The sequence below is a fragment of the Quercus robur genome, chromosome 3 (genome assembly GCF_932294415.1).
Source record: "Quercus robur chromosome 3, dhQueRobu3.1, whole genome shotgun sequence".
Lineage (NCBI taxonomy): Eukaryota > Viridiplantae > Streptophyta > Magnoliopsida > Fagales > Fagaceae > Quercus > Quercus robur.
Window position 1 is genome coordinate 25213714 of NC_065536.1, and position 72089 is coordinate 25285802.

Here is a 72089-nt window from a genome sequence, read left to right on the forward strand (position 1 = left end):
ATATTATTACAAAATTACAACATAGACAAGTCATTTTATCCATGTTGCTCGTGTTTTCAAAAGGTGTTCAACCTACGCATATTATATTCAAATGGATTATAAGTAGTGATGATGGCTGGGTGAGAAATATAAAATAATGAAGGGTGGAGTGTACTTCTAAGTGGTTGGTCAATCTGAAACTTTAATGAACTTCCAGAAGAGTTTGAACATCTTCTGAAGTTCCAAGTTTTCACAATATTTTGTGGTCAAAAGTTCATAGTTTGGGTGATCTGAATGCAACATTCATTGCTTTCACATTGGTCAGTGAATATATAGGTGTTATATATATTATTTAGCATTGAGTGGTGTTTTATTTTGAGTTCTCAACGGCAAGGAAATGAAGCTCATCATTTGTCCATCAAAAGAGTTAAAAGAGTTTTATTATTTATCTCTAGTTTATATTGGGAAAAGACAAGTCTTTTGTGGATGATATCATAAGCAATGCTAGTTTATAAGCCAGTATGATTTTTCATTTGAAAATTTAGGAAATATGACTACAAAGAAGAAGGAATATGAGAAAGATATGTACTCTTGAGAAGCTTGTGGTTTTGATTGCAATTATATGTATCAAGAATATATATTCACCGAAATTCTTAATTGAAAAGTGCAACTCAATATAAATTTAATAGATTTTCCTATATCAATTTTAGATGGGAAACATTCTCTCAAAAACATGTTTAAAGCTTTTGGAATATGAGGAATGTATCCAAATTGAGAAACAGAATTTGGGGTCATATTAACTATGAACAAAAATAGTTTGATCATTTCATGAAAATATAAATAAATAAATAAATAAATAAATATATATATATATATATATATGTATATATATTAGAATTTAGTATTAAGAAAAATAGTATCTCTTTATAATTAAAATTTTTTCAAATAAAATAAAAAATAAAAATAATTTTGGCTCAAATTCTAAAATCACATATAATATATATACTATTTTTTTTTTTTTTAAATTACAAGGGCCACACCAGGCCACAACCCCATTTGGTCGAAGATTGACTTCGTCCATGTCTTACTACATTTCAAATCAATCATTTATGTTAAATATTATTAAAATGGAATTCCATGTTCTCCTAAATCCCAAAACTCAACTATGATTGATTTTATACTAAACTCCACAACAATTTCCTTTTTAATATACAATTAAAGAATTTGTTAAAATACCAAATTGCATTTTGTCGTAAAACTTTGTTTTTTAAAATAGTATATTCTACAACCACCCTATAATCAAATTTGTAGGATATTGATTTTCTAATTCTTACTCATTAGCACATCAATAATATTTAACAACTTTTTGAAGTCCATATGTCAAATTACATTATGCTTATAATTAAAAAGTTTCATTTTTAAATAGTAGTTTTTCATGATTTATGTTTTTTTGCAAATAAAACATACCTACCAACAACAACAAAAATAATCAATTCCAAAATGATTTATGTACATTTTGAGGTTTATGTGCATTTTGAAGAAATAAAGTTGAATTAAGAATAAGAAAATCTACTATGTTCACTAAGTCGATAATTTATTTTTCGTAACTGAGAATTTATTACAATATAATAAATATCTAATTAATCATATTGTTTTATTGTAAAATCATCTTATAGTAGCACCCAAATCTTGAAGCCTCAGAGTTTTTAATTTTGGGTCTCAAATAAGCAAACAACTAAAGTGTTATGCCTACATAAAAAAATTTAAAAAAAAAAAAAAAAAACAATAGTGTTATAATAGTCAAGAGTCTTGTAACTTAATTAACACCTGCTTATGTACAAAGTGTTTGAAGAGTCTAGTAAAAAAATGGTTTAAGTTGCGGGTTAGTCACATATTATAACTATCTTAAAAAAGAAAAAGAAGAATATATATATATATATATATATATAGAGAGAGAGAGAGAGAGAGAGAGAGAGAGAGAGTATCTCTCTCTGTACAACATTTTTTATAATCAATTTTATTGTTATTAAAAGGATTTTTTTTTTTTTTTTTTTTTTTTCGTATGGAGACCACGGATTATGGATATGAGTTAGGTGATTACTTTAACTTTTGGGTTTTTAGGGGCCAAATTTCAATATTGGGGGTTGACTTTTAATTTTGGGGAGGCCAAATATGAAATGTTTAGACCAAAACATTCAAATATTAAGCTATTAACTATTAATATATTTGCTTGTGATTGTCATATAAAAAAAAAAAACTATTAATATATTATTAAAAAAAATTAAAATTCCAAGGGCGACCATGGCCCTTCTTGGTCTTTTCCTGGTTCCAAGTCCACCTGTCCACAATGGAGAAGGAAGGCAGGCTATGGCCTATGGGGGACCTGGGTCTTAAAAAATCCCCTTATCCCTCTTGTAATTTTAATAAAAAAATAATAAATAGAAATAAAATTTTACTTAACCCCCACCCCTCCTAAAATAAAAATTCTCTCTCTGCTACTGTTTGTTTAAATCCTTATGATTTCAAAGATCCAAGAAATTTCAAATTTCTGCTCGAAGAAAACTTTGCAGTTGAGAATCTCAGCTTAAATAACTTGACATTACATACGATGAATATCCTAAAAAGATTTTTTTTTTTTTTGAGGAAAAGGTAAAAGAAACTTTATTGCTGGAAAAACAAACTAAACAATATTCTCCAAGTCCCGTGGAAGTTCTTCTATCCACACATCGATATCAGCAGATAAAACTGCTCGTCTAGCAAGTGCATGAGCTAACTTATTGCTCCTCCGATTAACATGCATAAAATTACACATAAAAGAAGAAGATAACAGTCTTATCTCATCAATAATATGCCCATACAAAGTTTGCACTGGTCTAGTATCGTTAATGGCTTCAATAACTTTCAGAGAATCACCTTCAATCACCACATTGTGAAGACTGAGTTCCTGAGCAAAGCAGATGGCTCTTCGAGCTGCCAAAGCCTCCACCACATCGGCCGAACCTGGGAGCCGCACTCTCTGACTTAACGCAGCCATAACAAGCCCAGCCGAGTCCCTCACAACCACCCCTAAGCCAGCGCACCTCTGTTCCAGGAATAAAGCCCCATCAAAATTTAATTTGTACACACCTGAATCAGGGGGCTTCCAACGCAGATCCATACTTCGGGTAGCCATCCGTGGATTCACCGGTTGAACATCCCGATACTCCTGCAAAAGCTCTGAAGCTCGGTGCATCACCAAATTTGGACCCCAAGTTCTCTGCCCCTCCCTCACTCTGTTTCGCCTCTCCCAGATACCCCAAGCAGCCATAGTGAACATAGCAACCAGATTAGAGGAACCTTGCTTACATAAAAATTGAAACAGATCACCGAAGTTAGAAAAATGATAAGCACGAAGAAAAGAGAACCGAGCATCTGACATCCAGATTGGTTTCACCGCATCACAGAGCCACAAAGCATGAATCACGTCTTCACCATAGTCGCCACAAGCATCACAAATACCAGACCTTAAAACCTGACGCCTTTGCAGATTGCATTTCGTTGGTAATGCCTCACGAACCGCGCGCCACAGAAGATGTTTCACTTTGTTAGGGACCTTCAACTTCCAAATTCCATTCCATAACCCCTTTCCGGACTCCACATCCGACGAGCTGGGTTGATTCTGATGCTGAAATGCTACCAATAAGCGATACGCGCTCCGAACAGAGTACACACCATCATCTGTGTGAGGCCATATCAGAGCATCAGCTGCCTCATGGTTGCTAACGTGGATGTTTTTGATGGCTTCAGCTTCCCACGGATAGAAATTCAAATCAAGAAGCTCCTCATTCCAGAGATGTGAACCAGGCAGCAGCAAATCCTTGACCATATTCAGAGAAAGGTCCCTTTGTGGAGATAAAATCCTTCCCCCACCATCAAAAGGCAGCCAACGATCACTCCAGATTTTAATATCTCGCCCATCCCCCACCCTCCATCGAGCTCCCCTCAAAACACCTTCCCTAGCTTGTATAATACTTGGGCAAGCAAAGGAGCCAACCGGAGAGGCTACCGCATCAAAAATGTTACCGAAAGGAAAGTACTTTGCTCGAAACACCTTATAAACCAACGAGGTCCTATCATGAAATAAGCGCCAAACTTGCTTCCCCAACATGGCATCATTAAACATACGTAAGTCGCGAAAGCCCATGCCTCCAATTGACTTTGAAGAACAAAGAGTCTCTCATTTAACCCAGTGGATCTTTCTAGAATTCTCAGAACACCCCCACCAAAACTTACGAATCATAGCTTCTATATCTTTAAGGAGACCAATAGGAAGCCGAAAGACATTCATAGAGTACGTTGGGATTGATTGGACCACCGCTTTGATCATTATTTCCTTACCGGCCTGAGACAACAATTTCTCCTTCCACCCTTGCATTTTAGCCCAGATCCGTTCCTTGATGTGATTGAAACACGCTTTCTTCTCACGACCCACAAAAGAGGGAAGCCCCAAATACTTCTCATAGTTTTGAATAACCGGCACCCCTAGCAAAACTTTTAATTCTTCTTGAACCTCCGCGGAAGTGTTTCGACTAAAGAAAGCTGTAGTCTTATCTGAATTCACCTGCTAACCCGAAGCAGCCCCATACCATGCAAGAATAGACTGGATTTTAGCACATTCTTCAGGAGTAGCTCTACAGAATAACAAGCAACCATCGGCAAAAAACAAATGAGTAATTTTTGGACCCGCTCTACAAATAGAGTAACCTCTTATCTCCCCAGAATTTGCAGCTTGACTAAGAAGGGCATTCAAGCCTTCTGCACAAAATAGAAATAGGAATGGTGACAAAGGATCACCCTGTCTCAACCCTCGCGAAGGATAAATATGACCTGTAGGTACGCCATTCACCAGAATCGAGTAAGATACCGTTGTGATACATTGCATGATCATGGCCACCCAACTATCCTGAAAACCCATCTTCAATAAAATTTTCTCCAAAAAGACCCACTCCACTCTATCATAAGCTTTGTTCATATCAAGCTTTAACGCCATAAAACCTGTCCTCCCAGAACACTGAGTTTTCATATGATGTAAAGACTCAAAAGCAATAAGAATGTTATCTGTAATAAGCCTATCCGCAACAAAGGCACTCTGAGTCTCAGAAATAATGGACTTAAGAATAGGTTTTAGCCTATTAACAATGACTTTACTCAAAAATTTATAGATAACATTACAGAGACTGATGGGCCTAAATTGAGCTACAGTTTCAGGATTGTTTACCTTTGGAATCAAAGTAATAAAAGTGTGGTTTATAGACTTCAAAAGATTACCTGAATTGAGGCAATAGAGGACAGCATCTGCGACTTCCATACCAATGTCAGGCCAAAAGGATTGATAAAATAGAGGGGGCATCCCATCAGGACCCGGGGCTTTTAAAGGAGCCATATGTTTTATAGTCATCTCCACCTCCTCTCTACTATAAGGACAAGTCAAAGCTTCATTCATAGAGGTACTAACCATGGGCTGCACACCAGCCAATACACGCTCCAAATCTGTAGGATTTGAGGATGTAAACAATCTAGTATAAAAATCAACAAAAACCGCCCCTACTTCCCTTTCATCCGAAACCCAAGCACCATGAGGGTCCCTAATACCTTTAATAAAATTCCTCCTTTTTCTTTGAGTGGCTACCCCATGAAAGAATTTTGTGTTCCGGTCTCCACAAGCCAACCATTGAGCTCTAGATCGCTGAGCCCACATACGATTCTCCTTATCTAATAAAACATTCAGCTCTCGTCGCAATTGTACCACCACCTCATAGTTGCCTCCCTTGGCCAAAACCTCCTCAGCTTTCCATAGCAACTCTTTTTTCAATCTAAGCTGATTTTTAATGCTACCAAAATGATCCTTGCTCCACGATTTCAGCAATTTTTTACACTTCTTAATCTTAGTCACTACTCGATACATCTGATTCCCATTCGGCTGAATCTCCCAAGCCCTCTTAACAGTTGCACCACATTCTTTATCAGCCAACCACATCTCTTCAAAACGGAATGGTTTGCGCTTCCACCTAGTTGCTTCCCCATTTGGGTCAAACACCAACAGGATCGGTCTATGGTCTGAAGCTACACAGTGAAGATGTCTAATGGTAGCCGCTGGGAATCTAGACATCCAATCATAGTTAGCAACCCCTCTGTCCAGCCTCTCCCATATAATTTGCCCATGTCTATTGCCCTGCCAAGTAAACTCCGGACCCGTAAAGCCTAAGTCCACAAAACCACAAGTGTCCAAAACATCCCTGAAAGCTTGCATCTGCCCATGTGGCCGAATCCTACCACCACGTTTTTCATCAGAGAGTAGAATTTCATTAAAATCTCCCATACACACCCAAGGTAGATGAGGCTTTGAATTTAACATGCGCAACATATTCCAAGCCTTTTCCCTATCATTAGTATCCGGTTCTCCATAAAATCCCGTAAATCTCCAAGCCTCACACGAACCACCTTGAATTATAGCATCAATATGAAATCTGGAAAAACTATCAACCCAAACCTGAATTCCATGTTGCCAAAGGAGTGCCAGGCCACCCCCTCTATCTTGGCTATGAACTACAAATAAACCAGCAAACTTCACCTTATACTTGAACCTTTCTAATTGCTCTTTATCAGCCCATGTTTCTGACAAAAAAACAATTAGGGGAGCTTGTGCCTGAATCAACTCTTCAAGCTCTGACTTTGCACGTGGGTTCCCAAGCCCACGGCAATTCCAAGCTAAGCAACTCATTGGGCTCGGCGGGGCTGACCATCAGCCTCCACCGCTTCTTTGCTTTTAACGCTAGCACATCGTCTCTTAGTAAGCACCAAATCAACCTCCCCCTCCAAGCACTCTAAGCTTCTTTTCCCGCCACTTATACTCCCAAGCTGCATCACCACATCTCTCTCTCTAGCTAATCTTTTCCACCTTCTAAGTGACCCACCCAATGGGTTAAAATTCTCCAAATCAACAAAGGCCCTATGATCAACCTGCTCCTTTTCAGCACTACCCTCTAACTCAGTCCCTGAACTCATGATTGACTCGCCTAACGGAGTGGCAACTTGATCTATAGCATTACCATCAAAAGCCGCCAAATCAGAATCAATCTCCCTAAGTTTATCATCAAATCTCTCTTGGCTGCTTCTATCCATCCCCACACATGTCCCCATCAAACCAACTCCCTCAACAACACCATTCTCCTCTACGGTCTCACTAGGTTGAAGAGCTTCAGTCCGTTCCTTACCACCAACAATATTCTCCCTGACTTCCATCTCATCATTATCATCAAGCTTAGAAGGAGACTGCTGCCTTTCCTCTTCTACGTGCTCCTCACACCCTTCTACCTTAACCACAGAACATTTTTTTGGAGCGATCGCTGGAGCTCTCATCCATCCTCCAAATTGTTGATCCTTCTCAGTAAGGCTGCCCTGACTTCGCACCCATAGATCACAGTCTTTGTCACAATGCATCAACAGCCCACACCAATAGCAAAGGTTAGGCAAACATTCATAATGGAATCGAACCCAGCCAACCTTACCATCCTCCATGCAAAGTTTACGCCCCCTGCATAACGGTTTTGAGGTATCAACCCGCACCCTAATCCTCATAAAACTACTTCCATCATGAGTGCCCCACTCCTTCATACCGGACTGAACTTCTCCTATAACCTTTCCAATTTCGCATGCCGACTTCGAATTCATATCACCGATAGGAAGGTCATGGAGTTGGACCCAAAACCTTGTCATATTAAATCTCAACTCCTTAACCGGAACACTCTTGTCCAGTCGCCGGAGCGAGACTAGGAACTTATCATAACTCCACGGCTCACCCATGATAATCCGCTCAGCATCCACACTGTCCTCAAAGACGAAAAACACCACATGATTTCCCACGTCCTTCACCTTGAAACCCTTCTTTGTACGCCACACAGATTTAAAAGTCCGCGCAATCGCCTCCATATTCAAGACTCGTCGAGTGTAAAACTTCGCTGCAACCACATGACCGCTCCCCTGTTCAAAAGTTTCAGACTTATACGTGCTTTCTTCTCCCTCCGTCAAAGACAAACGTTCCCACTGAACCGATAAATTCTCCATGCTAAACTTGCGACCTCTTACTCTCTGTTAAGAACAGCGACGAGAACTCTAAAACCTGCACCAAGGTAGAACAACGTTCTACTACACTGGCTAGGGTTTGACAGCCGCCCCCTAGGTCAGAGAGAGAAACTATAATTGATCCCTAAAAAGATATATATATATATATATATATTAATAATTAAGTTCATGATAAAACTTATTCACGAATCATGCCTATTCACACCCCTTCCAGAAAAGTCATTATATGTAAGAGAAAGAATTGTAGAGCAGAACAACAATAATTGTTTTTTTTAATTATTTGCTTTTTTGGTTTAATGTTATAATATTTAAAAATGATATACAAATAACTATGTGTATTTTGTTTTTTAAAGAAAGAGATAAGATAACATAGAATAATATTTTAAAATGAAATAAAGATAATATCCTAAGTTTTAGGCTAAATAGAGAAGATAAAAGAAAAAGTTTAAAACTTAGGAACAGTAAATTACTCTTTTAACTAGTTTGTGTTTTTTAATTTGAAATTATTTAACTAAAAAAAATGGTATTTTAGAGAGTTTAAGAATTTATATTAAGGTATTTTAGTACGCAAAAAGTTAAAACTCAAATAAGAAATCTTCTTATTAATAGTATATAGATAGATACCATTAAACTTCAACTAAAATCTTCTTAATTAGCTTTTGTAAGTTGTGGGGGCCAGTTAATCAATAATTATTAAAACCATGTTAACTGGGCTTGTGGCCCCATCTGAGGACGTTAAACCATCCGAGGAGGCCCACATAAGGTTATAAGGAGAACCAAATGAAAAGAGGAGTAGATATCACATGAGATGGGTCTAGTATTCGTCTGAGGACAAAATCCTTCTCGGCAATATGTGTCCGAGGACGACTTGAACGCCGTATCGTCACAAACACATTTCGAAACTACATTACCACTAAAGGTGGGACATTGGGCCAAGGGTAAGAAAGGAAAGATAAACAAATATCTTTAACAACTGCTGCCTCTTTATTAATTGTCTCTCAACCAACACTCTGGCCACATTAATGTGAAGGTGATGCCTAAACAGTGATGAAGCAGCCTTACATCTACTGGTTGAAGGTTCCAGGAAGTGTTTGATGGGACAGGAAGGGATCCCCTGAATCCAACCTACACATGTGTGGTGAAAATGACACCAAGAGGGCAGTATATAACATGAAAGAATGCATTGAGAAAAAGGATCGGAACTCTGATATAATAGACTTCTGGAAGAAAATTATATGAAACGAAATAACATGCTTGGTCCTGAGGAGAAATTCGATAATCTTGTCTGTGTCATATCATCTTGAATCGTTAAGTTTAATCGTTTTTCTACCGGGATAAATCTAGTTCTTCTACCCACGCTCTACAAATTTATTGTTTGGGCCGTTAACGTTTGAGCCCAATCCGGTTTTGGGATCAATACAATTTCAGTCCCTACAATTGGTGCCATCTGTGGGGAGAGTTTGATCTAGGCCAAAGGAAATTCGGTTACAACGTTCATGATAGAAGAAATAGGTCCACACCAAACAACAACAGGACCACACCAGATAGATACTGGCCCACGCCAAGCGGAGTCAAGGGGCTCCCAGCATGGCAATCCACACCAGGGTCTCAAACGAAGAGAGGGCCGTGGGGGGAGTGTGCGCACAACTCATACCAGCAAAAGTCACTCTTGCGGGAAGAGTCACGTCTCCCATGCAAAGAATGACAGAGACATGCAATGTGAGATCGACGAATTGAAAAGGGAGTTACGTCACTCACGACAAAGACGTCCCCCATCCAGCTCCGAGCCTTCCTCCGAAGAGACAGAGGGTGCTAGTTATAGACGAAGATCCAGAACTCTGCCCAGTGAGACTTTTTCCTATGAAGAGGAGTATCACCCTTAACGTAGGTACAGAAGTCCACCTCGCCGAGGCTCGGGGAATAACGCTATGCACAAAGCGTTGAACCAAGTTTCCAAATCACCCTTCACGAGGAATATAGAGGATGCGAACCTTCCTCGTCGATTTCATCAGCCCACATTCACCTTATACAATGATCGGACAGATCCGGTAGAGCACGTTAGCCATTTTAGCCAAAAGATGGCTATCTACTCTAGAGATGAAGCGTTGATGTGTAAGGTTTTTCCATCAAGTTTGTGCCCAGTGGCGATGAGATGGTTCAATGGCTTAAGGACTAATTCTATTGATTCTTTCAAGAAACTTACCCGAGCTTTTGGCACTCGCTTTATTACTTGTAGCAGGGTTCCTCGGCCTTTGGGGTCCTTGTTGTCTATGTCCATGCGAGAGGGTGAGACTCTTAAGACATATTCGGACAGATATTGGGAAATGTTTAATGAGATAGAGGGAGAGCATGATGACGTGGCTATAAGTACGTTCAAGGCCGGCCTTCCAGCCGAGCATGATTTGAAGAAATCTTTAACTGGTAAACCAGTTACTAACGTACAGCAATTAATGGATCGGATTGATAAGTATAGAAGAGTAGAAGAAGACCAATTGCAGGGAAAAGGAAAGGCTAAGGTAATCCCTCAGGAGAGAAGGGATTTCAGGTCGGACCGGTACAACAATAACCGACCTCGGAAAGACTATATGGGGCAGTTAGGCTCTGCCAACGCCCAGGCGGTTAATGCCGTGTTCCGGGAACTGGTACAACAGGTGCTGGAGAATATCAAGAATGAACCATTTTTTAAATGGCCTAATAAGATGGCAGGAGAGCATGCTAGATGCAACCAGAATCTTTACTGCCACTATCATCAAGATCATGGGCATACGACTGATGATTGCAGGAATTTATGGAACCATTTGGAGCAACTAGTCCAAGAGGGAAAGTTGAAAAAACTCTTGCACCACTCTGCTTGCTCACTCCCAAGTGCAGGAGATCGTAGCAATATAATTCTCGGAGTACCGAGGTCGAACCACAAGGAGTAGGGTAAATTCAAATACACTATAATTAAATAACAATTTGGGTGAAGAAGAAAAATACTTTTGCTTGGTAATTGTTAACAAGAATAATAATGATAACTTATTTAAATCAATAATGTAAATATTAGGGCATCGGGGTGTTTCCCTATATCAATATAAAATTCTTTGTGATCTAAGAAAATATCTATTTTATAACTGATTGTTCTTATACAATTAAAAACTTATGATTCGATTGAACTAAGAAAATTCAAGAACGCATGATAACCTCGATTAATAATGCGGTTAGAAAAGTTTTCAGAAAAACTCATTCACTTTAAAACCTGATTTCTATTTGAAACTATTAGAAATTCCTCTAAACAATAAGAAAAACATGATTGAACTTATTGAAAGCATGGAAGAACTAATACATCAAAAGAAATCTAATTGAACAATCAAATATGTTGTTGATAAAATCCTAGAAAGAATCACATTGAATATTCATACCGTATAGAAGAAACATAACCCCTAGCCCTAGCAAAGAGTTTAGGTTGCCATTAGAGAAAGGAAAATACAAGTTTTTCTCTCCAAAATTCGTTCTACACAGCCTCCCTCGAAACCCTAATGTCTAAGTGTCCAAAGAAAATAAAACATTTACTATTTTAATTTCCGTCCAGGTTTACAACGGTAACTTGTGAGTTAATTTCTGCCTTCAAAAATTGAGAATTTCAAAAACCTCAAAACTGAAAAGTTGTAGATATTTAAGTCACGGTTCCAACCCATCTAGCCTTGTGTCAATTGGATTTTTGAGGAGAGAGATACGCCCAAAATACTGATCAGTGCTCAAATCAGATTATTCCTTTTCAGATTCTGCTTCTTTGATTTCTTTCCTTATTTGAAGCTTCCAATCATGGTAGACTATCCAAGCACTCCAGCTGCACCTCCTTAGACATTTAAGCATGGTCCTTTAGCTCCACTTTAATTCTTGTTTGGCCTCCATTCTTTCACAAATTTCTGTAAACTTATCTTTCTCATATAATTTCCTGAAAGTAGAAAATTACACACAATGAATAACATTTTATTCAAGAAATTATGTAAAGATAAATAATAGGAACTAATGCAAATCATGGCTTAATTAGGCAAATTAAGCATAATAATAAGGAGATAACGCCCATATAAATATATAACAAGTATACATTTTAAGGCATTATCACACTCTAGCGGTCGAATAAGCCAAGCAGACTCGGAGAGGCAGGGAGATGCTTCTTTAAGACTCCCCCTTGGCACAATAAACGTTATTTTTGCTGCCTTGGGGAAAACTGGCTCTTGTCCTTCCAGGGTACTGTCTGTATCCCGATCTCCAACCGAAGAGTGTAGCTCGGCGTCTAAAAGAGCCAGGATGGACATCCCGTTGGTTTTAGGCTTTTCAGATGCAGATAAAGTAGGAACCATATAGCCACATGATGATGCTCTGGTGGTCATGCTGAGAATCGGCGGGTACGATGTGAGAAGGGTAATGGTTGACTAGGGTGGTGCTACGAATATAATGTACCTTAACTTATACAAGGGGCTAGGTTTGAGGCCTGAGCATCTGACAACTTACAGTTCACCCCTGGTAAGTTTTGAGGGAAGAATGGTCGTCCTAAAAGGTCAAATAAGGCTACCTGTGTAGGCCGGTACAGACGTGGTGGAGGTGGACTTCATCATTGTGGATGTTTTCTCTTCATACACGGCTATTATGGGCTAACCCTAGCCCCATACCCTAGGGGTGGTCTCCTCCACCCTACACCAGAAGGTAAAGTACCCATTCGGAGGCCAAGTTTTGGAGAAAGTAGGAAGCCAGGCTGTAGCTCGGCAATACCAGGTGGCGGCTGTTCAACACCGGCCAGAAGCGGAGACCTCGGCAACAGCCAATAATGGTTTATAGCAATTAACAGCCCCAGCATTGCCCTTAAACGCACTGGTCAATGAGGCAAAATGTGAAGATCTGGAAAGGGTAATTGTTGCTGATGATCCTGAAAGATTCTTCCGAGTTGGGGTCAAACTACCTTCACGAGAGAAGGAGCAACTAGTGAAATTCCCCAGAGAGAATATCGACGTGTTCGCCTGGAGTCCATATGATGCCCCGGGTATAGATCCGAACTTTATTTGTCATCATCTCAATGTGAATCCTTCCATTGTTCCGAAGAGACCGCCACCTTGGCGACCATCAAAGGAGCACGCCGAAACTGTTAGAAGTAAAGTGGCCAAGTTCAAGCAGGCCAGGGCTATCAAAGAAGTGTTTTACCCTTAATGGCTAGCTAATACAATGGTGGTGAAAAAGAAGACTGGGAAATGGCGAGTGTGCGTGGACTTCACGGACCTTAATAAGGCTTGTCTTAAGGATCCTTTTCCTATGCCGAAGATAGATTAGTTGGTAGATGAAACAGTTGGTCATCCTCGGATGAGTTTTTTGGATGCATTCCAAGGATATCATCAGATACCGTTAGCATTGGACGATCAAGAAAAGACAGCTTTTGTCACCCTCATTGGAAACTATCATTATAAAGTAATGCCCTTTGAATTGAAAAATGTGGGGTCTACTTACCAACGGATGATGACTAAAATGTTTGAACCGTAGCTGGGCAGGAACATTGAAGTCTATATCGATGATATGGTGGTGAAGAGTAAGGTAGTGTCCGAGCATGTGGAAGATCTTGCGAGTATTTTTGGAATCTTGAGAGAGCATAAGCTACGTCTGAATGCCTCAAAGTGTTCCTTTAGTGTGAGTTTTAGAAAGTTCTTGGGGTACATGGTAGCTCATAGAGGAATTGAGGTGAACCCAGACCAAATTAAGGCCATTAACGATTTACAAGCACCTCGGAACCCGAAAGAGGTGCAGAAATTGATAAGAATGACTGTTACTTTGAACCGATTTATCTCCCGGTCAGTTGATGGATGTAGACCTTTCTTCCGTTTACTGCATAAATGGAAGGGATTTTAGTGGACAAGGAATGCGTCGTAGCATTTCAACAGTTGAAAGAGTATCTGTCTCGATCGCTTATCATGTCCAGCCCTGAGGTGGACGAGGTCTTGTTTGCCTACCTAGCAGTTACATTTCATGCAATTAGTTTCGTTTTAATACGAGAGGACAGTGGTGTTCAAAGGCTAGTTTATTACATAAGTAAGTCGCTTCATGAAGCCGAGGTGTGATACTTGTCCCTAGAAAAAGGCCATCTAGGCAATAGTCCATGCGACTCGCAAACTCCCACATTACTTTCAGGCGCATACCGTAGTAGTCCTAACTTAGCTACCACTCAAGTCTATACTTTGAAGCGCAGATTATACGGGAAGGATTGCTAAATGGGGGACGGTCCAAGGAGCTTTTGACATCAAATACAAGCCACGCACCTCGATAAAAGGCCAGGTCCTCGCCGATTTGGTAGCCGAGTTCGCCAAGCTCCCAGAAGAAGCTGAGATGAAGCAACATGACATGGATGAAAAATCGGTTGGCCTGATTTCCACACAGGATGTCTCATCCTGGAAAGTGTATGTGGATGGTGCAGCGAATCAACGGGGCAGCGGGAGTGGGGCTAGTGCTAGTATCCCCCGAAAAGATCATCATTGAAAAGTCTTTGAGGCTGGGATTTTCTGCTACTAACAACGAAGCAGAGTATGAAACTTTGTTGATGGGAATGAGAATGATCCAAAAAATGGGTGGAAAAGTAGTGGAAGTATTCTCGGATTCAAGATTGATAGTCGGCCAAGTGAAAGGGGATCTCAAAGCCCGAGATGCCAGAATGCAGGAATATTTGGGTCAAGTTAGGCATGTGCAAACGGGATTTGAGTCTTTTGACTTATCACATATACCCGAGGTGAAAATACCCACGCCGATTCCCTGGCAACCCTTGCCACCTCTTCAGCATGGAATTTGCCCCGGGTCATAATCATTGAGGATTTGTGCACCCTCACCCCGGTAGGGAAGGATGCGCTTCAGGTTCATCAGGTCAACCTAGCGCCGAGATGGATGGATCTTATACTGAAATTCCTTGAAAGTGACACCTTGCCTGAAGAGAAGGTAGAAGCCAAGAAAATACGGAGGAAAGCTCCTCGGTTTTGGTTATCCGAGGACAAAAAGTTATACAAACGTTCTTTTTCTGGGTCGTATATGCTTTGTATACATCCCGAGATGTCAGAGTCACTCCTAGAGGAGTTGCATGAAGGAATTTGTGGAAGTCATATGGGGGGAAGGTCCCTATCACACAAGGTCATTATCCAAGGATATTGGTGGCCAAATATGCAAAAGGAAGCGCAGGAGTATGTTAGAAAATGTGACCAGTGTCAGAGGTTCGCACCAAACATCCACCAGCTTGGAGGAATTCTTAACCCTCTGTCCAGCCCTTGGCCTTTTACTCAATGGGGGTTAGATATTGTCAGCCCTTTTCCTAAAGCATTAGGAAACAAAAAGTATCTGCTGGTCGGCATGGATTATTTTACTAAATGGGTCGAAGCTGAACCTTTGGCTAACATCAGAGACGTAGATGTTAAGAGGTTTATCTGGAAGAATATTGTTACATGATTTGGAACTCCGCGCACTCTTGTCTCGGATAACGGCCTTCAATTTGATAGTAAGGCCTTCAGGCAATACTGTTTAGACTTAGGTATAAAGAATAGATATTCCACTCTGGCCTATCCTCAAGGGAATGGGCAAGCTGAAGCTGTTAACAAAGTAATAGTCAATGGATTTAAGAAGAGACTGGATGATGCAAAAGGAAAATGGGTGGAGGAATTGCCACATGTTCTTTGGACCTATCGAACAACGCCTCGACGATCAACAAGAGAGACTCCTTTTTCCATGACCTATGGAGTCGAGGCCGTCATCCTTCTAGAAACTGGATTCCCAACATTAAGGACTAGTACATTTTCCTCGGACAGTAACAATGAGCTGTTGGGGAAAAGTTTAGACTTGATTGAAGAGCGAAGGGAAAATGCAATGGTCCAGTTGACTTACTACCAGCATAAACTCAAGCAAGGCTATGATACTAATGTAAAGCTGAAACTGTTAGTTGTAGGAGATCTGGTGCTGAGGAAAGTTCTGGGAACCATCAAGAATCCAACTTGGGGAAAATTGGGGCCTAATTGGGAAGGGCCTTATCGAATTACTTTAGTAGCCGGAATAAGAGTCTATTATTTGGAAGACCTAAATGAAAAAGCTGTATTCCATCCTTGGAATGTAAACAATCTCAAGAGGTATTATTATTAATAAAAGTAATCTAATTTGAGTTTCTTTTAATTTATTCTGATCATGCATCTTGTGTTTCCACATCTAATGACATCTTGTGAAGTATTAAATAGAAACTAAGTTATGTCAGGTCCTCAGACCACAAGCTTAGTGGAAATTAATACCTTATGACATCTTATGAAGTATTAAATAGAAACTAAGTTATGTCAGGTTCTCGGACCACAAGGTTAGTGGAAATTAATACCCTATGACATCTTGTGAAGTATTAAACAGAAACTAAGTTATGTCTGGTTCTCGGACCACAAGCTTAGTGGAAATTAATACCCTATGACATCTTATGAAGTATTAAACAGAAGCTAAATTATGTCAGGTCCTCAGACTACAAGCTTAGTGGAAATTAATACCCTATGACATCTTATGAAGTATTAAACAGAAACTAAGTTATGTCAGCTTCTTCGGACCACAGACTTAGTGGAAATTAATACCCTATGCTATCTATTAAAGCGCTAAGTGGGTTCAATGGAAACTAATACAGCCTCTTATTATCAAAATGCTAATGTCACACGAACTTGAGCATTCCAAAATAATAAATCCTCAAGTACCTTCCTCAAATCACAAAGTTCTTAGTTACCTATTGAAAATAGAAGTACCAACAAGACGGTGAGCATCATTTTACGTATAAGTGAAGTTCTTTGAATCCAACTTTATCCAACTCTTGAATGCTCCTTTAAGTTTCAATTTGCTAGAAGGAACATATAAGTATTCGAAATGGCTCCAGGTGATCTCGTAGCCTTAATATTTATCACCCATTTTAACTGCCAACTGTTAATGTGTATAAGTTATTTTTTCTCTTGTAAATGAAAGACAATCAAGATGAATCCATTCAAACTAAAATAATAGAACGAACAAGTACAAAAATATAACGGCAACAACAACAAGCAAACGGAAACAAAATCCTTACAAAAGTCCTAATCAAATTGTAAAATAAGGCCTATTTTTTCAACTTAATTTGGAGCTTGGGAGTTTGGTTGGCTGGTTTATCTGCCTCCAAAGTAGTGACTCCCTCTTTGTCCTTAGTGGCTCCCTCAACTAGCATGACTGTAGAAGCCAAATCCTGCTGAAAACCTTGAGAGGCTACCTCTACCTCAGAAGCAGCTACAGTTTTGTCCAAGGAGGCTTCTTGAGGGGCATTGGTCTCTTTAACTGGTTCTGATTGGCCAGGGGGAGGAAGATTTTGAGGCAAAACTTCCTGATTAGGATTGGTGGTTGTGGGAGTGTCTTCAGCTTGAGTGGATGGAGGATCCGAGGCGCGGATTGCTGTAGGATAGAACACATTCTTTGCCTTCCTCAACTCAAATGAAGCCTCAACCCCAACTCGGTTAAGGGCTTCATTCCAGGTTTGGGCATAGTAAATGTGGCACACCATTGGTACCTCTGCCCTTAGGGTTTCCTCTGTCTTAGCTACCCCAAGGTCGTAACCTTTCTGTTCGGCCTCGTTCGTTGCCTGTTCGGCCTCAACCTTTGCCCTCTCGGCTTCCTCCCTGGATTTTTCAGCTTGCTCCCTTAATTTTTGGGTTTCCTCCAAGTGCTTTTTAAGGACTACCACTTGCTTTCGGGTAGCCTTCAATTCTTCATTAGCTTCGTGCAAGCTCTTTCTCTGGTCCTCGGCTTGCTTTTGGAAGCCTTCCAAGGCCGAGTTAGCGCTTTTGCGAGCTTGCTCCTCAGCAGCTAATTTTTTCTTTGCATCCGCCAAGTTATGCTTAGATATGTTTAGAGTTTGTACGGCAGACGAGCGTTTTTTCCTTTCATCCTCTAACTATTGGTGACAATTATTAAACATCTCATCCAGCCTAAAAGTGTTTTGGATAATCTAAAAGGAAGAAATCAACATCATAGTCAATAGAAAGCACATATCAAAGAATGATGATCACAAAAAAAAAAAAAAAAAAGAGAGAGAAAGTTAAAAGTTAACACTATACCATTCCCAAATATCTTTTATTATTAAGGATGAGTTCGTTTTTCCTCGTATTTTTCAATTCAGCCATGTCCTTTGGAAGTAATAGGGCCTCCTCTATGGCCGAGGCTATGTGGCACCCAACGCCACTGTTGAAGTCCCTAATTAATGCATCATCCCTTAGGGGCTCCCCACCGTGCATATGTGCGGGCAGCTAGGCTTGTGGCTCAGGAGGTTGAGTGTCCGACCTCTCCTGGCCTCGCTGTAAAGTATGGCTAGTCTTTTGCTGCTTCGTAGCTCGTTAGGTTTCTTCTTCCCTGGTCAAACGGGATTTTCCAGCGTCTACCACGTCCTTCCCTTTCTGCTCCCTTCGCCTCTTCAAATCGGCAGCGTCCGCTCTAACTAGCTGGGGAGGTTGGTGAGGAAGTGGTTGAGAAGCGGGAGGAGGGGACTTGGTAGGAGGAGGAGGAATCTGGGACTGCGTAGATTTCCCCGGGGCACTTTTCCCAGGCTAATTCTCTATCAGCTCCATCAAACTTTTCTGGGGCTTCCTTTGTATGCCCATTTTGCCAAGATCTTCCTTGGAATTTAAGGGTTGATTAAAAATCTCGAAATCGTCTGAGGAGCCTGATAGTTCTACAACCTCCTTTGGATTTTCTTCTTCCTCTTCTTCTTTTTCTTCTTCCTCTTTCTCTTCTACTTCCTCTTCCCTATGGACGAGTTGGGATGAAGAGGCTCCAGTTGAGATAGTGGCAACAAAAAGGGGCTTAGTGCGGGAGGTGTCCTTAGGAAGTGGAACACCTTCTGGAACGATGAACCCCTGGTAGGCAACGCTAATACGGTGAAGCCGAGGATCGCGGGCTCTGATCACACACTTCGGTGCTTGGAAAGCAAACGAGAAGGGGGTGCATTCGAGGATTAAATGAGCTGCCCGGAGTTGGCCGTTAGCTTCGTTCACGTATATCTCGGCTTGCAATACCCTATCTAAACTTGCTTTGTTGACTAAACTGAGTTTGGGCTTGGTAGAACATCTATCTTCAAAATCATTGAATTGAAATGAAGCGTCATTAGGGATAAGAATACTGAGACTCAGAAAAAAAAAAAAAAAAAACAAAAACAAAAAGGAAAATATGTATGTATAAACCGAACGTTATGAATCTATGGCTGTATTCCCACCTGGTTCTCCTTCCTCCATGGGGCCTGGCAGACCATTATGCCATTCCCTAGAAAGGATAAGGAAATCCTCCTTTAAGTTCTTGTTTGAAGTGGGAAGGCACTAAATTAGCCTCACCGCGGGATACCTCGACTTGAGATAATATCCCTGCCCCTTCAAATGGTTGAGGTTGTACACCCAATTCACGTCATGATGGGTCAGGTTTAGGTTCATTCTCTCATTCAAGGCTTCTATACTTCCCAGGACCCTAAACATGTTTAGGGCACATTGAGTTGGGGATAACCTAAAGAACCTAAGGTAGTTCCTAGTAATAGTACCTATGGGGATGGTCATCCCGCCTTCTATGAAGGCAATCTTGGGAATAACCACTTCCCCTGTTCTTTTAGTGCCGGCCCATTCCCCTGGGCTACGTACCTCATACCCACTGTTAGGGGGATCCTATACTTAGTGCGGAAACTTCTCATAACTTCCTCGAACTTAACCAAACATCGAAACTTACCCATTTTCCCCATTTTCCTAAAGGGTTTCGTAGAAAAATTAACAAGTTTGAGATGAAAGCTGAAAAGGTTTTAAGAAGACTTATAGGTTTGAAAGAGGGTCCTCGGACAAGATTCTAGTATTTGTAGATGCACAGGGAAACGACGAAAAAGGAGAAAGACAGGTTTAGTGTATGAGTTCTAGAATTGTGTGATCGCTGAAGGTAAGAAAGAGAATTGATTTGAAAATTCATTTATAGTCGTGCAGAGGTTACGAGTGGGAAAGTTCCCGCTCGCAAAACGAGACAGACCCTCCACCGTTCGATTTACATCTTACTGTTGAACGTGGGGGACAGGAGTATCGCCAAAATTTAATGCTGCCGCGGCCGAGACGCTGAAGCGTCAGGAGCATGCCCAAAATATAAAAGGATATGGGCTAGGGACATCAAATCAACCTTTTCTCCCGAGGAGTTGAAAAGTAAGATTTTGAAGGGCTATTGTGGGGGTCAATTAATCAATAATTATTAAAACCGTGTTAACTGGGCCTGTGGCCCCATCCAAGGACGTTAAACCATCTGAGGAGTCTCACATAAGGTTATAAGGGGAACCAAATGAAAAGAGGAATAGATATCACATGAGATGGGTCCAGTATTCGTCCGAGGACAAAATCCTTCTTGGCAATATGTATCCGAGGGCGACCTGAACACCGTATCGTCATAAACACACTTCGAAGCTACATTACCACTAAAGGTGGGACATTAGGCCAAGGGTAAGAAAGGAAAGATAAAAAAAATATCTTTAATAACTGCTGCCTCCGCATTAATTGCCTCTCAACTAACTCTCTGGCCGCATTAATGTGGAGGTGATACCTGAACAGTGATGAAGCAGCCTTACAGCTACTGGTTGAAGGTTCCAGGAAGTGTTGGATGGGACAGGAAGGGATCCCCCGAATCCAACCTACACATGTGTGGTGAAGATGACACCAAGAGGGCAGTATATAACATGGAAGAATGCATTGAGAGAAAGCATCGGAACTCTGAAACAATAGACTTCTAGAAGAAAATTATATGAAACGAAATAACATGCTTGGTCCTGAGGAGAAATTCGATAATCTTGTCTGTGTCATATCATCTTGAATCGTTAAGTTTAATCATTTTTCTACTGGGATAAATCTAGTTCTTCTACCCACGCTCTACAAATTTATTGTTTGGGTCGTTAACGTTTGAGTCTAATCCGGTTTTGGGATCAATACAATTTTAGTCCCTACATAAGTAATGCCAACTTGTATGATTATCCTTAGACTCTTTTGGATATATACCACTATCAATTTCTTTAAGGCATCTTCCTCTCTCTCTCTCTGTGTATGTGTGTTAAAATACTTAGTTTTCTCAACCAAAAAAAAAAAAAAAAAACCGAAGTGAAAATTGTGGAAATTTGACCCTAGATTTGAAAATTTGGGATGCACAAATGCAGCAAAATTCCCGTCGCACCCACATCTGACACGGCAACGCCGTTGCCCACACGTCGATGCCATGTCCAATTTTTTTTTCTTCGTTTCACGACTCGCGCTGATGTGGTGCAAACTTGAGCTGATTCGTACTGAATCGGGCTAATTCACACCAACTCGGGCCGTATCGGGCAAAACCGCTAATTCAGGCCAAAATTCAAAAAAAAAAAAAAAAAGGGTGCAAAACGCACCGTTTGAACTTAATAACAAACCCTAAACTCTCTCACGCATTCTTCACTTCAAACTTCAGCTTTCTCTCACTCATCTCTGTGCTCTCTGCCTCTCTGTCTCTGCTTTCCATCTCCCCTGTGAGACACTTAGCCACTCAATCACACACACAATCTCACTCTCAACTCACTCTAACACTCACACAATCTCAATCTCAACTCACTCTCACACTCACACAATCTCACTCTCAACTCACTCACAACCTCACCGACCCACTCTCAAACTCAACTTAAGTCTCAACTCTCAAGCTTGACCCACTCTCAATAGTCTCAACTCAAGTATCAAACTAAAGCTTTCAATCTTAGTTTTTCAAATTTTTTAAGCTCAAGCTGATCTGATTTTTTTAGTCTAAAGCTCACCTCACCTAATTTGATTTTTTTTTTTTTATAAATTTTTTATATAAGTTGTAATGTAATAATGTTATGAGTCTAGTGAATTAGGTTTGATTTTTTATTTAGTTAATAGTTATTACTCATTGTGATTTGTGAATCTATGAACTGCGATCTGATTTCTTTAACTTTTTATATAAGCTGTAATGTTGTGACTTGGGTTTGATTTATTATTAATTTATTTAGTTAATAGTTATTATTTGTAGGTTAAATTGAATTTATTGAATTTGCAATAGATGAAGTTACTAGCACAGAAACTTCACCTTCATCTAATCAAGAAGTGCCAAATGATGAAGCTCCTCTTTGGCAATATATGCATAAAGTAGAAAAACCACCTGGTTCTACTGTTAAATTGGGTGGAAATACACACTTTAAGTGCAACTATTGTAGTGTAGTTATTTTGGGATCCTATTCTAAGGTTAAGGGTCATTTATTAAAAATTCCTAATAAAGGTGTTAAAGCATGCCCTAAGGTGACACCGAGCCATAGGCTGGAAATGCAACGAATGCATGATCAAGTTGAGAATGATAAGTTAGAGAGAGAACGGAGAAGTCAAATTCCCTTACCCCCACCTCCCCCAGGCCGTGGGCCTATACCTATTCCCTCATTTTAGAGACAAGAAGGAAGTAATAATTTAAATCCGATTGATGGTAAAAGGAGGAAGGTGACTATGAATTCTCTTTTGGAGAGAGCATTCCAGAATAATGTTAGACATGAATTGGATAGTAGAATTGTTAGGATGTTTTACATCGGTGGGCTTCCGTTTAACTTTGCAAGGAACCCATATTATCGTAGTTCCTATGCATAGGCTGCTACCCATAGCATTCAGGGCTATGTTCCTCCTGGATACAATGCCTTGAGAACAACCCTTTTACAAAAAGAAAGAGCTCATGTTGAAAGACTTCTGAAATCAATTAAAGATTTTTGGCTTGAAAATGGTATATGTATAGTTTCTGATGGATGGTCAGATCCACAAAGGAGGCCTCTTATTAATATTATGGCTGTATCAGATGGGGGTCCAGTGTTTATAAAGGCAATTGATGGGTCAGGTGAGTTCAAAGACAAACATTAGCTGGGTTGTTGAAGGATGTTATAAAAGAGATTGGACATAAAAAAGTTGTCCAAGTCATCACTGATAATACTAGTGTGATGAAGTCTGCTGGAGCTCTTATTAAAGGTGAGTATCCTAAAATATTTTGGACACTCTGTGTTGTCCACACTCTCAATCTAGCTTTGAAGAATATTTGTGTAGCAAAAAACACTAAAAAGAATGAAGTTACATATGAGGAATGTAGTTGAATTACACGTATTGTTGATGATGCATCTTTCATACGTGTTTTTATCATGAACCATTCAATGAGATTGGCAATGTTTAATGAATTTTGTCCATTAAAACTGCTCCAAGTTACTGATACTAGATTTGCTTCAGTTGTTGTAATGCTGAAAAGGTTGAAGTTGATAAAAAGATGTCTTCAAGCCATGGATATCAGTGACCAATGAGCTTCTTATAGGGAGGATGATGTTGGAAAAGCTCAAACTGTGAAATATATGATTCTAAGTGATCTTTGGTGGGATACTATTGATTATATCCTTGAATTCACAACATCTATTTATGATATGCTACGAGTAGTCGACACAGAGAAGCCTTGTCTTCATCTTGTGTATAAGATGTGGGATTTAATGATAGAGAAGGTGAAGGCAGCAATATATCAGCACAAAAACTTGGAAGATGATAAGTATAGCTCATTTTGGGGTGTGGTGTATGATAGACTCATTGATCGATGGACTAAAAATTGTACACCACTATATTGATTGGGTCATTCCTTAAATTCTAAGTAAGTACATTTATTTTCTATTTTCCTTAGTTCCCCCCTTCTAGTAAAACACACGTTTCATCTATATTTGTTTTTTAATCTTTAACTAGGTATTACTCCATTGAATGGCTTTCAGAAAATCCAAAATGCATCTCTCCACATCGAGATTATGAAATTTCTATGGAAAGGAGCAAGTGTTTGGATCGATACTTTAAAGATAAGAACGACTTAAAGGTGGTGAAAGTTGAGTTTGCTGCATTTTCAAGAGGGAGGTTTCCTTCACCAGCTACCTTGATAGATAGGTGGGCCTTAGAACCTTTGGTTTGGTGGCAATACCATGGCTCCTTATTTCCAACTCTTCAAACACTTGTTCTTAAACTTCTTGGACAACCTTGTTCATCCTCAAGTGCTAAGAGGAATTGGAGCACATACAAATTCATTCATTCCTTAAAAAGAAACAAAATGGCTCCTGCATGCGCTGAGGATTTGGTATATGTGCATTCTAATCTTCGACTCTTGTCAAGGCGTAATGAGGAGTACGAAAGTATAGCAACAAAGATGTGGGATATTGCAGGAGACTCTTGAAATGAGAGTGACATATATGGAGGAGCTGGAATTCTTGAGAATGCTACCCTTACATTTGATGAGCCAGAGTTGGAGGCCATGGTTATTGGGAATACCAACATTAATGTTACTACTAGTGAAAGTGAAGTTCGAAGTGAAACTATTGATCTTGAAGATGATGATTGTTGTCTTTGATTGTCTTGTTGATTATCTTTTTATTTTGTTTTAATTTCAAACTCGTGAGTTGTATTCTAATTTCCGAATATCATGGAATGTTTTAGTTTCAAACTTGTGGGGTATATTTAATTTATGAATATTATGTTTTAGTTATTATCTACTATTGCTTTTAAATTTGATATATGCTTATATAATGTGAAAAAATATGCTTAACAATATATTAAAAATATAAATAAAAATATTTTTAGAAATTTTTTAATCGCTGCACCCTGCCACACCTGCTCCCAACTTTTTCAAAAATTGCCGAGTCTCACACCCGCACCCACATCCGAAAACATACCCTTGCTTCATAGTTGAAAATAGAAGGGGCAAGAACAGAATACCACCACGTTAGATAGCCATAATATGCCAATCTTACAAGGATTTTGTCATATAAATTTAATTAGATGTCTTTTTTTTTTTTTTTTTTTTACATGATTTCCATCATGGAACGTTGGATTCAATGAATCACATTAACTAAATCTGTTTTTCTCAAAAAAAAAAAAAAAAAAAAAAGATTAAGTAAATCTGTCATGAATTAGTTTGAGGTAACTAATGACCCTTGACAGATTTTAAGGTAACTAACAACACAGCCACCTATAAAAGCTAAGACTGACCCAACTTCTGTCCTCCAAAAGAGGGACAGGTCCAACTCTTGTAGGATCTATTCATGGGCACACTGACCTTACCCACCAATCACCTCCTCATGTTACCCAAAAGAAAATGTTGGGATTAATGGCACACTTCAAATCCACACACACATATTATCCTATTTTATCCCATAAAAAAAGTTGAATACTGATTACTTGTACAAATGAATGATTTGTATCTTAACTTATTGACACTTGTGTTTCCAAGAGAAACAACCATCAATAGCTCAAATTTCTCCTCTGTGTTTTGACTATTGAATTATCTAAAAACAAAATTAGAAATTCTTATATATTTTTTTATTATTTTTTAGTCTATTTTGAGAGGATAATTTCAATTTCAAAATCTTATCTTATCTATCCATTTTAAAATAAGTTGATTGAAAGTTTCCACACTAGTAACAATTTTAACAACATTTTTACATTTAAAATTTTTACAATAAATTCTAAATGGTAGGTTGTTATTAGTTGTTACGGATGGACAAAAAATTAATTTAAGTTTTGAATTCAGATTAGAACCAATAACAACTTTACACTTATGATTTGTTTTGAAAATGTTGTGAAACTGTTGTGGACGTAGCACCTCTTTACTAAAATAATGATAGTTAGTTAAAATTTTTTTAAGAGAAGTATTACGTCCACAATATTTTTATAACAAATTATAAGTAGTTAGTTGTTATTGGTTTTAACTTGAACGTATCACTGAAATTACTTTTTTACCCCATGAGTAAGAACTTGTCACTTAGAATTTGTTGTGAAAATATTGTGTACATAACATTTCTCTTTGTTTAAGGGTTAAGTTTTTATAAAACATGTTAGGAAAATTAAATACATGTCCACATCTTAATGTATCCAGTGCACTAACACACTGGATAAAAGCCGTGAAATGCTAATAACTTGACAAAATCCCCTATATCTGTTCCCTAGTTTCGTGGATATATATGATTTTATGAGAAAAGACATAGCTCATAATAATACTGATAATACGTAAACTTGATTAATACGAAAAAATGAAATATTTTATCTTATTTACTGTTAGTTATTTTTTATTTGGGAAATTTTAATTGCAACAAGGGAGTATTTGGTTTAGTTCTAGATAAGCCTATCACAACTAAAAAATCTAGTACTTGCAAAATCTTTGCCTAAATTACAGTTAGTAGGTGAAATTCTGTGTCGTGTTTTAGTCAACAAAAAGCCTATATATACGTAATGCTAACGCAGTTTGAAGAAAATAGAAAGTTTGAGGAGAGAAAGGTGTTAAGCCACAGAGTATTTTCTCTCAAACACAAGTATAAATTTAATATTGAAAGGCATTCAGTCTTGTTGGAATCACACCAATCGAACTCCTCCCGGCCCCGCCTTCAAATAAAAAAAAAAAAAAAAAACTCCTGCCAGCACCTCCGATTCACTGGGTAATTTTATTGATCATGCTTGTTATTATCTACATTTGTATATTTTCCCATGTTCCCAGAATTTGATCATGCGTTGTTTTCTGTAGAAAGGAACCATAAGAAATTCATAGGTGGTTAGTTGTATTAAACATTCTTAATAGAACTGTTCAAACATGTTTAATTTTTAGAGAAATGTTACGTTCACAATATTTTCACAACAAATCATAGGTACTTAGTTGTTATAGGTTCAAATTTGAAACTACTACTAAGATTAGTTTTTTGTCCCAACAATAACAACCAATAACAATCTATTCCTTAAAATTTGTTATGTTCATTTCTTCCTTCACGCATTAGTTATAAGCTTATCCAAATAGATAGTCTAGGGACATAAAACAAATTGACCAATAAGGCCCCAAGTGTCGGCTGAACATTGGAGTAAGAAATGCACTCGTCTAAGGCCCCAAGTAAAAAAAAAGGCCCCCAAATTTTAACCAATAAGGTTATTTATAATCAATAAATAAAATAATATTTTTTTACCAGATGAAAAACAAATAAAAAATAGAGAAAAATGCAACGTCCACAATATTTTTTACAACACTTTTACAATTATGCTAAGTAGTAAGTTGTTACAACCTGTTATTGATGGCAAAAAAATAATTATAGTGATATTTTCAAAGAAAAAAAAAAAAAGCAACTTAAAACCTAGGATTTGTTGTAAAAAAATATTATGAATGTTGTACTTTTTAAAAAAATAAGAATAATAATAAGAGTTTAATTAGCAAACTTTTACTAGTTCTCATCTAAATCTACCACTAATACCACTTTTTTACTTACTATTATCAATCTATTATATCAACAAGAATGAAAAATTTTGTCAAATTTTTTCTATTTATAAAATTTTTTTAAAAAGTAAAAATTCTACCTAGTTTTTGTTAATTAGTAGTAATTTTATATCTAAAACAAGATAATCAATTTTCGCCTTAAGCCCCCAAATACATTAAGCCGCCCCCGCTAAGAATTGTACATAGATTCAAATTATATTCCTTTTTTGATTTGGATTTTTTTTTTAATTGTTATTATTAGAAGGGCAAACGTAAAATAGCGATAATTCAGAGTCATTGGGGAATGCTCGAATAGCCAAGGTAATAATTTGTTATATATATTGCATTTTTTTTTTTTTTTTCATTTGCATTAAGATGCTACGTCTCAAACATCCACTTTTTCATGCTTTCTGAAAACTCAATTTTAAAGACAAAATTTGTTTCTTCAAAACTGCACAAGGATATATAAGTGAGCTTTGTGGTTTTTCGTTTCTTAGATTTTTTTCCTCGTTGAAATAATTGGCACTTCGATCTTTTGTAAATCTTTTTTATCTTCTTCGTTTAGTAGTTTATTAGTGATATTTAAACCAAATTTGTGTTTAATAGAAAGAAGTTGGCTTCGAATCCTGAGTCCTAATAAAAAAAAAGGGGTTTTCTTTGTATCTTTTATTTTTCTGCAACAGTTCCCTCTCTCTCACCGAACATATAATTTTTTGTTTCATTTTGTTACAATCCCATGCTTCTTGTCGTTTTTGTTTCTTGTTATTTAGATGTAGAATATCTTTGTTTGCGTGAATGCTAGTTAATTTGTTATAATAATATGTTGTTTTAGGCTATTCAGAAGGATCTTCTGATTAAAAAAAGAAAAAAAGAAGGATCATCTTTGCTCAAAAAATGGTGGAAGGAGGTGTTGTGGCTGTGAGCAGGACCGAGTTCTCTGAGTTTTTTCGAACTACATGGAAAACTCCACATATATTGCGACTTGCTATGACCGCTGGTATTGGTGGTCTCCTCTTTGGCTATGATACTGGTACACCCTATCCCTTTTTCTCTTGTATTTTTTCATCCTTGGTTTCATTGTGAATATATATATATATATATATATAGACTACGGTACGTATTGATTGGTAAGTTAGGCACACACAGTTTTCCTCCAAACGAGTTTAAAGGAATTTCCATAAACTCATCGTGTGGTGATTAATAAAACAATCTTTGTGTATTATTTAAGCAAGTCATGTGACTTGTGGATTTTAAACCGGGTAGTTTCACTGTGATTCATATTGTCATAATGTTCTTTCTTATGTTGGGTTTTTAGGTGTGATCTCTGGAGCGATGTTGTATATACGTGATGATTTCAGATCAGTTGACAAAAATACATGGCTGCAAGAGTTGATTGTGAGTATGGCAGTCGGAGCTGCCATCTTTGGTGCCGCTATTGGAGCCTGGATGAACGATAGTCTGGGACGAAAAAAGGCAATCTTAGCCGCTGATGTGCTATTTTTCGTAGGGGCGGTGATCATGGCAGTTGCACCAGCTCCATGGGTGATTGTGATCGGTAGGATTTTTGTTGGATTGGGTGTCGGTATGGCATCTATGACGGCGCCATTATACATATCTGAATCCTCCCCGACTCGAATTCGGGGAGCTTTGATAAGCATGAACGGCATCTTGATTACCTTTGGACAGTTCGTATCATATTGTATCAACTTAGCCTTTACTTCGGTATTTCAAAATCTCTTCACTTTGACTTAATTTTTTTTTTTTTAATTATTTTATTTTGTTTTCTCATATTTTGATTCTTTTTCAGGTTCCGGGAACTTGGCGGTGGATGCTTGGAGTGGCCGGAATTCCCCCGGTTGTACAATTCATCTTAATGCTTTCACTACCCGAAACTCCTCGTTGGCTATACAAGAATGTGAGATAATTTATATGTAACTTTTATATCCATAGTTTAATAGATTAAAAGTATTCTTGTATAATTCCATGGTTCCAATTCTGATTTAACATATATGGGATCATTTTAAAATTCATAGCTCTTTAGAATGTCTATATATAGGGGCGTAGCCAGGAATTAGTACGTGGGGGGGCCAATTCGAAGGTTGAAATCAACGACGATGAGTATCATTACTATATGGATAGTCTATATTTCTAGGTTGATATGGATCTTCTTTGAGATAAACTCGTCGGATTTTATTTTGTTTGTTGATAGGGAATTCACATATTTGTTTACGTGATCCTAGATCACGATCTATCTCTTCAGATTGAATTCTTAAACATTTGGAGGGGTGTTCATCAGGTATTGAAATATCAACATTTGTTTCTACAGCCACAGATGTCCTGATTTTTGAATTGCTAACATCTTTTTTTTTAAAAGAATGCATCAATTGTTTTTCGTTTGCTCATAATTCTTTTAGTTTTAAAAATATGACTCAAAAATTAACCTGAAAAGAACTTTAAAAAATAAAATTTTAATTAGAAATTTTTACTTAGTTATATGAATGTTATTCATACTTAAGAAAAAACAAAATTTCCACTATAATTTAAATAGTCAACCCATTTTTAATACGACTTTAATTAATAATAACCCCTCAAACAAAAACAAAAATTAAACACACAAGTATTGGTACACAACATAAATCAAACAATTTAACATCACCCACAGCTTCATCCACAGCAACATGATATCTAACTAATAAAAAATAAGTAATAAATCAAAACAATTTTACCTTAGAAACTTTGTCTTCACAAAGTGCAAAGATGGGTCACCCGTGTGGTAATGTCTACTGCCTCTGCCTCCAAAAGATCTTCCCTTCAAGACTCATCCCAAACAATCTCCCCATGCCTTCAATCACGTATTTCTCTAAAAATCTATGAAAATATAAAGAGCATGTGAATATTTAGGTGTAGATAGTTGAGAAAATTAAAAAAAAAAAAAAGACACTAAAAAGAGATGAATCATGAATGTTTAATGCTTAAGAAAGAGAAGAAAACTCACTAGGCAGTCACCAAGTTCCAAAACTAAAGCTGAATCTGCTGATGAAGAAAGAAAAAATTGTTCAGAATTTTTTTTTTTTTTTTTTTTTTTTTTTTTCGGGACTATGAGGACAAAGAACTGGAGTTTTGGGGGCTAGTAGATAGCGGTACCAATGCTGAAAGTGTATCAAAGAACACAAAACAACCAAGTTTCAAAACTAAAGCTGAACTAGCTGATGAAGAAAGAAAAAATTGGTCAATTTTTTTATTTTATTTTTTTGACTGTGAGGACAGAGTCTGGAGTTTTGGGGGCTGATAGGCAGCAGTACCAGTGCTGAAAGTGTATCAAAGAAGCCCCAAAAAAAAGAATAAGAAGTAAAAAGGGATAAGGGATTCCGTGGGTTAGGGTGGGTTTTTAGAGAGGGAGAGAAAGTGTAATTTTGTTGTTATTTTGGACTTAGAGAATTTAAATGAAGTGGGCCAACAGCTTTTTGTTTTATTTGGAGTACCTAAAACTAAAGCTGGGGCTGGGCTGGGAGAATAGTTGAGAAGTGGGTAGGGGGGCCAGCTGTTCAATGTTGGGGGGGCCATTTATTTTTTCTTCATAGTCTAATGGAAAAATAAAATAAAACAAAATAAAATTTGCAGCCCCCCCCCCCCCCCAACACCCAAGCCACTACGTGGCTCTGCCCCTGTCAATATAATAGGTTAAAGATAGATTGACTTGAATTTTAGTTGATTTCTGATTGAGTGTAACATTGGGTTTTTTTTTTTTTTTTTTTTTTTTTTTTTTTTTTTTTTTTTAAATAAAATGTAGTAGGATTATGCTGATTGAATGTAGGTATGATTGTGTGGCTTTCTACTTGGTCGAAGGGGCCCAAATTTTGGGTTCATTGCAAAATGTTAACCAGCAATCTAGTTCATTGTTAATTTTTATGATTTTGTTAATTATTTATTCACATAAATAGTTTACAATTTTAGCACCTTGATTATTATTTATTCACATACAGTATAAACAAGTCCAATTCTATCTAAATTAGTCATTATATTGTTCTCTTTTATAGGTGTATGTTGTGACAGCCAAATCCTAATGAAATTTTTTTCTGTTTAGAAAATCCTCCTTTCTCAGACCATCTTCTCTCTAATCTCCCTAATTTATATCACTTATAGTGAATATTTCTAGGTTTGATCTAGATTTTTTTATTTTTTTATCTTACTGATCCTTGCTCTAAATGATTCCATACACAAATATTTTGGGTTCATATTTAGTCTCCTAGGAGTTCCTTTGTCACAGAAAAACTTTGAGTCAATACATAGCACAACTTGTACTCTACATGAATCACAAAACTGAACGTATATTATATACTCATAAAATGTAATTAGATGAATGTACATGATTGTATACCATAGCTTAATTGAAGGTATATAAAATTCATTAGTTGCATAAAATAAAACTAGCCGAAGTTAGAATTAGAAGAAGTAAATTCTGACCATTCCTGTGAGATTACATAATATGCTGACCGAATATAGTAACAATTTGACTTCTTTTATTTAGTTTTGATTACAAACTCATGAATCATTATTCATTAGTTTTAAATTTCTTTTGTTTTACTTTCATTTTAACAGAACCAAATAGAAAAAGCCACAGAAGGTCTGAAAACGATTTATCCAGCTGATGAGGTTGGAGAACAGTTACAGCTCTTGAAGCAGTCAATTGAGGAAGATGAAGCTAATGAAGCTGCTATAGGGAATAATTTGATCACGAAATTCCGTAGCGCCATGCAACACCCCGAAGTAAGAAGAGCCTTAGCCGCTGGCGTCGCTGTCCAAGTTGTCCAGCAATTTGTTGGTATCAATTCAGTGATGTATTACGCTCCAACTATCATGCAACTTGCTGGTTATGCTTCAAAGACTGTGGCTATGGGACTGTCTCTTGTTACTACCGGGTTGAATACATTGGGTTCGTTCATCAGCTTGCTAGTTGTTGATCGATTTGGGAGGAGAAGATTGATGCTTGTTTCTCTAGTCCTCATTGTCGTTGGCCTTCTTTCGTTAGGTGTAGTGTTTTATGTCTCTTCTCAAAATGCACCACACATCAACAGCTTTGAGTCAACCAATTTTGGCAACAACACCATATGCGAAAAATACACTTCAAACCCTGATTCTTCCAGCTGGAATTGCATGGGCTGTTTGAAACAAAAATGTGGCTTCTGTGCAGCAAGTGACGAGGTCAGATTTCTTGCTCTCACTATTATAACACTATTTAGAAAATGCTTAAGTTATCACAAATTTTGTTAATGTACACTTACAAATTAACATGATAATGAATGTCATTGGTGTCACAACAATTTGTTTTAACCATAGAAGGCTATTACTCGTTTTATTATCTAGATATGTGGTTTTTATGAGTATCATTATTTTCCTATGACCTAATGAAACGAGGAAATCTAGTGCCTTATACATGCACGAATTTTTGCCAATACAAGATATGATAAAACTAAAAACTTCTTGTCATTTGTCGTGCAATGTTGTTTACCAAGAAAGTGTTTTAAGTCTTGATTGGAGGGTGGTTTAAAACTTTAAATCATAGCCTACATTATCAAATTGTAATTTTTTTAAATTGCATTTTTTTATGTACAATTTCTTACCATTATTCTATTTTCAGAATTTAAAAAATATATATATCAAACAGGCAATATATCCAAAATAATTTTAGAAAAAAAAAAGTTATTATTTGTCAAATAAATAGATCAAATTTTTTTCGAAGTTAAATTATCAAACACTCACATAATAAATCATCTAACTTCTAAGCACATTAATATAAAGACTAATATAAATTATCAGAAAAAAAAAAAATATATATATATATATATATATAGATCATCTTACTTCTTTTACTTATTTTTTATTTTTATACAAAATAGAATTTCTACTCTATCTTAATCTAAGTATATATATATATATGTGTTAAACTCCCTCTTGGACTTAAACCCCGACCCTTGTCCTTCACACTCCACAAGCATTTATACTTGTAGAGTGACCATTGCACTAAAGGTGCTGGTGGGTAGATCATCTTACTTCTAAGAACACTAATATAAGACTGTGCAGACAATTTTCCATATTTGGTTATCTTAGTTGTCAATGCTTCTCCAAAATAATAAATCAAATTTTGAACTAGTCTTTTTGTTTTTATAAAATTTAACACATTAATTTGTAAGATTAATCTACAAATTCATAGCTACTCGTACCCTTATACAATGTGCTTCATGACCTTCATGTATTGACTTCTCTCTCTCTCTCTCTCTCTCTTGTCTGCAACTAGTTTGATCCAGGAGCTTGCTTGGATAATGAAAAGGATGTAGGAAAAATGTGTAAAAATGAACATCGTGTCTGGTACGACAAGGGTTGCCCTAGCAAATTAGGGTTACTCGCCGTGATACTACTAGCATTCTACATCATTGTTTACTCTCCGGGAATGGGAACCGCCCCGTGGATAGTCAATGCGGAGATATACCCGCTCAGGTTCAGAGGATTTGGAGGAGGAGTCGCGGCTATGTCAAACTGGTCGGCCAACTTGGTTGTCAGCATGACCTTCTTGACACTCACAGAGAATCTTGGTTCATGGGGCACGTTTATTTTGTATTCTGGTTTTTCGGCCATTGGATTTGTAATTATCTACTTTCTGGTTCCTGAAACCAAAGGTGTGTCCCTTGAAGAGATTGAGAAGGTTCTACGCAAAGGTTTCAGACCATGGCCACTTAAGCAAATTGATGATGATGATGCTAAACCTGCAAAATAAAGGTCATCAATTCACAAATTTGTGAGATGATAACTATTTTTTTTGGAGAAAGATTTTGTGTGATGACTAATTCTCCATAAGGAAACTGTGTTTATTTGACGGTTGGTTGTAAATATATACATGACACTACGTATTTTCATATTTTATGGAGTATTTAAAATATTTGTTTTATCCATGGTTATGATTATATTAAAATCCTGTATTGGGCTGCTGCAATATAACATGTTTCTAAAAAAAAAAGAATTCTTCAAAATTCTTAAGATAGTTTCAATTAAAATTTTATCCATTTATTTTAAAAGAGTGGATTAGATTTTAACCTTTTATTAATATTTAAAAACATTGGATATCATTATTTTGGTCTCTATTTAAATTGTTGAGAATTCGATAAACTTGATTCAAAATAAATTATTAGAATTTTAGGAATTTTGCAAACCAGTAAGTAGTTACCCTAAAAAATCTAGAGAATATTAATCCCTTAAACTAATATGATCTTCAATTTTACTCATAACAACACCTTAATTTAATACCCAATGAATACACGACAGGAACTTGGCTATTGGAAAGGAGTGAAAAGATGGAAGGACTAGAACATGGAACTCCGGTTAGATCTGAATTTGGTGTATTTGAAAGAGAAGAAATGCTATGTCTATAATATTTCCGTAGCAAATTTTAAGTAATAGATTGTTACAGGTTATTATTAGTGAGACAAAAACGTAACTTTAATTGTAAGTTTAAATTAAAATTAATAATTACTAACCAATAATCACTTATGATTTGTTGTGAAAATATTATAAATGCAGAACTTCTCAATAGGGAAACGTGGGTTGGAGCAATGTTTCCATTAAATAATCCAAAAGGAAAAAGAAAAAGAAAAAATAAAAATGGGACTCTAGGAGGGACCTATGGAAGGATTGCGCATTAACGAGGTTAGCATCATATAAACAAAAAGAGAAGCATTGATCAGTTTACAATCAAAAAAAGAGAAGCATTGGAGAAAAAAAAAGATTAAGTTTATTATTTATTTTTAGAAATTGACTCTATCATTAATATAAGTTTTTGTTGAAGTTGAGACATCTAAATAATATTTGTGGTACCCTCTTACCCAACAACCTTGGGCTAGTTGGGCTCAAGGCCCCAATGTATTTGTATCCTGGGTAAGGTTATTGGCCCACAATAGGAGATCCAAAAAGTGGTTTATGCTATTATAGATCATGCCTTAGTACTAATTTGTCGTTGGACTTTTTAGATTTAAGTCTGGCTGAGGATGCACCCAATTGGCAGTTTCCCTTCTGAGATCCAAGTAAGACCTTTGTCCCCAAAATTGTATTCTCGCATTACTCTCGTGTCTCACTAACTCAAATTTTGCCAAAACCCCTAAAATTGTAGTCCTTTCCCCCTTTTATATTCTCCTCTTAGTGGAACCCTCATGATAGCAGAATATTTCGCACATGTGTAGACCCTACCATCTTTAGGGCTTAAGTGGCTCCCTATGTCCATCCCTGTGTCCATAGCACTAGTGCCAAACACTAGTTTGGTGCTCAGCAACACGTCCATCCTTGAGTTACTTCGTGTCCTTGGTAGAGATAGTGGAGTTTAGCTTTTGGACCACATTTCCTAGCTAGGTCACCTTCCATTGGGCCTAGCCTAACTTCGGAATGGGTCTTCTTCCTTTCTCACCACAATATTCATGCTTGACTCCAAAAAGTAGGTGATGCCAACAGAGAGCATCAACTTTTTATAACTGAATTAAAAAAATTATAAAAAAAAAAAAAAAAGAAAAGAAAAGAAAAGAAGAAATTCTAACCACCTTGGCTTGTGGATAAGATAAGATTAACTTCTTCTTCTTTTTTTTCTTTTTTTTTTTTTTTTTTTTGAGTGAGTAGATAATATTAGTTTTGGCAAATCACGAAGCAACCCAAGATTCAAAAAGATAAAATTACATAAGAACCAAGATGCAGAGTCAGGTAATTCATTTCAGGATACCCTAAATACTAATGAGTAATGAAAATGTTTTAAAATTCCTATATACAAAAAGATACTATGGTTTCTATGTTTTGGGAGGAGAGAGATATAAAATAGGAGCAAAATTACATATTTAGCCCTATTTTTAACAGAAGTGGATTATGGAACCTTAACTAAGCTAACCTCAAGTGGGTAAAGCGTCAAATTTTAAACCACGGGAAGGTAACTTAAATTTTGACCAAACCACAGGTGGATAAGTTGCAATTAGCCTTAATTATAATGATATTTGTGTTTCTCAGGAAAAAAATAATAATGATATATGCATAGTGAACACCCAATTTTTGAAAATTTTGAAATCACATCCTTATTTGAGAATAATTTGTTAGATCCACTAAACACACAATTAAAATCATTTGTCTCATACAGTCATACTCATTTGGAGAATCTGCAGGTTGTAATAAACTGATGAAAATTCGTAAAACACTTTTAGTAAGTTTTCTTTAAGGTAGTAATTTCCTAGCATAAACATAGGGAACAATGAAAATAGTAGTAACCATTACTGAAAATGTTAAGAGAAGTGGAGTTGTGTATTCTTTTTGGGTTTGGCTTATCTTTAGTACATTTTTTAACTAAATATCTTTTTTTATTTTAAAAAACAATGGCAAGTAGTAATGAGTTTTAATCTTCACTTTTTATTTATTTAGTGAATGATGTGATAGTTTCTTTTTAAAACAAAAAGAGATTCCAATTAAGAAAGTATTAAATGTACGCCAAACCCTTTTTTTTTTTTTTTTAAGTATGACCTTAGAACTTCAAATCTAGTGTTGGTCTTAATTTTAAAAAAAAAAAAAAAAAAAAAATCTAGTGTTAGTTTATTTTAAACTGCGGAATTAACACCTCTTGGCCAGTAATTGAGAGTAATTATTTAAATTTGAGATTATTTTAGATTACAAGTTCTTAGTGGTTCAGTAGTGTAACTAATCGAGGGTTTTAATCTTGTTGAAATTAGAGGAGTAAACAAATTAAACTAGCCTCTGAGCACGTACTCACGTGTGTGTTCAGAGACTCTTCTATTTTTTTGCAAAACTTAATAATTTGAGATTACTATATTTTCCAATCTCAAAATATACCTAGGGGTGTGATGAGTGTTATGCGTTTGCGTTTGTGGGTTTGTACCAAATATTAAAATTATTATCCTTTGGTACAAACTACAAACGCATAACACTCATCACTTCCTTATGTATTTTGTGATTGGAAAATGTAGTAATCGCAAATTATAATGAATTCAAATTATTAAGCTTTAACCAAAAAAAAAAAAAACCTCTAAGCACACGCGTGAACTTGTGCTCAGAAACTAATATTCCGTAATTATCATCATTTTTTGGCAATTTTGTTAATGCAGTGATCAATGTTTTGATAATTGGAAGATAATGCTATAATTCAGTATTAACCTTTAAGGAGAGATAAAAAAATCCTCTAAGCAAATCTTATAATGCTATAATTTAAAAACTATGCGGGTTATGGTAGAGAAGTTGGTGGAGCATTGTTTTGTGTTGCCTACTCTAATTGCTTTCCAATAGAATTTTCCATGAACCTATGGGAAGTAATCTAAGGGAAGAGAAGAAATTGTACTGAGAATTGAGAAAAGGAAAAAGAATATTTTCAACAAAAAATAATAACAATAATGATGTACCACACATTTTTCCACAATTGTCCTATATGGCATATTATGATTGGTAGTCTATTCTCACAATTGTCCTACGTGACAAATTGTGATTAACTATCTATTATTATCACATAGATCACTATTTTTTTTTTCCACCATTTACAATCTACCACATAAAACAATTATAAAAAAATGTATATAAAAATGTGTAGTACTAATAATATTGAGAAAAAAAAAAAAAGAATAAAAAAACATATATAAAGTGGGGCTACAAAGAGGCAAACATTCCAAAAGAAAACACCAGCATTCAATCTTTACAAAAAGTACATCACATTCACTAAAGAGAATGAGAGATATAAGGACTTCATGAAATAAGAATCAAAGAATGAATGTTAACGAAAAATATATATACCGAAAGTACCCTAAACAAAAGGCTAGATTCTAGATTCCATCTTATTTTTGTTGTTGAGTTTGAGCTATTTGTCTTAAAAAGCTTTCCTCCTTGTATCCTTGCTTATTCAGCCACATGCATAACACCCATTTGAAATCCTTCTTCTTCTAAGAGAGCAATTTATAGTTACATATCTTTTAAGTAAATCAAACCCAAAAATAACTCTGCTATAAGCATGTTAATGCTATAAAAAAATTGAGATACCAATGTAACACACACATATAAGAAGAATTTGACTAATGATTGATATTCACCAAGTGTGAGTATCAACTCTTACTCCATCTAGAGCTTTGGTGTTATTCCTAATTGACCTAATCATTAGTTAAATCTAACACTTGTCTAACGTAATTCATGCATGCCAATTTTTGAATAAATCAGCAATATGTTGCTATCCTTAAACAACTAAGAATTATGATAATGTAGGCTTGAAGATTGGTATAAAATTGAATTATCCATACAAATGGCACTATAAAAAAGCATAAAAAAATTCACAGAATTTAAGCAATAATAGATCTTGATGATTCTTAAATCAACTAAAATGTATATTAGATATTGATTTAACTTCTAAGCAATAATGATCATTATGGTAATTTTTAGATAACTCATAATAATTATTACCTAATCTACCTAACCAATTGTATTATACAAATATGCATTAGAAACAACTTCTCAATTATCAATGAAATTTTCCAAAAAAAATCTATCTAGGATGAACATCAACCCCATTTCAATATATTTATTCTTCAAATTAAAACTTAAATAAGTATTACTTTTCTTGACCAATGGGTTTAAGCTGCAAAAATTTCCTGGAGCTAATAAGATTTTCTCAATCTTGGAAAAACAAAACAAAAACAAAAGTAAAATTGAGAGGATGCAAGAAGAAATGTTCTGATGGTTTTGACAATGATGATATCTCTTTGGGAGTGTGTGCGTGTGTATACATTTTTTATAATGCTTATATAATGATAAACTATAGGTTCTAAATGAGATACTTAATAAGACTCCAAGTTGGTATGCAAAATCAAATTGCAATTGTGCCTCTAGTAGTTATTCTCTAGTTATTCTCTAATCATGAATGGATACCTTTTGCTAATCTTCCAGATCACCTATCACAAAACTTAATGCCATTGACTTGGTAAACAAAATTACTAAAAACCATAAAACTGTCATTTTCTTTTAGTATTCAAGCAATAACTTTGAAATATTTTTTATTATACGTTACAACATAAAAGGCGCCTTTTATAAGATAATAAAATAGATAAATAGTACCTAAAAGGAGCACTAAAGGGGAACACGTTACTTTATAGCACAACTAAAAGTCTGAAATAAACATAGAATATCATGCCCACCATCAAATTGCAGTGCTATCAAACTGTAGTAAGACCAAGTATCAAAGTTTTCTAAAGACACATAACCTAATATTGTGACTTCTTCGGTGTGTGAACCTCTCAGTTTATAAGCTTTGCCATCCATCATTCTCTTCCAAAATAGACCATAAAAGTATGAGAGGATTGAGAAAAATGTCTGAAATAACTTGGTATGTTACACTATAATTTAGGTAAATCATAAACTTTAATCATTCACAAATTGAAAAGAAATCATCTCAATTGAGTTAAGTACCGCATAAAGCCTTGAATAACTTAATTTTCTCATGTGATTGCATAACAGATTCTCTACTTGTCACCTTAACTTGCTGAAATATTATGGTATTTAAATATCAAAAGTAATCCACAATTCATAGATTAGCAAAGTAAGCTGACAAATGTAATCTTAAAAAAAAAAGCCTTCAAAACTAGTTGCAATTCCTTTTTTTGTAACCAAATGCCCATTGTTAACACTCAATACTTTATCATCAGATTTGAAGCAAAAACTACAACAACCAATTCCAAATAATGAGTTGGGTAATTTTTTTTAAAAATTCTTTAATTGTCTAGAGGCATAAGCAACCTAGCCAATCATGTTTTTACATGCCACAAACATTGAGAAAAGAAGGCCAACAAACATAGCTCACCCTGATTAAATCAACAACACAACATCACATTCTTTACTTATCTTTTCCTTACCAATCTCCATGTATTATGACTTCTAGAATAACAACAAAAAATCACTTAGGAATTTTATCAAACATCTAGTTTATGTGTAAGAGAAACAACAATACTTAATTGGCTTCATGGAGGTTGGTGTCGCATGAACGAAAAAAATGCATGTATTACAACCATTACTACCAACAAAAACCTAAACAACCACATGAACAAAATTTTGACGGTTAACAACAATAATAGACCAATCTAAAATATCATCTCAGTACCAATATGGCAATACCAACATTAGTGACAACATAATAAGACAGATAAACCATTCTTATTCTCTAAAATAATTTTTATGAACAAATACACCAATTTGGTTTGGAATGGGTACTTGTGCCAAAATGCTATCTTTTTGTTTGATTGGGTAATTTGTTCAGATTGTATTAGTTTATAAAACAAAAAGTTTGATGTTAAGGGGTATGAATGAATCGAATAAAAGAAAAAAAAGAAAAAAAGAAAAGCATTACTGCTTCATTGGCATTGTTGGTGTTTTTGTGTTAACCATGTCAAGCTCCTCGTACTCCTCCATCTCTACCTCCCTCTCTCTCTCTTAAAAAAATAAAATAGAGATATTAGGGGTGACAACATAGAAAATCAAAACCTAATGTAATCCAAATTCCTAAATATAAATCAATCCAACCAAATTACCTAAAACTATGTCATAATTCATTCCCAGATCTCAGGAAAAAAAACAAAAAACAAAAAACAAACAAACAAAACAAAACAAAACAAACAAACAAAAAAAAACTTTAACCATGGTAGTTTCGAAGATCTTATGGTAACGATGCACCTTACGGATTGTATCTCTATGTCCTTGCGGTTCTGGTGGTCTAAGTATGCCGAGGGAATAGTTGATGCTGGTCGGCCTTGGTGTGGCTTACGAACTCTGTCTCTCTCCCTCTCTACCTCTGAATCTCAAGCCTTTCCATATATTAAGTTTTTAACTGGTTGGTTTTTTTTATATCAAGAAACTATTAAACGGTGTGGTGTTTGAACGTTTTGAAACAGTATAGAAAAGACCAATGTACTGAGAATTGAAGCAATAGCAAATAGAAAAAATGATGATAATGGTAAAAAGAAGATTAACACTGAGTTGAGAGAATTGGAGAACTGAAAAAGAAGCAATTTGAGTTTGAAAACCAACTACGGGGAGTGTGGTCCTACTTTGTAGATAATGTTTTATGTAGAAGTTAAATGAGCATTTTTACCAAGTTTTGCTCCTACTTAACGTAGGGTATAGGGCTATTTAGGATTAAAAAAAATCCGATCTAAACAAGAGAAGCCACTTAAATAGTAATATAGATAAATGTCAAAGCAAAGAGAGAAAAAAGATAATACACTAGGATTACATGATTCAACCTATATAGAGGAAGCTTTTAACGGCTACATTGTTACTATACGACGAAATGCATAGTATAAAAAATCCTGATAAGGTATATATATATATATATATAAATGCTACAAGGTCTTAGGTTATATGTAGATGAGTTTATGCTAATTAAATTGGGCCAGTTGGACCAATACATAATAAACCATTATATTATCTTTTAACAAATCTAATTCAATCTTCTTCTTTTGGTATTATAAAATAAATATTATATTACGATGCACACTTCACTACCAAACGTAAAGCAACTAGACCAAAAAAATTCAGTACTAAACTTGCTTTAAAATAGTTTGACTAATTGATGAAAAATGGAAAACCAACTATAGGTATATTCAAGCTTCAGACACACGATAATACACATGCACGCTCAGGCACGCACATAATACTTAGAACAACACAAAGTTATCATGGTTTGCAAGACTGTGAAATAGAAACAGACTATTCAATGGGACTAAAATGGTTCTGAAAATACTTCAGGCATATACTCACTATTTGCCTAATTATTTAGTTTTTTTCTTTCAAGATTCAGAGTCTCACATATGAAAGTGCTGGGCTGCCAAGTTCTTTTAAGACATAATCTGCAACATAGTCTCTGACCAGTGTTTCCCTGTATAGAGCAGGATTGTCATCTGATAACAATTCCTTTATTGGACCATAAACCCTGTTAAATGGCTGCAAATGAGTGCTGACGAAACATGACACTGATATTCTTGGGCCTACAAGGTTTGTCAGGACTCTACGCTTGGAGCTTTTGAACTTGTCATTAGAGATAAGCTGCAACAAAACAATGCTATCAATCACATGTAATATAATTGAATAAAGTAACCAGTATCATTATTGATGGTAATCCTAGATATGGTGATAATCCTTCCAGATATTGTAATGCAATAATTAATGTTATGTGCAAAATTTATTTTTTCACAGTAAATTTTACAATTAATGAAATAGTTGGTTGTAAGTAGTGAATAGGTGACATTTAAAGAGTTACTACTTCTCTCGACCACCTTAGCAATTATAAAATTTGTGTCTATAACATTATTAATAGTATGATTATCTCTGATGACGTCTAAAATTGTCACCAATGGGTCACACCGTACTCGCGACTCGAATCGAACCTGCACGACAAGAACAATCGACGGAAGTCCTCCAGAGAGCACCGGTGTGGTGCCGGCCAAAGGTTCTCCGACGGTCAAGTTAGAATTGTTCTGTTTTTACTTAGAGCGTTAGAGATGGTCAATTAAAGCGCACCTCGATTCCTGAGGGTGGCAGGCCTTTTATAGTGATAAAGGGTTGACTTTTCTTCTTGGTTTCCAAACCTTTTCAATGTGGGATTCTCATACAAATTCCCTTGAGCGTAGTGAGTCAAGATTTCCGTTTTCGGATCATGGGCCCTTACTGGGCCTGTCAGCGATGGGCCTTCAAAGCGCGTGGGATAGCCCTTGCACAGGCCCAACAGTCCCAACCCGTCAGGCCCGTTCAGGTGGGCCCGTCAAGCAGGGCCGTCAGGCCCGTTCAGGTGGGCCCGTCGGGCCCATCAGATGGGCCCGTCAGGTATGCCGTATTTCTAACCGTCTTCAGTTGCCCCCTTCACCCCAATGGTCCGTCAGTTTTAGGATAAAGGATCAATGGGGTGACGATTCGAATGTGAGGGTATGACGGGTATTTTTACGACGGAAGGAGGCTCATGTGATGGGGAGTTTAAAGTTGTCATAACGGGTTTGACGGATCAACGCAAGATAGGATGACGGTTCAAATGAGGAGTCCGTCGATCACACCAACTACAGACAGGCTGTACGAAGGTAATTAATGCCGATGACACGTGTTACAAGCTGATTGGACCTTGTCTCGGATCGAAGCGACGCTTCGACTTCCGTGCATCTCTCTTATAAATAATGGAGTGATTCCTCTCATTTCTTCAGTTTCAGTAGAAATCAAGCTGTCAGAGCTCACCCGTCACCCTTGTCAGAGCGCACCCGTCATAATTTACTGATCCGTTCATTTACCTTAGTCGTCAACGCCGTCCTTCGTCACTTCGTTGGCAAAACTGGTAAGTGCTCTTCTTAAAACTTATACTTGTTTTAATTTTCCTTACAATCCACATCCGTTATAGACACATAGACCGTCAGAGTCTTAGGCTCTTGTCGTTTCGTGTAGGAAATGTCTAGTGCGTCGAGTAATCAGTCAGTTATTCGTGACGGGGTGGATTACGAGGAAGTATATCCGTCCAATCAACGAGAACAAGGTAGTCCAGATGATAGTAGTCCGTCCACATCCTCCTCGTCCTCAACATATGAGGATCTGGAGGTGGTTGATCCAGACGAGGGACCTGGTGTTGGTGAGGATCAAGTTGTCAGATCCGTCATTGGTGCTGATGGGCTTAGGAAGTTCGTCATGCTACCAGAGTGGACGGTGAATTTCTTCACGTCCGTTATCAAGGAAAAGCACTTTAAGACATTTAGAGATAATTACCAACTTCCAGAGAATGTTACGATCCGTCTACCCTACAAATCAGAGAGGTGTTACTATGACGGGGTAGAGGGAGTCGGGGTGTATGAGCAAATGTTGAAGGCCGGACTTAGATTTCCATTGAGTTCGCTTCACCGTTTGCTCCTCTGTCAGCTGGGGTTATCTGTGAACCAGATTTCCCCTAATGCTTGGAGAGTTTTTATAGCGATGGAGGTACTGTACGGTGCCATGTCCAACGGAGAAAGGAGGCTGACGGTTAGGGAGTTTTTCCACTACTACCGTCCAGACGAAATTGACAAATCCAGGGGAATTTATAGCTTCGTCCCTAGGAGTCCGTTGCTGAAAGTCATCTATGACACGCCGGACTCAAATAGGGATTGGAAGAGTCGGTTCTTCTTCCTAGAAGGCGACGGTTGGATGAGTCGTCCTGGGGAGACAGATTTCATGCCCGTCGACACTACTTGGGGCATATTGGATCCGTCTAGTATGGACTATCCTCCAAACTTTAACATTACTAAGTTTTTTTTTTTTTTTGAATATAATCTAACCGTCCTCTTTCTTCTTTTGCAGTTAGACGACGGCCCCAAATTGACCTTGAGGAGTTTGCTTTCATTGAGAAAATCCTCTCAAAGACCAAGCCGGAGGAAAGGACTTGGGCGAAGCTAGTAACACTAAATACCATTCACTGGTATTGCGACGGACCGGAACCTACAGCGGCTGCCGTCAAGTACGAAACACAGATAAGGAGACGTAAGTTTGTCACCCTTTAGTTAAAGAAATTGTGCATCTTATTTTTTGTTAATTAACTCCCCCGTCCACGTTTCAGAGATGGACGATGCTAAGAGAAGAGCCTTGATTCGGTCAAAGGCTGCAAAGAAGACTGCTGACGACACTCCTCCTACGACGGGCCCAAGCAATCCGTCTGCTAAGCGGAAGACTCAGCCCAAAGCGGACCGTCAGGCCAAGAAGGCCAAAGTGTCTTTAGATCCCGTCGTGGGACTCATGGCGGAGCCTCCGAAGACGGTCACTCCAACCAAGCACGGGGTTGGCAAGGGCTTGATGAAAGGCCCGTCGAAGGTTGACGAGAAGCCGCCCGTCCTTCTTCGAGAGGATTCTAAGCATGCCTTAGAACAGATTTCCTCCATCATCTCGGCGGAGGATTATGAAGACTTAGGCAACCACTCGACGGAGGCCATGGGGGAGACAGGCCTGTTTGCCATTACACAGGTAAGATAGTCCGTCTACTACTCAAATACAACTTAAATCATCTGTCGAAAGTTTGTTTTATAACTGTGTTGTTATTTTTCAGGCAATGGTCATGATGAAGGGGCTGATGGGACGGTGCCTCAGCCAAGAAACGGCCTTGGATCGTGTACGGGCCAAGGCGGAGAAGACGGAGGAAGAACTCCTCCAACTGCGAAACTGGAGACCCAAAATAGAGAAAAAGCTTGAGCTGTCGGAGAAGGCAAGGAAGAGCCTTGAACAGACGACGGAGGAGGCAAAGAAGGCTCTAGAGAGCAAGGACAAAGAGATAGCCGAGCTGAAAAACGAAGTCCGTCAGGCTAAGGACGCGGCGGTCCGTGAATACCGTGACTCCGACGCCCTAATCACTGAGCTGGGCGATTCTTTCCATCAGGGCTTCATGGATGCCCTCCGTCAAGTCAGGCAAGCTTCTCCAGACGTGGACCCTTCCAAGTTCAAAGTTGAAGACCCGGTCCAGTCATCCGTCGTGCCTGTTGCCTCCGAGGATACAGACGACCTCTTTGATGTCGACGACGCCATTGTTGACGGGGCGTCTGCGCCAGCAAAAGTTGACCAAGCTGAGCCTGACACGGAGACGGTTCCACAGCCCGTCGATAACGCGGACAAGGCTCAGTAGAAGGATTTTTATTTTTATTTTATTTTATTTTATTATTTTTCTTTTTGGAACAATTCTCATCCGTTGTTGATGATGTGTAAACATTGCCGTTTAATGGCCTATTTTGTTAAATGAATCCGTGCACTTCATTTTATATGTTTTGAATTTTGTCGTTGCTTGATCTGTTTACATCCGCTCGTGTATAAGTATGTTTTTGATCTTAAAAACTTATTCTTTGCAAAACCTGTGGAATGCTCCGTCCACCTTGTTGATACTACTTTGTTATCTAAGATGATTAGTCCGTCTTCTTTGCTTCATCTTATTTCCGTCCACGTTGTGGACGATCCGTCCAACCTGTGAACTTTAAGTGGTCATTTTGTGGACTAAGTTATCCCCATTTAGTATAGTCCGTCCACCTTGTGGTGATCGTCCTTGTAGGATGATCCGTCCATCTTGTGGACATAAAGCGATCGTCCTTGCAGGACGGTCCGTCCATCTTGTGGACTTCTATTGTGTCCGTCCATCTTGTGGACTTAGGGTTATCGTCCCTGTAGGACGATCCGTCCACCTTGTGGACTTCTGTTGTGTCCGTCCATCTAGTGGGCTTATATTTTGCGTCCGTCCATCTTGTGGACTTAGGGTTATCGTCCCTGTAGGACGATCCGTCCATCTTGTGGACTTCTGTTGTGTCCGTCCATCTAGTGGGCTTATATTATCATCCCTGTAGGATGATTCGTCCACCTTGTGGACTTAGGGTGATCGTCCTACAAGGACGATCCGTCCATATTGTGGACTTCATATTGTATCCGTCCATCTTGTGGACTTAAGGTTATCATCCCTGTAGGATGATCCGTCCACCTTGTGGACTTAGGGTGATCGTCCTTGTAGGACGATCCGTCCATCTTGTGGACTTCATAGTGCATCCGTCCATCTTGTGGACTTTATTTTCTGCCCGTCCATCTTGTGGACTTAAGGTTATCACCCCTGTAGGATGATCCATCCACCTTGTGGACTTTATTTTCTGTCCGTCCATCTTGTGGACTTAAAGTTATCATCCCTGTTGAATGATCCGTCCACCTTGTGGACTTAAAGTGATCGTCCTTGTAGTATAATCCGTCCATCTTGTGGACTTCATTTTGTTTCTGTTAACTTTGTGGACAATTGCAATGACATACATTCAAGTAGAAGATCAAAATTGCATCTGATTATAGAAATGCGTAAAGGAAAAGTGCCTGCCCCCTTGGGCTTAAAAAAGGCACGACAATATTGTAGCAAAAATATAGTTAAACAGTTAAAAGAAAAGTTAATAATGCCAAAAAGTCTTAAAAGAAGAACTGGTTGTCGTGTCACTATTACTGGTAGTATTTCCTCAAGTGCTCGGCATTCCACGGATGCGGTAGCTTTTCTCCGTCTATTGTCTCCAGGTGGTATGTTCCTTTCCTTTTCCACGACGTAACTCTGTAAGGTCCTTCCCAGTTGGGGCCGAGTTTTCCCTGTGTAGGGTCTCTAGTTGCACCCATGACCCTCCTGAGTACGAGGTCTCCTACTTGGAAGCTTCTTTGTCGGACCCGGGAGTTGAAATGTTTGGACATGCGATCCTGGTATCTAGCGATCCTCTGCTCTGCTGCCGACCTGACCTCGTCTATAAGGTCCAGCTGTAGCCTCGTGGATTCGTCATTCCTGCCCTCGTCGTGGTTGTGAACCCTGTAGCTTGTGAGCCCAATTTCTGCTGGGATGACTGCCTCGCTCCCGTATGTCAGTCGAAACGGTGTCTCTCCTGTCGGAGTCCTCGCCGTTGTCCTGTACGCCCACAGTATGCTTGGCAATTCTTCTGGCCATATGCCCTTTGCCCCCTCGAGCCGAGTCTTGATAATCTTTAGCAGGGATCGGTTTGTGACCTCAACCTGACCGTTAGCCTGAGGATGGGCGGGTGATGAGTAGTGGTTTTTTATTCCTAGCTGTGTACAGAAATCACGGAAGGGGCCGTTATCGAACTGCCTCCCGTTATCTGAGACAAGGACTCTAGGAATACCAAACCTACATACTATGTTCCGCCAGACAAAACTTCTAATGTTCTTTTCTGTAATGGTGGCCAAGGCTTCCGCTTCTACCCATTTCGTGAAGTAGTCAATGCCCACTACCAAGAACTTTAGCTGCCTTATCGCCGTTGGGAAAGGTCTCATGATGTCCAGTCCCCACTGAGCGAACGGCCATGGAGCCGTTATGGGGGTTAGCTCTTCAGCTGGCTGTCCGATAAAATTGCTGAACCTCTGGCATTTGTCGCATCTTTTAACGTAGGACTCAGCATCCTTTTGCATGGTCGGCCAGTAATACCCAGCTCGTAACAGTTTGTGCACCAACGACCGCGATCCAGAATGATTCCCGCACATTCCTTCGTGTACTTCCCTCATCACGTAGTCTGCCTCTTCAATCCCGAGACATCTTAGGTAAGGACGGGAGAAACCTCTCTTGTAAAGAATGTCTTTCATCAAGACGAACCTTGCCGCTCGAACTTTTAGCTTTCTCGCTGCCTCCTTCTCTTCAGGCAATATCCCGTCCTTTAAGTATGAAGCTATCGGCGTAGTCAGTTTCTTTCGGAGCGTATCTCCTGCATGTTGTCGGGGTCTATTAGCGGAAAGATTTGAACAAAGGGAAGTACATTACCCGGTGTTATCATATGTTCCGCTGAAGCGGCTTTGGCTAGCCGATCGGCGGGCTCATTGTCTCCCCTGGGGATCTGGATGAACATTGCTTTTAGCCCGTCGATTCTAGCCCTCACTTGATCAAGATATCTCTTCAACCTTTCCCCTTTGCATTCATAATCACCGTTTACTTGATTGGTCACGACTTGAGAGTCGCAATGCACGACCACACTTTCAGCTCCGGCGGCTTTGGCTAGGTCGAGTCCTGCTGCTACCGCTTCGTATTCTGCTTCATTGTTGGTAATGGGGAAGTCGAGACGGACCATACATTCAATCTCGTCTCCTTCAGGTGACAGCAATACTATGCCGGCTCCTCCAACTCGCTTATTGGATGATCCGTCGGTGTAGATGTTCCACTGGGGGGGTTCTTCTGCCCCCTTGTCCGCGTCATGCGTAAACTCTGCTATGAAGTCGGCTACAGCTTGTCCTTTAATGGCCACACGTGGACGGTACTTGATGTCAAACTCACTCAATTCTATTGCCCACAACGTCAGTCGACCTGCGGCCTCAGGATTACTTAGTGCCCTTCGCAAGGGCTTGTCGGTCATTACGTTCACGATATGGGCTTGAAAGTAGGGCTTGAGCTTGCGAGCAGCCGTGACCAACGCAAAAGCGAGTTTCTCCATAGGTTGGTATCTTTCCTCGGCACCGCGGAGCGCCCGGCTGGCGTAGTACACAGGCTTCTGTGCCCTGTCCTCCTCTCTGATTAAGGCCGCGCTAACGGCCGCAGTGGAGACAGCCAAATAGAGGAAGAGCTCTTCACCTGGTTGCGACGGGCTCAGTAGAGGCGGTGAAGATAGATAGGTTTTTAACTCCTCGAAGGCTTGTTGACACTCGTCCGTCCACTCGAATGACTTTTTCAATGTTCGAAAGAAGGGTAAACATTTGTCCGTCGCTCTCGACACGAATCTATTCAATGCCGCTACCTTGCCGTTAAGGCTCTGTACTTCCTTCACGTTTCTCGGGGGGGCCATCTCCATTATGGCTCGGATTTTGTCCGGGTTAGCTTCAATCCCCCTTTGAGATACCATGAACCCTAGGAATTTGCCTGCCGTTACACCGAATGCGCACTTTCCTGGATTGAGTTTCATGTTGTAGGATCGAAGTGTGCCAAATGTTTCCTTGAGATCTTCCAAGTGGTCTTCCTCCTTCCGGCTCTTTACAAGCATGTCGTCGACATAAACTTGGACATTCCTCCCGATTTGCTGTGCGAACATCTTGTTCATTAGTCTCTGGTATGTTGCCCCTGCATTTTTCAAACCGAATGGCATTACTTTGTAACAGAAGAGTCCTTGACTGGTTACAAACGAAGTCTTCTCCTGGTCGTCCTCGTGCATGCGGATCTGGTTATAACTCGAGAAAGCATCCATGAAGCTTAGCAATTGGTGTTGAGCCGTCGAGTCCACTAGGATGTCAACCCTTGGAAGGGGATAGCTATCTTTGGGGCATGCTTTGTTAAGATCGGTGAAGTCCACGCACATCCGCCATTTGCCACTCGTTTTCTTTACCATTACCACGTTCGCCAGCCAATCGGGGTAGTAGACTTCCCTGATGAAGCTTACCTCTTGGAGTTTGCGGACCTCTTCCGCTATTGCTTGGTCTCGTTCCGGGGCGAATACTCTCTTCTTTTGTCGGACGGGTGGAAACGAGGGCAACACATTCAACTTATGTACCATGACCGAGGGATCGATTCCTGGCATATCGTCATGGCTCCAGGCGAACACATCCTTATTGCTTCTCAAGAAAGCTACGAGCTCTTGACGGATTGTGGGTTTGGCAAGCGTTCCGATCCTGGTGGTTCGGTCTGGATTGGAACTGTCGAGAGTTATCTCCTCTAGCTTCTCTGTAGGTTCTGCCGTCGTTCGGTGTTCTTCTATGTTCAAGGCCTGGATCTGGTCTTCCACCTCCATCATTGCTACATAGCATTCTCGTGCGGCAATTTGACTTCCGCGTAGCTCTCCTACCCCATACTCCGTTGGGAACTTGATCATCAGGTGGTAAGTTGATGTTGCCGCCTTCCACGAGTTGAGCGTGGGTCGTCCAATAATAGCATTGTAGGCTGACGAGCAATCGACCACTAAGAATGTTACGTCCTTGGTGATTTGTTGGGGATAATCTCCTACTGTCACGGATAACGTGACTGCGCCCAAAGGGAATATCCTACTCCCTCCGAAACCAACGAGCGGGGCGTTTGTCGGTATCAGCTGCTCCCTGTCAATCCTCATTTGTTGGAACGCCGGATAATACAAGATGTCGGCCGAACTACCGTTGTCGACCAACACTCGGTGGATATTGTAGTCGCCTGCCCGCAAGGTGACGACGAGGGCATCATCGTGTGGGTGGTGTAGGCGTCTTGCATCCTCTTCCGAGAACCCGATAATGGGGCCTTCCCTTCTTGCCATCTTTGGCACTGTACCCGCCAACTGGACATTCTGTACCATCCGAAGGTATGTTTTGCGAGCCTTCTTCGACGATCCGGCTGCGGTTGTTCCCCCAATTATCATCCTTATTTCCCCTAATGGGGGCCTTGGTCGCTCATTTTCTCGACGGGGGTGTTGTTCTTGTTGGTGTTGCTCCGTTCTCTCCTTGCTGACGAATTTCTTCAGCTTCCCTTGTCGAATAAGGGCTTCGATTTGTTGCTTCAAGTCGTAGCAATCGGCCGTGTCGTGACCATGGTCACGATGGAAGCGGCAATATTTGTCTCTGGACCTTTTGTTGGGATCACTCTTCAGCTTTCCCGGAAACGTCAGGGATCCTTCGTCCTTAATCTGCATTAGGACTTGGTCTATCGGGGCGGTCAACGGAGTGAAACTTGTGAACCGTCCGCCCATTGGTTTTGGACGTCTCTCCTCCCTCCGATCTCCCATCCGTCCTCTCTTCCGCCCCTGGTCCTGTCGGGGGTCCTCTTGTCTGTCCCTTTTCTTGGGTCTGTCTTCTCGGGCTAACAGTGCGTCTTCAGCGTTCATATACTTGGTGGCCCTGTAAAGCACTTCTGACATGGTCTTTGGGTCGTTTTTGTATAGGGAGAACAAAAACTTACCCCCCTTGAGCCCGTTCGTGAACGCTGCCACCAATATCTTGTCGTCGGCTTCGTCGATCGAGAGCGCTTCTTTATTGAAGCGTGATATGTAGGCCCGTAACGTCTCCTCCTCTCTCTGCTTGATATTCATTAAACAAGCTGTGGACTTCTTATACCGATGTCCACCGATGAAGTGCGTAGTGAACTGAGCGCTTAGCTCCTTGAAGGTGCCGATGGAGTTTGGTGTTAGTCGGCTGAACCAAATCCTTGCCGCGCCCTTCAGGGTTGTAGGGAATGCCCTACACATAATTGCATCTGCCACTCCCTGAAGGTGCATCAGGGTCTTGAAGGTCTCTAGGTGATCGAGAGGGTCCTTGATTCCGTCATAACTGTCCATACTCGGCATGCGGAACTTACTCGGCAGGGGGAAGGAATTGACGGACGCCGTAAATGGCGAGTCAGTCCGGTTGACAAGGTCGTCAAGATCGCTGGACACTCGCCCCTTGAGAGCGTTCATCAGGACTTCCATCTGTTCCTTCATCGCCTGCATCTCCGCGATGATGGGTTGTGGAGCTGTATCCATCACTGAAGGGATGCTAGCGTCCCGTCGCACTTGTTTGCTCGGGGCGTTACTCTCCTGTGGTCCGTCATTATTTCTCCTTTCCTCACTGTTCCCTTCTTGATCTTCTCCTTGACTATTCACTGCCGCACTCTTTTGATTCAGCTGCTCTACCAGGTCGTGGTTTTGTTTGGTGAGGCGCTCCACGGCTGCGGCGAGCGTCTTGACCTGTCTCTCAAGGGCAGTCGTAGGGGCTTCTTCTTGGACGTCATTTGTGGTTGCCATCGAGCGTGTGAGTACCATGTAACTCTTTTGTCCAGGAAACGTCGTTCCCACAGACGGCGCCAACTGATGACGTCTAAAATTGTCACCAATGGGTCACACCGTACTCGCGACTCGAATCGAACCTGCACGACAAGAACAATCGACGGAAGTCCTCCAGAGAGCACCGGTGTGGTGCAGGCCAAAGGTTCTCCGATGGTCAAGTTAGAATTGTTCTGTTTTTACTTAGAGCGTTAGAGAGGGTCAATTAAAGCGTACCTCGATTCCTGAGGGTGGCAGGCCTTTTATAGTGATAAAGGGTTGACTTTTCTCCTTGGTTTCCAAACCTTTTCAATGTGGGATTCTCATACAAATTCCCTTGAGCGTAGTGAGTCAAGATTTCCGTTTTCGGATCATGGGCCCTTACTGGGCCTATCAGCGATGGGCCTTCAAAGCGCGTGGGATAGCCCTTGCACAGGCCCAACAGTCCCAACCCGTCAGGCCCGTTCAGGTGGGCCCGTCAAGCAGGGCCGTCAGGCCCGTTCAGGTGGGCCCGTCGGGCCCATCAGATGGGCCCGTCAGGTATGCCGTATTTCTAACCGTCTTCACTCTCTCACGTAAGATCTAATATAATTGGGTGGGTTGATAAATAAATTGCAAAATTTAACACTTAATCTTAAATTTGTGAACCTTCTTTTTGGTTTTTGAAAAGACAAGAAGAGTGTATGGTTTGCTGCATAAAACAGAAAATGCAGAAACTTGTAGCAAACATACGGTTGATATAGATTCCAAACCTGAAAGAAGTCACCAAGGTTAACTACCAAAGCTCCAGTCTTAGGAGGGATATCAACCCACTGATTTTGATAATGGACTTGGAGGCCCCCAATTTGTCTTGTAGAAGAATAGTGAAGAAATCAGGATCTGTATGCTCATTGGCTCGTTTTGTTTGGTCAGGCTCAGGGCATGCCGGATAGTAGTAACCTATAAGGCTGTGCCCCACACCACACTCCATCTCAATCAGGTGATTAGGTTTGAGCCCTAAGGTCTCTGATAGTAACTCCAAGAGGGTAAATTTCAGCCTTGTTTGATGCTCTGAATAACTTATTATAATATCCCTGCAATTTGTTCTTGTACATCAGTAGAAAAAAAAATTGTTCAAGATCAACATGCAAGTTAAATTCATCGGCTAGTGTTTGTGGGATTTGGCTTTTTTATTATCATTATTATAGCGGTAGAGTTTTAAGTAGTTTGGATTTGGTTGTTTGTTATTTGGAACCCTAATTAAGTAAGAAAGTTTGGTTTTTTTTTTTTTTAAATTATTATTACTATTATAAGAAATAAACTAACTGTTAAATATACACACGCTTAATTATACTCTCCCACAAAGCTCAAAGTTAGGTTCTTTCTTGGTAAAACTAACTACTCTTTAGTTCAAAAAATACCTCACCTATAATTAGATAATAAATATGTGACATTTATTTTATTTGTAAATTATGGGAAAACTTGCTACAATATTTGAATTTTACAAAGGAAAACATGCAAATAATTTAAAAACAGTTATTTTTGGACTTTTCTTTTATTGATTTATCAAAAGATTTTAAGACTAAAATATTATTTTCATCCATAAAATTTCCATGATACTCATTTTTCATCCATAAACTTTTGAAAATACTCTTGTTTATGTCCTTTTTTTCAATCTCCATTAACTTTTAATCCTTCATGTCCTAATGGAATGCTGAGGTAGTATATTTTTAATTAGCTATAAATGAATAACATGATATGGACCAATTTATTTTTATTTTTTTAAAGGACTCACATGGCACCAAATAATTTATCATTACTATTTTGCATATTCTTGCTTCTTCATCTTCTTCCCAAAAAAAATCACATTTTTTCACAATTTCTCACTTTCTAAACACACACACACAAAATAAGGGAACCAAAATGGTAGATCCGATTCTGGCACTAACGCCACCAAGATCCAAGTATGTTTGTAAAGTAACCTTCTCTCTCTCCTATCATTTTGATACCTTTCCTAGTCGCCTTTTGCCATATAAAATACAAACAAACTCTGATACCAATTGACGCAGAAAGCAAATTGTTGCAAGGGCTAAATCTTATTCTAGCTTGATGCAAATCCTTAAATTTAGAAAGAATGCGTTGAATACACAAGGAAGAACTCTGGAATTCAATAGAAATAATGATAATTACAATTTTATTGAAAGTGAGTTGTTCCTTTTCACTTTAAAGATACAGGCCTATTCAAAAACTCTAGAAAAGTTATTTTTCAAGTAAAATATTCTTAGACATATCCTAATCAATACATGACGATAATAAAATACTAACAAGTCCTAACATCAATTGACTCAGAATGGAAGCATAAAAAGGCCAAATCTCGTTCTAGCTAAACACAAATTCTTAAATTCGAATGTGGTTCCTTGGGTCTATAAGGACAAATATAGAATCCACCAAAATGAAAATGAGAAATACATCTTTAAAATGTTTATTTATGAAATTCTAAATTTTGACTTATTTAAAATCCTACAAAAGACTTGATTGACAAAAAAAAATTATTTTATAAGAGATCTTAATTGATACCTTACCATAGAAGGACCCCTGTTTAACTTAAAAATTATTTAAAAGACCTAAATTCAAGGAAATAACAATTTAAAATCTAAAATTTCTAAAATCACATGAAAATATCAAATACAATTGATAAAAATATACATCTACATTTTGTCCTACATCAAAGTGACATTAATAACCTTAATTGTTACATTAGTTTGTAAACTTCGTAGCTCTACCATTTTGTTTTGTTGATATTTTGTTAATACTAAAATATATATATATATATATATATTAGTTTTGATTTTAATTTTAAGAACAAGTTTTAAAATCCTGGATAAAGAGTAGGCAAAGTTTATAAAACTATTACACGAATGTTGATATTTTGGTAATATTCTGTTTATAGGAACCTAGGCCGAAGGGTACCTGCTGCAGGCTGCTGGAAGTTCCTCGGGATTTGGAGCCTCAGGAGCCATTGTACAAAACAAAGTTTCTTTCCAACTCACAGCTTTTGCCTGATTATCAAATGTACTCACAGATCTCACCTTCTTATTCATGTCTCGCGTGTAGTACTCCCTTTTAACTTCAATTGGTTTGTTCATGACATCTTCAGAGATCCCATGGTTTACAATCTCGAAGAACCCCCATGTCTCTGAAGCATGCTGAATTTCCTCAATGATTTGTTTGCGTCGGAGACCACCTTCGTGGATGCCTTTGAGGTCGATCTCTGGAATCTGGAGGTGAGCTGAACCTGAGCATAAAGTCTGAGAAGAGAGTTTAGTAGGTATGACAAACTCCTGAGGGATTTTCACTATCCCATTGTCAACAAGTAATTTAACACCCACCTTTGTATCATCAAAGACTCTCAGCTCTCTCTCTCCCTATCGTTGTCCAATGCATCTTGGACTGAATTTTGGTGCAGTTGGGTGTCCTCCATTTTTCTGGTAGTATTTTTAGTTTCAACTTTCAAAAACTCGCATCAAATTCAGGAATCACAATGAGATTAACATGTTTTATAATAAACTTTAAAGTGGGAGGACGAGATTAGACAAGACAACGATGAGCTGAGCACTTTGAGTGGACATGTGACGTGCCAATATAAGGTGATTTATTTGCTTGAAAATAGTAGGATATTTGTAGCTTATTTTGTATTTATAATGTAAGTTTATATTACAAAGTACAATGAAAACAAATAAATATCCTCACTAGAGTTAGCACTTTCAGTAGAGTCCTCCATAGTTTTTAGGGTAATTCCAAGTGTAATCATTTAGATTTTATCCATTCATTTCAATTAAAGAGGATTTTATTCTGTCACACCAACACGGTAATTCTTTTATTTGAAAATGGATTAATAAAATTTGTTAAGAATATATGGTATAAATATACATTAATAACAACAAATTAATTATCCTAATCCTTACTCGTTGGAGATCAAGAAAAGAAAAAAAAATCCGTACTCGTTATTCTCTCATTCTTTGAGTGTTTCTAAAGGTAGTTAGAATAAAAAATTTGGACTCAAAATTCTATATTTCAAACATGAAAATTATTCTGGATATAAATTAATTTTTAGCTGATAAGGGATTACCTACATTGAAGCATATATCTAATAATGGCTCTAGCGAGGGTTAATATTTAGTTAGATCATAGTCAAGGGCTTTAACGATTATGGTAGATATAACTCCAAATGATCCTAATCCTTACTCGTTATTCTTTTATCATTTGAGTGTTTCTAAGGGTAAATAGAGTAGAGAATTGGACTCAAAATTCTATTTCACAAACACAAAAATGTTACATAAATACTTGATTTTTAACTAATAGTGGATCACCTACGTTGAAGCATTCATCTATTAAAGGCCATAGTGAGGGTTAATATTTAGTTAGATCATAATCAAGGGCATTATCGGCGGTCCTTTTTGGCTAAATAAGAGAGAATAGTATAAATAGAGGAATGAGAATCCCAAAATTTGTTGTACTTGCCCAAAAAAAGTGTCATTCTATGATTTTCCCTCTACCAACATGATCATGTTAGAATTGGGCTTCCATTAATTGGACTTTTGGATTCATAAAATGAGTTAGATGTGAGTCGACTAATATACTTGGAAGGCCCATTAATATGCTGTGGTCATATTTAGTATTGGGCCTTAGTAAACATTGTTTTATTGGGCTTATGTCATAGTCTAATATGCGGTAGAGTGTAGTGTTTTAAACTTTATATATGATGGTGGATATTTACTGTATATAATATAAGGCTAGGTCTCCTCTCCACTCCGAATATTAGACAAAATCCTAGATCTCATCCTTGTAGAAATTAGGGTGGCTTGCCCCATCGAAAGCCGTCTTGTAAGGAGGGGCATGGAGAGGAAGATCTTCCTGAGCCATGTACTGGGTGTGCACATGCATGTCTATTGCTATTGGTATTACAACAAGTTTGCTCAAGGTATGCAGAGGTACATCTCTAAACCTTATAGATTAATTGATTATCTATATTCTAATGTCTAGCATGTATGTGCTTTTTAATTCTTACAAATCAATGGTTAAAATCTTGTGAAAGAATAATTCTAGGATCATATTCTTTACCACACAATTTTGTACAATTAATTTGTGATAGATTATGATTAATTACTTATCACTTTTACATGAACCCAATACTTTTTCTCCATCAGTTATAACTTACCACTTCAAAATTGTGGCATAAAAATGTGAGATCCTATACTTTTTTTCTAGTGAAAAGCATATTTTTTTTCTAGTGAAAAGCATATTATTTTTCCCGTAAGCCATAACCAAAAAATAATAATAATAAAAATCAGAACTCAAAGATTTGCCCTAGTATTTTAAATTTTTTTTGGATGATAAAGAATATATGCCCAAGATGAAAAGATAAGGCTTCCTTTAGAGCATTTTCATCAAGTGTGTCAAATACTAAATATTTGACATTTGGTACACTAAATATTAAAAAACCACTCTCATCAGATGTTTTAAATATCAAAATATTTGACATGGATGAACACTATAATCTCAAATTTGAAAGCGTATTGTTCATGAATTGCAAAACCTTTTTTTTTTTTTTGCGATGGGCCCAGATAGATGTGGGAAAATTTTTTTTTTTTTCCTTTTTTTAATCAATTCTTCCCTCTCTCAGCTCTCTGTCTGCCTTCGTCTCTTCGTCTCCACTCACATTCTCTTCGTCTCTTCCTTTTCTTTCTTTTTTTTTTCACTTTTAGACTATAGTGAAAAAGCCCTGTTTGGCTGGTTGGCTGCCTTCATTTTTTTTTCTACATCGAACGTCTTAATAAGATCGGATCCCACACCATTCTTATTACAAGGTCCTTACTCTTTTTTTTTTTTTTTTCCTCAAACCCAAAATCTCACTCTCCATAAATTTCCTCTGAAATTTTAAGGTTTTTCATTTCTTTCCTTCATTCATTCTTTTTTTTTTTTTTTTAATAATTTTTGTTAAATGTCTACTAGCACTGTGATTTACTAAGATTTGATTTGTGATTTTCAATTTGGTTGATTTTAGAGCAATATTTAGAGACAAAGATGTTAGGGATTATAAGGCAAAAAGTCGATGCAGGAGGCGCTTCTCTTCTGGTATGACCTCGAGCTGCTGTCGTGCCGACGATCTCGCCTGAAGCCACCGATCTCGCCTGGAACCACCGATCTCGCTTGGAGCCGCCTTGCTTGGAGCCGCCTTGCCTAGAGCCGCGGACCTCTCCTCTCTCCACTTCGCCGATCTCTTTTTCTCTTGGTGCTTGTGGCAATGTTTGTAATAATGGTTGGTTGATTTTGGTTGGTGGTGATGGTTTGTAACAATGGTGGGATGTGGTGGTGGGTTTGTAACAGTGGTTGGTTGAGGTGGGGTGGGCTGTGGTGGGGGTGGCAGTGAGCAGTGGCCCCCCCTCCCCCCAATTTTTGAAAAAAATATTTTTTTTTTTGAAAATACCCTTAAAATTTTGTAAATTTTTAAATCACCTTATTATTTTGGCCCTCATATTTAACAATATACATATATATTTAAGAAAGTCTAAAAATAAACTTAATTTTTATTTAAATAAAATACAATCTATAAATAAATATATCAACAAATTACAATAATTAAACATTTATCATTTTTAAAATGAACACATAAGTATTTTAACAATTATCTCAACAAATGAAAGGGAAAAAATTGAGTCATGAAGTATTATATTTTACTATTTTACATTTCACACACACACACACAAATTTATATATGGCCCCCCCCAAAAATAATTTCCTAGCTCCGCCACTGACAGTGAGCTGGGTGGGAGTGGCAGTGGTTGGTTTTTTTTTTTTAATATTATTTTAATATTTTTATATATTATTTTAATGGATAGAATTGAAGAATAAAAATTGTGATAACAATAAATTGTAAATAATGTGTTAAAATAATAAGAGTCTTTTTAATGGGTTAAAATGACAATTTTTTACAATGCTTGATGGGAATGCATATATATATATATAACTAAGCCAATTACAACGTGTGCGAAATTTTAATTTGGTGGGTGGACTACTAAAGAAGATTGACTTCATCTATCAAGTGCAACTAATAATTTATGGAGGTTTTTGCTATTTTTCCATGGATTGACTTGCAAATGACGACGCATGACAATGCACATCCTAAATTAATCATATGCCGCTTGGCCAAATGCTAAATATTTGACATTCGGCACATCAAACACTAAAAACTCTCCTACATTAGAGCATTCGCATCAAAGGTTTTAAAAATTTTAGTATTTAGCAACTCAAAAAGTCAATTTATAACATTTAACATCTCACTTTATAATACACCCAACATTAAAGCTTCTATGTTTTTTTACAATTTTATTTAAATATTCTTTCTTTATTATTTTTATTTTTTTCATCCTCTCCCTCTTTGTCTCACTGTTTCTCTCTCCCTCTCTATCTCTCTCTCTTTCTCAACCCAGCAATCCTACCCACCACCAACTACCAACCACCACAATTCCAACAAGTACCACAATACTAATAGCCACCATGCCCAAAACTCAAACATTACCAATAACCACCAAAAATCCACCACCCACCAAAAACCCACCACCTTACCACAACCACCACAAGCCTACCACCCATGCCATAACCAACAAAAACCCACCCACCATACCTAAACCCACCAAGCCACAAATCACATTTCACCCAACCCAAACACACGAAATCTAGCAAACAACCACCATGATGCCCACACCAATGACCAACAGATCTCCTAGCCGATGACCCATGCCGATTAGAGACCCATGAACCCACCAAATCACAAAATCAAATCACCCCCCTGAAATCAGACCACAAAACCCACCAAAATCAAATCCCAAAATTAGCCACACTTGCCGAACCACCGTCACCCAAACCTACGAAATCAACCTAGACTCACACTTGTCGAATAACCGAACCATGAAATTAACCTAGACCCATGAAATCACGAACAAGGACGATCGACCACCACCCACGAAATCAACTCGACCCATAAAGAAACATCAACAATCAAAGAAAGAGAGGGAAAGTCAGAAAGAAAGAGAAAGAGGAGACACAGACAGAGACGGGGAGGCAGAGAGAAAGAGAAAGAGAGAAGAAATAGAAAAGGAGAGGCACAGCACAAGAGAGAGAAAGCGATAAAGAAAGAAAAATAGTAATAAAAAATACTAGCACCTTGCTATAGTAAGGTGCTAGTAGTTGCAACTTACTATAGCAAGATGCCAAAACTTTTAAGTTTTGGCACCTTTGATGTAGAGTATGTTTTAGGGTTTTAAGCTATAAAATAACATTTTAGCATTTTTCACATCTTTGATGAGAATGCTCTCACATATTGTAAATGCTAAAAGTTTTAGCATTTGTGAATGGTAAGGGGGTGTTTGGTTTGTATTTTCAAACCACCATTTTCAGTTTTTAAACAACATTACACTTATTTTCACATACTTTTTCACCCACACGTATTTCCACAAATATTTTCAAATAACAATTTTCAGTTTTTAAACACGTATACCAAACGGACCCTAAAATTCTAATAATACAACTGTACGAACAAAAATGCTAAATCATTTTAATAATTTTTTAATCTACTTTTCTCTCTCCTCTGTCACCCATACTTCACTCTTCTCTTCCTCTCTTCAGACATTCACCCTCAACCTCTCCTCTCTCTCTCTCTCTCACACCTTCGACCTCGCTAGTTGACTCTCGCCAAGCCGCCGACCTTGGCCAGCCTCCGATCTTGCAAGTTACGGTTGATCTCACCTCGAAGCCAATCTCAACCACCCATGGCCCCAAGGTTCCTCTCTCGCCCAACCGCGGGTCTATCTCAATTTTTACTTATTTATTTATTTTTTTGGTTTTGGGTTGATTTGGAAAAAGGAAAGAGACTCTCATTAAGTTTTAATTTTCTTGGATTTTGAATTTCTATAATTTTTTCTTATCTGACCAATACTTTGGTACATTTTTCCCTCAATTTGAATGGAAGTTTGGTGCAAAGATCCTGGGATGATGAGAAGAAGGTTTAGGCAGGTGCGTTGAAAGCTTTGCAAAGTGTCTGTGATGGTTGTGGTAAGTATGGGGCATTTGGAATATGTAATTCACTATGTTGGCCAATTTGCAGTGTTTACGGGGTTTAAGCCAAGAAATACAGAAGAATGGAATAGAGGAAACCACTGCAGTGCGAGAGAGTGAATACTATGGAAAAATGGATGGGTTTGGTGGTGGGTTTGTGGTTATGGTGGCTAGTAGGCTTTGGGCGGTAGTGGTGGCTGCAGGCTGTGTGGTGGTGGTCAGTTGATTTTGGGGTTTTATTATGGTAGTTTTAGGTGGTGTGTATATTATTTCAAAATGTATAGGATTATAGAATAGAAATGTGATGTATGGTATATTGTAAAATGGTGTATTAAAATAGAAAAGGTAGTTTTTTGATGTGTCAAAATGACATTGTTTTTTACAATTTTCAATGATAGTGCTCTAATTAAGTATGTTACTTAGTCATATTATACTAAAAAATAAAAACAAGGATCTCATACCTTTGTTGATGTTGTTTGGCCATGAAGGTGACAAGTTCACAAGAACCCATACAAAAAAATTTAGGGCATGTTTGGTAGATTGTAATAGGCATTGTAATGTAATAATTATTCCTATGGTTTAGTTATTCTTTAGTTTGGTTATGTTTTTATTACAAGGAATAATCATTCCGTATGAATAGCTATTCTTCAAAATGAGGAATAATTATTCATCTTTAAAAGGTTGTATTAGCTATTTCTTATTAAAAGCAATAATTTCAAAACTTAATATATTTATTTGATGAGTGAGTTTATGGTTTTTACAATGGTGGCTATCTAAGGTTTGTTATGGTGGAAATTTAGAAGTTTTGAGTTATATCATGTGAGAGTTGGTAAATCTGATTTTCCATTACTATTGAGTTTATTTGGAGCTAGTTGAAAATTTAAAATTCTTGTCTTGGTAGATATTGTAATTTTGTTTCATGGGTCTCTCTTGATGATGATGTGTAAATCTTATTACTAATAAATTGTTAAGATTTTAGCATGAGGGAGATGATCTTGAATGGGTTAATTTTATAAATTGGAGTCTATGCTTTGTGAATTAAATTATTTGGTAACTTTTGAAGTGGGATACATTACTTGTGAGGTTAAATACTTAGGCTTGCTTAATTAATTGGTTATTTAGCAGTCTCTAATTCATAGCTAGATGCAATGTTAAGCCTTATGCTTATCGTGATAGGTTTGCTTGGTATTGTTTATATTCTAGCTAATCTCCTTTGGAGCTTGGGAATTTAGGCTTTTGTGGGTTTCGAGGTAAGTAGCCTTTTAATGGGATTTTTTGAAAATAACCATGTTGCATGAAACGTTATTTTTGGGTTAAACACATTTTGGAAAATTGTATATAGAAACTATATTTTCCTAAAAACTATTGTGTTGTAACCTTAATGTATATGATTATTTATGAAAAGTGTACCATACTTGGTATTGCATATAGGGAAATGCATGAGTTGTTAGTATGGAGAATATAAGCATTTTTGATTTAATCCTTTGATGATGGATTTCTGGAAATTATTGCATTGTTTGCAATTTCTAAAGATGCTTTATCTTGAACTATGTTATTTGGGAAGTTAATAGAAAATCTTTTTGACAAGAAATGGTTTTGAAGGCTTTGAGAACTTTGTGAATATCTTAGGTATTCAAATATTTTATGAAACTACTTGGAAATGAACCACGTATTTTGAATTAAATGTAATTTGTGAGCTCTTTATGTTCTACCTATGTGCTGTGACATGTGATTACCTAGCTAAATATTAAAGTTTGTGCGACATTGGTATCTTAGCACCCATCTTTGTGATGGTTATTGAATTCCATCTTTGTGACGACATATTAGTTCCAGCTGTGTGTCTGCGATTAGTTCCGTCTTTGTGACAGTAGATTAGTTCCGTCTTTGTGACAGTAGATTAGTTCCATCTTTGTGACGGCATTGTCATGTGGCCTTGGGTTTGGAATTGTATTGTTATCGCTCACAGAATGTAGTATGTAGTTTCATGCCAACATTTTGAGAAGCTTTGTGTCATATCATTTTAATCATTCTTGTCATATTATTATTGGAAATGGTTTTGTAGAATTTATTTGGAAATTCCTAAATTATAACATGCTTTGTAAATTGTCCATCATCATGAAACTTGCATTTCCCTTATGCCCATTAAGTATGTTACTTACTAGACTTTGTCTCATCCCATTTTTTTATAAACTTTTTCAGAGTATGCAATAATAATTTTGAGACAAGTTTTTGTAGCTAGTAGTAGTTAGACTAACTATTACTAGAGGCTAGACTTTTGTGATGATGATCTTTAGATGATGTACATCTTAGAGTATGCTTGACTCATTATTTTGTATCTAATAGTGGTCATGACTTTTATTCCCACTTTTGGGACAAGCTAATGATATGTAATTATATTTATTTAGACCTTCATTCTTTTGTGGCCAATAGTTCTTGTAATTATTGCATAAAACTCTAACTTACTTTGGGAGTATCTTTAATAAAATTATTATGAAAATTCTTGATGTTGGTACTTGGTATGAATTATTTGGATTGAATTGTCAAAAAGGAAAAATTTACAGGTACCTTTGGGTTGTATTTCTCATACTTTGGACCCTTTTAGGTTTGGGACGTGACACAGACACACACACACACTCTCTCTCTCTCTCTCTCTCTCTCTCTCTCTCTCTCTCTCTCTCTCTCTCTCTCTCTCTCTCTCTCTCTCTCTCTCTCTCTCTCTCTCTCTCAATGCAAAGATATTGTGCTTTGAAGCTGCAACTCTTCGAATTGAAGTTCATGCTTGTGCTTGTGAGAGTCCTTGTTTGGTGAATTAATTGAAGAAAATTTGTGGTGGTTTGGAATAGCAAGCAATTTGGGGTTGACTGTGTACCTTATTTGGAGTTTCATTTTTGTATTCAGTTGATAAAAGGAATAATATTTTTAGGGATAATTACAGTAAACCCACCTGAGGTTAGGCCCGATTACACTGTGCCTACCTGTGGTTCAAAACTTATCACTTTGCCCACCTGAGGTGCCTTCCGTTAGGCATCTGTTACCCACCTCTCCGTTTGCCGTTAGAAAAACACATTTTTAAAGAAAAACAAACATAACAAAGATCAAAAAGTAGGGTTTTTATTTCTTAAGAACTTCTATAAGAACAAAACACAAAACACAGGAATAGCACAGATCAAATGCTATTCCTAATTAAAAGTGATTTCATTGAGCATTTGTTTTTTTATTTTTGTTTTTTTATAGATCTCCCCAACTTTTATTCAAACCAAACCAAACCCAAAAAAAAAAAAAAAAAAATCCAAATCCCATAAAACAAATTACCAGAAATATATTTGCTGTTGATCCTTGTCCTCCATTCCAAATCCATTCTCTGCAACTAGTCCGACGACCGCGATCTCGCGAACGCAAGATCGCGCCGGCGAGATCGCGATCTGGGATCGCGATCGTTGATGATTTTTTTTGGGTTGTGGCTTGTGTCCGCGATCGACGGTGCGATCTCGCGAACGTGAGATCGCGCCGTCGCGAGATCGCGACGTTGATCGCGATCTCGCCTTCGCGAGATCGCACCGGCGAGATCGCGATCTCGCCTTCACGAGATCGCGCCGGCGAGATCGCGATCTGGGATCTGTAATTGCTTCCTAATCCACATTTCAATGGGTTTTCCAAGTGTGGAGCATGTAATTGGATTGTTAGGAACTATTTGATGAAGTCTTTATTGAAGGAATTGTCCTATATTTCCACCTCTGCGTGATCCTCCTGATTAAAAGGGATTTCATTGAGCATTTGATTTGTGCTATTCCTGTGTTTTGTGTTTTGTTCTTATAGAAGTTCTTAAGAAATAAAAACCCTACTTTTTGATCTTTGTTATGTTTGTTTTTCTTTAAAAATGTGTTTTTCTAATGGCAAATGGAGAGGTGGGTAACAGATGCCTAACGGAAGGCACCTCAGGTGGGCAAAGTGATAAGTTTTGAACCACGGGTAGGCACAGTGTAATCGGGCCTAACCCCAGGTGGGTTTACTATAATTATCCCATATTTTTATGTGAGAATGAGGATGTATAATGACTTCTCTAAGCTCCATAGAATTTTTTTTTTTCCTTGTTGTGTTGCTGGAAAAACGTGGTAAAAAGGAAGGAAACTGAGTTTTGAATACTAGTTTTTAATCCTGTTTGGTTCTCAAGAAGGCAAAGGAAAGAAAATGAAGAAAAGAAAATTTCACATTTGTTCAAAATAAACAAATTCCTAATCTTTTATTTTATTTTATTTTTTAAAACTAAAGGCATGTGGTAGCATATGTTGCTATTTAGGTGGCATAAAATAAATATTTTAGTAATACCATTAGCCACGTTAGCTTTTTTCATTTACTACTTAACGGCATGGACTATTTAACACAATATCAAAATATTAGGGATTAAACTGACATATTTGAAACGTTAAAAATTATTTGGACATATAAGATAAACATTAGGAACCAAAATTCTAATTTACCAAAATAAAATAGATAAAACGAAGAAAGTAAGAGAAGAGAGATGATCTTAAGGGAATTGGGAAGAGACAAAAAAGGAGAGAAAAAAAAAAAAAAATGAAGAGTGACTATGCATGAAACCTGATTGGTTGGAGAACATATGGGTGGGTGAGTAGAAAATTATGATTTCCTTTTCTTCCTTTTTCTTGTTTTTTTACTTAATTTAGTCAACATATAATTATAAAAACTAGAAAGTGAAAAAACAAAAAACAAAAACAAAAGTTTGAAAACTTTGTTTTATTGAAGATACCAATGGCGAGGGGAAAAAATACTCATCTTTGCCGTGGTGTGGTGTCAATGCCATGAACCAGACTTTTTTTTTTTTCATTTTTTAATATAAAGCTTCTTTAGATATACTTTATTTGATATAATTCATCTTGTATCCTTGTAAACTGTAAAGCACGTACGTAATTATGATGATTTATTTTCATCAAAAAATTATGATAATTTATTTGGAATGGTACATAGTATACTATACAATGAGGACGAAATTTCCAATTATACAATGATTAGTTCACGCGTAATGGATTCATTATTCATAAAGGTAAAATCGTATTTGTAAAGGATGTGTGTGCAAAAAAGGTAGGAGAGAGATGGAGTGCGAATCCTCTCAAGGCGATAAGTTCAGTGAAGGCAAAAAGTCCAGTGAAGAAGAGGCTGAGCTCTGACGGAGCACTAAGAAGGCAAAAGATGCGAAGGGGGCTACGGAGTTTGGCTCTGTGCCGTCCTACAGGGATAAGCTAGTAGGTGAGATGCCGGGCGCCTTTGCCCAGGCTTTCAACCTCGACCGTCACGAGCTGGATATGTCAGCGCCTGCGTTGGGTATGGACAAGTTGGTCAATGGTATGGTGGCTGTCAACCTAACGCCGGACACTAGAAGGTCCATCAGGGCTAGATGGAACCATGCCTTGATTGTGAAGGTCTTTGGACGGACAGTGGGTTTCCATTATCTCTGATCAAAGGTTATGGGTTTATGGAAGCTAGCGGGGCGGCTCGATTGTGTCGATCTTGGAAGGGATTTTTTCCTTATTAAATTTGGGCTGGTGGAGGATTTTGATAATGTCATCCAGGGAGGGCCATGGTTTGTTGGAGGTCACTTTTTAACGATTAGAGCATGGGAGCCAAATTTCAAACCTGCTTATGCGGTGTGTAATATGGTGGCGGTGTGGGTGAGGCTTCCGGAGTTGCCATTTGAATACTATGATCCTGGGGTGCTTAAAGAGATTGGTAATGCCATTGGTCCAGTTTTAAGGGTGGATTCTAATACCGCTTCAGAGGCGAGAGGTTGTTTCGCGAGAATTTGCATACAAGTAAATCTGGATAAGCCTCTGGTCACGAGCATTCTCCTCGAAGGGGTTGTTCAAGAGGTGCTCTATTAGGGTATCAATACCCTTTGTTTTTCTTGTGGGCGAGTGGGGCATCGAAAGGATTTTTGCCCCTTTACAATCAAAGAAAGGGCACCTAATTAGGAGATGGAGGGGTCTAGCTCCCATGCCGATAAAGCTGATTTGTGTAGCGAAGCTGGTGACTGTTCTCAAGAGGCGGGAAAGGTGAATGTTGATTTGAAGGGTGATGGGGCTGATACGTATGGCCCTTGGTTGCTTGTTAAGAGAAAAAAAGCAGGTGTTAAGTTTGAGGGATTTCGAAATTCAAAACAAGGAGCAAGCATGGGACCGGATAAAGGGTTGTTTCGGAATAATAAAACTGCTTCTAGACAGGTACCTTTGGCACGTGAGAAGCCGACCTATAGTGCAAAGGCTGGGCCTGATAAATCTTATAATAAGGAGAAAGATCTTAGGGATTCTTTTAGCCCATCCGCGGTTAATGAGAGGAAAAAGCAGACGTCCTGTTCTTCAAACTAGCAGCTGCAATCCTCTCTTGAAGATCCTTTTCACAGTTCCATCCCTGAACCTATTTTTTCTTTTGGTGCCGAGACTAACTCTAAGCTTGAGACGCCTCCAAACCCGTCTGCATCTGGGGTTTCTGGCTTTAAAAGTCTTGGTGGCTCAGTTACACCCCTTGGGTTGGTGAGTAGAGGGAAGGGAGATGACAGGGCTGGAAGGTCAGAGCAAGCAAGAGTGGGCAATTTTCAAAAAGGGAAAAATCATGGTGGTATCTCAAAGCATGCTGGCACAAATAAAAGCAAGTCCAACCATGATTTGGGGTTGGTACGATTGGGAAGAGATGTAGGCTTGGCAGCACATCTTCCCTTTGACTCCAGAAAGCAAGGTGAAGGGATGGTTACCACTGATCGATCCGGCATGGATGGAATGGGCGTGCCCTTGGTGGATATTTCCATCAGATTGGCCAACCAAAAGGGAAGCTCAGGTGTTCGGGTGGAGAGCGCTATCGCCCCAATCTCTGGATCAAAGCTTGAAAGACTTGGAACTGGAGGAAGAGGACGTGGTAAAGAAAATTTGCCTATCCAAGATGGGGGTAGTGAGCTACTAGGGAGACGTAATTTCCAAGAATCTTATTCTAGCCGAAGCAACCATGGAGGGGTCAAGCCTGTTGATTTCTTTAAGGGAGGCACAGATGGGGATTCTAGAACACATGGTGTTTCTTGCATAGGGAGTGGAATACTCCAGGAGGGTACTGAAGGGGATGGGATGGGGATTACTAAGCAAGATGGAAGCTCAGAATCTGCCTGAAGGAGCACAGTTGCGCCCTGATTCTATCCCAATGAATATATTACTTTGGAACTGTAGGGGGGCTCTGAACCCTCGCTTTCTTGTTACGTTGCAGAATTTGATTGATACCCACTCTCCTGTAATTGTGATTATCACTGAAACTCACGTTGGGGGAGAGAGGGCAAAAGATATTACAGATAGGCTTCCTTTCGATGGAGCCTTACATGCTGACACTGTTGGATACTCGGGTGGTATCTAGGTGCTCTGGAAGTCTGAGGCGGTGGAAATTACGCAATTAGCAAAAACTGAGCAGGAAATCCACGTGGTGGTCAAGGTACGTGCTCTAAACTATTCCTAGTTACTTTCATCCATTTATGCAAGTCCTAGATCAGAGGAAAGGAAATTGCTGTGAAATAATCTAGCTACTATAGCCCCCATGCACGAATTACCCTAGCTGATGTTGGGTGATTTTAATGAATTATTATCTAGTAGTGATAAGCTGGGAGGGAATCCCCTTAATCCTAGAAGGGTCCAAATGTTTAAGGAGTGTCTGGACTCTTGTGGAATGGTGGATTTGGGCTTCCATGGGCCTCGGTTCACTTGGGTTAATAAGAGGGAGGTGGGTCACTTTATTCAAGAGAGGTTAGATAAAGGGTTTGCAAATACTATTTGGAGAGGGCTGTACCCTGAGGCGGCTGTGCACCATCTAGCCCGAACTCATTCTGATCACTGCCCAGTGCTTCTGAAATTGGATGAACCTGGCCCATCAAATTTATGTAGGCCTTTCCGTTTCCAGCCCATGTGGATGTCACATCCTCTCTTCCCGGGAGTGGTGAGTAATTCTTGGGCTGAGGATGGACCATTGAAATCAAATGTTGAGAAGTTCATAGCTAATGTCAAGATTTGGAATAAAGAAGTTTTTGGAGATATTTTTCAGAGAAAAAGAAGAATTGAGGCTAGACTTAGAGGAATCCAATCGAGAATTGCTGACGGGCCTAATTATAATCTTCTTAACCTGGAATGTCAACTTAGAAAGGAGTACTTTGATGTTCTCCAATATGAGGAGGAATTCTGGTCTGTAAAATCTAGGTACAATTGGCTTATACAGGGAGATAGAAATACAAAGTTTTTCCATATGTCGGCCTTGGTTCGGAGGAGAAGGAATAAAATTCTCTGCCTCCAGGACAGTCTTGGAAATTGGGTTCAAGGCGAGAGTGCTATTGCTGATCTGGTTAGAAGCGGTTTTATAGATCTTTTCTCTACTAGTGTTACTTGTGCTCCTACGTTGAGGTGGAGATTGAGCACTTGGCCGAGTTTTCTTGGGGAGGATGAGGCTAGTACTTTATGTGCAAACTTGACTAGTTTGGAAGTGAAGGAGGGGCTGTGGAGTCTCAAGCCTTTTAAAGCCCCTGGGCCTGATGGGATTCACGCTGGATTTTTCCAGGCTTACTGGCAGCAAGTTGGTAATTCGGTGATAAATGAAGTGTTCAAGGTGTTTCATAGCTCCACCATGCCTCCTCACCTAAATGAGACCCTTATTACCCTCATCCCAAAGCATCCGGGGGCTGATTGCCTGGCTTCCTTTAGACCTATAAGCCTATGTAACACAATTTACAAAGTGGTCACTAAGATTATAGTCAAGAGACTCCGACCTTTGTTGCCTAATCTCATATCACCCCTTCAAACTGCCTTTGTTCCAGGAAGAATGGGGTTGGATAACATGATCATTGCCCAAGATCTTATCCACACAATGACACTCAAAAAAGGAAAGATGGGGTTTATGGCCATCAAAATAGATTTGGAGAAAACCTATGATAGGCTTGAGTGGCATTTATAATGGATGTTCTTGAGCTTTACAGGCTGCCTCCTTCTTTAATCAAGCTCATTATGAGCTGTGTGTCTAGCTCTTCGATCTCAGTTCTCCTAAATGGAGGGAAACTTGAGCCTTTTCATCCGTCTAGGGGTATTAGACAAGGGGACCCACTCTCCCCATATTTATTCATCATGTGCATGGAAGTGCTTGGTTTCCTTATTTCGTGAAGATGTGAGGAGAATCTGTGGGATCCGGTCCGGGCTTCCAGAGGTGGGCAAGCCTTTTCCCATGTTTTCTTTGCCGACGACCTAGTCCTTTTTGCAAAAGCTTATTTGAAGAATTGTATTAGTGTGAGAGAGACTCTAGATACCTTTTGTGAGTTGTCGGGGCAAAAAGTCAGCCTGCATAAGTCTAAGGTGTATTTTTCCCCAAATACTTGTCCTGATACTAGAGAGGAGTTATGTGAGGTGTTGGGCATTCATTTGACGTTGAATCTTGGTAAGTATTTGGGCTTCCTGATCAAGCATCCAGGATCTACATCTCAAGATTTTAATTTCGTGGTGGAAAGGGTGCAAAATAAGCTACAAGGTTGGAAAGCTAACTTATTGTCGATGGCGGGAAGGGTAGTCATTGCCCAATCTGTTCTCTCGGCTATTCCTGCCTATGTTATGCAGGGGTGTATGCTGCCTACCCGAGTTCTTAACAATCTTGATAAGGTTAACAGGAATTTTGTGTGGGGATCGATGGAAGAGCATAAAAAACTGCATATGGTTGGCTGGAAGAAAGTCACCAAACCAAAGTGTCGTGGAGGCTTGGGCATTTAGGAAGCTAGGGGAAGAAATTTAACCTTAGCTACAAAATTATGTTGGCGGATGGAGAACTCCAAGAGTGGGGGATGGGCTAATGTGTTGAGGAAAAAGTACATGGTTGGGCATACTAGAAAGGCCAAGGCTCATACTAGAGTGTGGAATGCAGTGAAGATAGGAAGAAGCATTTGTGAAAAGGGCTCTAAGTGGACAGTGGGCTGCAATAGCCAGCTGAGTTTCTGGAATGATAAGTGGCTGAACATTGGCACAATTAGGTCCCTTATTGAGGGTCCTTTAAATCAAGGGGAGAGCAAGGTGTCCATTTCGGATGTTGTTATGAATAATGGCTGGGATTTAGCAAATATCTCTTTTGTCTTCCCTGGGAATATCTTAATGGCCGTTAGAGCTACCCCTCTTAGGAGATATGCTATGAGGGAGGACCATAGGAGCTGGATATCTAGCTTAAATGGGGACTTTAACCCAAGAAATGCTTATTTATTGGCAATAGATGAGAACCTAGAGGAACCGAATTTTCAAGGCAAATGGATTTGGAAACTCCAAATTTTGCCAAAAATTAAAATTTTCCTTTGGAAGTGCTTACAAA

General features: G+C 38.3%; 2 protein-coding genes and 1 pseudogene across 2 annotated transcripts; 1 reads left to right on the plus strand and 2 right to left on the minus strand.

The window, feature by feature from the left end:
• Positions 1-17206: 17206 nt before the first annotated feature.
• Positions 17207-18260, minus strand: LOC126719439 (stress response protein NST1-like). Its single transcript, XM_050421990.1, has 2 exons — positions 18195-18260; positions 17207-18031 (listed from the first exon to the last, which is right to left on the minus strand). Exons 1-2 carry the CDS (start codon positions 18258-18260, stop codon positions 17207-17209), a joined length of 891 nt encoding a protein of 296 aa, XP_050277947.1.
• A 10027-nt stretch (positions 18261-28287) lies between these two features.
• LOC126720072 (inositol transporter 4-like) lies at positions 28288-34168 on the plus strand. Its single transcript, XM_050422530.1, has 5 exons — positions 28288-28426; positions 28712-29118; positions 29204-29311; positions 31996-32598; positions 33692-34168. Exons 1-5 carry the CDS (start codon positions 28291-28293, stop codon positions 34166-34168), a joined length of 1731 nt encoding a protein of 576 aa, XP_050278487.1. The 5' UTR covers positions 28288-28290.
• A 7976-nt stretch (positions 34169-42144) lies between these two features.
• LOC126717587 (1-aminocyclopropane-1-carboxylate oxidase homolog 1-like) lies at positions 42145-56235 on the minus strand (annotated as a pseudogene).
• Positions 56236-72089: the final 15854 nt, after the last annotated feature.

Excerpts from the sequence above, each read along its gene's own strand:
- LOC126720072 (XM_050422530.1), top strand. The coding sequence starts at position 28,291 with ATGGTGGAAGGAGGTGTTGTGGCTGTGAGCAGGACCGAGTTCTCTGAG. Across the intron at positions 29,312-31,995 it reads CTCGTTGGCTATACAAGAAT|AACCAAATAGAAAAAGCCAC; the intron begins GTGAGATAATTT and ends TCATTTTAACAG. Across the intron at positions 32,599-33,691 it reads TCTGTGCAGCAAGTGACGAG|TTTGATCCAGGAGCTTGCTT; the intron begins GTCAGATTTCTT and ends GTCTGCAACTAG.
- LOC126719439 (XM_050421990.1), bottom strand. The coding sequence starts at position 18,260 with ATGGCTGAATTGAAAAATACGAGGAAAAACGAACTCATCCTTAATAAT. Across the intron at positions 18,032-18,194 it reads ATAAAAGATATTTGGGAATG|TTAGAGGATGAAAGGAAAAA; the intron begins GTATAGTGTTAA and ends TGTCACCAATAG.